The 70,566-nt window shown below is 34.0% G+C and overlaps 4 protein-coding genes across 6 annotated transcripts; 1 reads left to right on the forward strand and 3 right to left on the reverse strand.

Annotated features, from left to right (window-relative positions):
• Positions 1-4,330: 4,330 nt before the first annotated feature.
• On the reverse strand, positions 4,331-11,176 carry EMB1997 (para-aminobenzoate (PABA) synthase family protein). The gene is made up of 13 exons (XM_078319482.1): positions 10,841-11,176; positions 10,578-10,709; positions 10,422-10,489; positions 10,246-10,310; positions 9,603-9,669; positions 9,277-9,501; positions 8,833-8,940; positions 8,481-8,738; positions 7,239-7,318; positions 7,064-7,163; positions 6,676-6,758; positions 5,959-6,573; positions 4,331-5,085 (listed from the first exon to the last, which is right to left on the reverse strand). Exons 1-13 carry the CDS (start codon positions 11,082-11,084, stop codon positions 4,563-4,565), a joined length of 2,568 nt encoding a protein of 855 aa, XP_078175608.1. The 5' UTR covers positions 11,085-11,176; the 3' UTR covers positions 4,331-4,562.
• Positions 11,177-23,560: 12,384 nt separating this feature from the next.
• On the reverse strand, positions 23,561-27,695 carry CIA2 (chloroplast import apparatus 2). Of its 2 annotated transcripts, none has more exons than XM_078319378.1 (3): positions 25,708-27,695; positions 24,017-24,169; positions 23,561-23,860 (listed from the first exon to the last, which is right to left on the reverse strand). In XM_078319378.1, exons 1-3 carry the CDS (start codon positions 26,809-26,811, stop codon positions 23,795-23,797), a joined length of 1,323 nt encoding a protein of 440 aa, XP_078175504.1. In that variant the 5' UTR covers positions 26,812-27,695; the 3' UTR covers positions 23,561-23,794. The 2 variants fall into 2 exon arrangements, with proteins under 2 accessions (XP_078175504.1, XP_078175503.1); XM_078319377.1 differs by having other exon boundaries at positions 24,011-24,169.
• Positions 27,696-45,745: 18,050 nt separating this feature from the next.
• LOC144569831 (Tautomerase/MIF superfamily protein) lies at positions 45,746-48,072 on the forward strand. The gene is made up of 4 exons (XM_078320306.1): positions 45,746-45,993; positions 46,398-46,598; positions 47,733-47,773; positions 47,807-48,072. Exons 1-3 carry the CDS (start codon positions 45,883-45,885, stop codon positions 47,766-47,768), a joined length of 348 nt encoding a protein of 115 aa, XP_078176432.1. The 5' UTR covers positions 45,746-45,882; the 3' UTR covers positions 47,769-47,773; positions 47,807-48,072.
• Positions 48,073-49,094: 1,022 nt separating this feature from the next.
• Positions 49,095-52,352, reverse strand: PAP28 (purple acid phosphatase 28). 2 transcript variants are annotated; one of them, XM_078320036.1, is made up of 5 exons: positions 52,212-52,352; positions 51,197-51,426; positions 50,542-50,689; positions 50,054-50,445; positions 49,095-49,666 (listed from the first exon to the last, which is right to left on the reverse strand). In XM_078320036.1, the coding sequence occupies exons 2-5, from the start codon at positions 51,371-51,373 to the stop codon at positions 49,241-49,243; spliced, it is 1,143 nt and encodes a 380-aa protein (XP_078176162.1). In that variant the 5' UTR covers positions 51,374-51,426; positions 52,212-52,352; the 3' UTR covers positions 49,095-49,240. The 2 variants fall into 2 exon arrangements, with proteins under 2 accessions (XP_078176162.1, XP_078176163.1); XM_078320037.1 differs by lacking the exon at positions 52,212-52,352 and having other exon boundaries at positions 50,542-50,694; positions 51,197-51,378.
• Between the last annotated feature and the right edge of the window lie 18,214 nt (positions 52,353-70,566).

A 70,566-nucleotide genomic window follows, 5' to 3' on the forward strand; every position in this document is an offset into this window, starting at 1 on the left:
GGAACAATAGATCAAATATGGAGATATCATGGCCCACACAAAATTCCTTAAGGTTGCACAAAGGTCCGCACAACTCTCTGTTTTGAAAGGAGAAAACTTGATAAATTCTGAATTTTATTTTCAGCTTGAATTTATTTTGTGTGGCCCGCACAGAATTACTACAGGCCACACAAACACCCACATAATTGCTCCTTTTGCTCGATTTCTGCAATTTAAATAAGGCAAAGGCAGTAACTTGGTTCTTTGGTATATTTTATATTAAACTAAACTAAAATAAAAGGGATTTAGTGCAATTTTAGAGGTAAAACTCTAACCGAAAGTATATATAATTAAGGCTTATCAAAATCCCCCAAGCTTAAACCTTGCTTGTCCTCAAGCAAAAATCTAATCTTAGGTATAAGTTCGGTTGCTAAACTAGCCAAATTCCAAGTATATCCCTAAGTGCGAAAAATTCTCATGATCTTGCTTTCATTAAAAACTCGAGAATCCTTTTGAAAAATAATTTGAACTTTCCTTAATCAATTTTAATTTACCCCACAATTTGAAAATCAAATCTCATAATTAGAGATGCTTCAATATTTGTAAAAACTAATCTTTTGAACTTATCAATATTTCATTTCTTCGCCAAAATTATGCCCTCATTTTGTGGTGATTTTTCTTTTCGCACCCCAAGCTTGGAACAAGCTTAGGTTAGAAAGTCAAACTTCATGTATTGATATATGCAAACTCTAATACTCTTTTGTTTTTGTTTTTTATATTTGGGAGACGAGCTCAAAGGCGCCCAACTGGACTTATTGCCAGTACTCTTATGTTCTCCGTCTTTTCATTTTTCATATTTTTTTTCTTTTTTTTATTATTATTTTTTATTTGCATACAGCATGAATACACATATCCAATGATATTCATTCATACCAATAGATATCCTAATCTTTCTTTCATTTAAAATCCCAAATTTCTCAATTAAAAAGGCATAAGCCGGTTTCATAAATGCTTTTCCAATAAAATTCAAATTTTCATTTTTTCAAAAATGTCGAAACATCTTATCTTATGCAATTCATTAATCAAATATGGGGTTATTTCCAATTTTTCAAAGTTACCCAAATCATCATCAAAAAATTTCAAATAAGTCCTTAATTCTAGCAATCACGCGAATTTTTCACCTAAAAATGCAATTGTGCAAAAATTTAAACATGCTCTAAATGCAGGTACAATTTTCTTCTATTCCACCCTCCAATCTTGAATGAAGCATTGTCCTCAATGCTTAAATTCACACAAGAAAAAGTAAATAGAAGAAAACATGGAAACTTACAAGACATGGAGTGGAGGGAGAGGCGAAAATGCCTTATTGCTCGGGTGGAGGATCGGGAGGGCGGCCTCCCCGTTGCTCTTGTTTGTGTCGATTTTCTCTATGTTTGATTTTGTTGAACGTCCTTTTGCTCCTATTTTTGAACTTTTTCATCAATTTCATGGATTTTGTTTTTGAGAGCCAAGTTTGCTCTGTCTTGTCGACTTCTCAAGGTTTGTCGGTTTCAGATGTTGCCACCAATTTTTCTTGCACAAATGCTTGACTAACCTGTGAAATTTCTGTCAGGCAAACTGAATTTTTGTTAGGAGGTATTAATGGCTTATGAAAATAAAAAATTTCTTTCTTCTTCCTAACAGAGAAAAACAACTCCCCCTCTTTGAGATTCGGGTTGACCCTTCTTTCAGCTTCTATCGAAGGTTTATGATCATCTTCCATCAAGATGCGGTGCATGCAAAGGTTGGGATTGATTCCAGTTAGGTTATCTGTGATGTATCCTATCACCTTTTTGTGCAATCTAAGAGTGGGGGGCCAAGGTTTCAGTTTGAGTTGAGGCGGTTTGGGAGAAGAATCAGCTAAACTGGGGCAGCTAGAATTTTTCTCGGGCTGGTGCGGCCCACACAAATTTTCAGGCTGCTCTCGGACTTTTTTCTGCAACCCACACAAAATTTCGTGCGACCCACACAAATTTTCTGTGTCACCAGTATGTTCTGTTTCAACTCCGATTTCATCTACATTTTCGTCCGGCTATCCACCATTTGTTACCTTATATATTTGAGCAACAATTTTGATATATAAAACATCTATCCTGCAAATTGTGTCATTTTCATTAGAAGGAAATTGCATTGATTTGAAAACATTAAATTTCACTTTCTCATCACCAATTGAAAAAGAAATCTTTCCTCATGTAACATCAATGATTGTACTTGCTGTACTGAGAAAATCATGCCCAAACAAGAGAGGGATATGGGGATCTTTTTCCATTTCTACTACCACAAAATCTACAGGTATATAAAACTTGCCAATTTGAACAACTACATCTTCTGCAATTCCAGAAGGGTATCGTACAGATTTGTCAGCCAATTGAAGAGACATTATTGTTTGTTTTAATTCCCCTAGACCTAGTCTATCATGCACCAATTTAGGCATCAAACAAACACTGGCACCAAGGTCTAGCAAACAACGATTAAAATTGGTGTCCCTAATTTTGCATGGAATAGTAAAACTACCAGGATCTTTGAGTTTAGGGGGCAATTTAATTTGTTTGTTCATGACAAGTGCACTGCATTCCGCATTTAATGCCACAGTTTCAACCTCTTCAAGTTTCCTTTTATTGGACAACAATTCTTTCAAAAATTTTGCATAAGACGGCATTTGAGTAATGATTTCCGTAAAAGAAATGGTAATGTTCATTTTCTTTAAATGGTCCATGAATTTGGCAAATTGCAGCAATTTCTGGGAAGGCTGCAGGAGAGGTCGCAAAAACCTCTGTTTCTGCTGTTTGTGGTGCAACGAATGATTGTTTCGTCATTTCTTCGACCAGCATCTCTGGTCCATCATATTGCCTGCCACTTCGAAGAGTTACAGCATATGCGTGTTCCCTCGGATTTTGCTCAGGCTTTCCGGGAAGCATGCCTTGAGGGCGTGCGGCAGAAGCGGCTTGTTGAGCCTTTTGGGTTTCAAGTAGCCTATTTTGAGTCTGCACTAGATCCAACCTATTGTTCACGGCTCTCAAAGAATCTGAAAACTCGTCAATCTTTTTGTTTTGAGAGACCATAAAATTTTCCATCATTTTTTCTAATCTTGACAATTGAGATTGACCTTAACTTGGGCGATTTTGGTAATGGTTACCACCACTTTGATGTTGGTTACCATATCCCTGATTCTGGTTCGAGTTTTCATTGTCGTGAATACGTGATACATATTCAATTGAATCGAATATGTGGGAATAAACATAAAAAAATAATGATTTATTAATTCATTTGTTGGTTTCCAAGATAGCTAATAGTTTTACATTGAACCAAATTAATTTATGATACAATGAAAAATCAGAAATTATTCAAAGATACTGGTCACTGGAGAAGAATTACCAAATTAATTTATCTAATTATATCGGTATATTAAGTTTTTTTTTTCTAATAGAAAAATAATTTATTAAATAATAAGTTAATTTTGTTATAATATCCGAATTATATCTGTATCCGTATATGTATCTGTTTAATATCCGATCTGTATCCGTATCCGTTACTATTCAATTCATATCCATGAAAAATAAAACCTGATACAAATATAATTTTACCACTATCCGATCCGTTTAATATCCGATTCGTGTTTAGCTGCCAATCAGGTACCAGGAGGTATAAGATAAAGACTGGTCGGGCCATCGGAGTCTGTCTCGAGTCTCGACCAATGTTAATGATACCAGGAGGTATAAGATAAAGATTGGTCGGGCCATCGGAGTCTGTCTCGAGTCTCAACCAATATTAATGACTAATAAATGAAGAAATACGTCTTTTTCTTAAAAGTGAAGAAGGCATTTTTTTTATGTGTCCCTTTCTCTATTCAGATTCTACAATAGAGACAATCATCAACCAAAAAACAAAAATTGGGAGAGCATTAGGAATCTTGAACATTGGTCACAAATAGGTAACAGAGTTATTATTATTATTTTTTTTTTTTTTTAAGATCAGATGGCTACGAATTTGCATTAAAGAAAGTTTCAAAAGTATTTAACCCTTAGGCTAAATGTATTTTTATAGACAACGTTCGAAGTTCTCTTATTTGAATGCACATACCTGCAGATGTATTTGTATAAAGGATGAGAACCTTGCTGATAGCACCTCGTATCAGCACAGAAGGACGGTCTGTGTTCCACTTCCACCCACGCACCATGTTATTCAACACATGTAAATGAAATAATGAGAAAATTGTAAAAGCACCCAATAGTTCCTACAAGCGTTTATGTACCTATATTGCGCTAACAAATGAAAGAATGAGAAAATTATAGAAGCATCCAATAGTTCCTACTTCCTACAAGTGTTTATGTACTTGTATTGCAGTAATAATCTGTGTAATCCGTTGTACACTTTACGGGAAACAAAAGCAAATTACAAGCAAATAAATTATTGCATCATCAATCCAAAAATATAAATTATAACCCACATGGCCCCCTTTCCCAAAAAAAGAAAAAGAAAACAAAAACAACAAAAATACTGTGTAAAATTTTCTGAAATAATTTATATCAAATGCAAAACATAACCTACGATTGTGAAGGTACACATGAAGAAGCATCACCTTCTTTAGCACACATATCTTGTACCACTTTTACTGGGGCCTTCGCCTTGAGCATCATCTCCTCATACTCCTCTTCAGGTTTCGATAATGCCACTACAGCCCCACCCGAACCCACTGATACTTCTCCATCAGACCACACAAGAGTTCGTATCACTATATTCAAATCAAATGCGCCATTGTAAGAAAAAAATCCAATAGAGCCAGAGTAGATGCCTCTGGGGCAACTCTCAAGCAAGTCGAGGAGCTCCATGGACCTGAGTTTAGGAGCACCCGTCATGGACCCACCTGGAAAGGCAGCTCGAATGCAGTGGATAGGGGTGATGTCAGATCTTTTCTGGCCTTGGATGGTGCTGACCAAAGTATGTACAGTAGAATATGATTCAACCTCCATAAGGCGAGGCACCTGCACTGTGCCAGGCCGACAGACCCGGCCTAAGTCATTTCGTAGGAGGTCTACTATCATTAGGTTCTCAGCTTGATCCTTTTCACTGGAATAGAATGTTTAATATTATCAGAATAATGTAATGGACTTTTTTGCTCATTTACTTTATGTTCTTTGCAAAAACTATCTCAAGTTAATACAAGAAGCCTCTTTTGTAAATTGCACCCGGTGCTTATTACCTTCTTAGCAAATAAAATCCTACAGATTATACCTGCATCAAGAGGAAGTACTTCTTGGTCTCATAACCATTTAGATTATTGTGAATTTGTGATGCAAAGTGCATGCTTCATTATTTATAAACAAGTTTGTCCTTCCAGCAAGCCAACTCCTTTTGATTAAAGACTGCCCAAATCGAACAAAAATAAAACCAATGGACAGAATTTGGATGTTGGCTCCAAAGTATCCAGAACCAACATCATGCAAAAGATTTCCTCTTTAGGTCATGTTTGGTTGTGGAGTAAAGTTAATATAGATTAAATTTCTTACAGTAGATTAAAATAATCATGTTTGGTTGGAGTTTGGCTCATGAAGAGAGAGAAAATTATAACATGGTGTTACTCTAACTGCGGGACCCACAGGTAGAGTAACTTAATCCAGATTAACTCAAATGTTACTCCTTCAAATTTACTTCTCGTTTGGCTCCATCTTTAAAGGTGGAGTAAAGGGTTTACTCCACCACTTACTCCACAACCAAACATGACCTACACGAACAATTGACTCAATTATCATGGTACCTGACCCTTTATTATAGAACCCATCATTACCTTCAAAATAAAACCTCAAATTGTTGGAGACCAGTTGCAATGAAAATATGGCTTGCGATACATACAACAGTAACTATTTGCAAATAATAATGATAACAATTGAAACAATACAAGAAAAAATGAATTAACTTGAATTCACCTTGGAGGAATAATACCTGTACTGCAGTTGTAACCTATGCCGCTCATCCTCCTCTATTGTTTTCCCACGGGATATTGTCCCCTTGATAGGCTTCGCCTCTAATACACCATGCCTATCCAACCTCAAGAACCTCTCGGGAGAAGAGCAGCAAACAGCTAGCCTTTCATTTTCAAAATTCAACCAAGCAGCATAAGGAGCTGGATTCTTATCCCTTAATTTGAGATATAGCCCCAATGTATCTATATTTCCTACTCTTCTCCTTTGCTGAGTTGTCAGACAGAGCTCATAGCTCTCTCCATCTCTTATAAATTTCAAGCATTTTGCCACATCTCTCAAGTATTGGGTTTTGGGCTTGTCAGGGGTGAAAGACAAATCCTTCTCCATGGATAGTTTGGATGAGAATTTGGTGTTTGTAATTTTGGGTCTTGCATCCAATCGGATGAGTTTCTTCTCTGTTTCTACAAGCCATTGGTCTCCGGTTTTTGTATTGGAATCTCGTAAAGAGAGAAGGTACACATCACCATTGGTATGGTCGATTACTAAAAGATTGTCACAAAAGAAGAGACATGCATCAGGAGTAGTTGATTTGTGTTGATTCACCACTGCACCGCATTCCACTTTGAGGCCATACCTGTTTTAGCCGATATTTAAAAAAAAAAAAAATCAGAAAAATGCATAAATTTACAATTCACAAATACTAAAATTAAAGAACTCGATGATTTAGAAACTGTACCCAAGAAAGCCCACAAAGCCACCAAAGAATTCAAATGGTAATCCCTTGAAATCTTGTTCATCATACTTGAATGATTGAATTTCCTATAAAATATGTAAACCATTGAATTAAGTTGAGCACCCAATGGGCAATTGGAAGCATGACAACAACAACCCCCCCCCCCCCCCCACACACACACACACACAAAGAACAAAAATGAAGAAGAAGAAGCAAAACAGAACCCCCACTGCATCAGGCACTAGTGATGGAAAAACAGGGATAATAAGGGTCCCCAAGAACTTGGAGGAAATAATGGTATGTGCGGATATGTGATGGCCATTTTTTACAGAAGTACAAGAGATATTGCTTATTTTGTCAAGTTATTCATGGAAGAAAATAAGACGAAAACCTTATCAAGGAATTCAAGAAAGCCATCCTTCAGGAAGTATGTTTGAATGGAACCGCTGCTGTCTCGGATCAAGAGGTGGCCTCCACTTTTGGATCTATTACTGCATTATTATATATAAACCAAATAAAACAAAGAAGCGGCATGTATGTAACTTTAATTCTTCTTTTGTTCTTACCTTTGATCAATAAGACGAAAAGTCAGTTGCTTCCAGAGAGGTCCCCCTTTGCCTCCCATGAAAGAAAAACGTGCTCTATTCTGAAACAAGTAGCATTCAATATAAATTAATCATAAATAGTGAAAATTTAAAACAAGAAAAACACAGACAAAGTGTATAGTGCTTCTTTATTAAAGATCAACACAAATGCACGTAGCATGATCACTTGTGCTTGTGGTGATTCTGTTTTAACCGGACATTTAAATGTCTCGCACAAATTGATTGAACATCACTCATCTTTTCCTTTTCTTTTTTTCTCATTTTTTCTTGCCTTTCCTTCATTTATTTTTAAATTTGTTGTGGCATGTGCTTAACGAAGTACTAGGAAATTTCATGTGTCCCATGTCAGAAATTGGTCACTGAACTTTGACTTTTTCCTCAAAAGGTTATTGAACTTGTACTTGCCCCCGTATAGTCACTCATCTCTCATCCATTCAATAGACAAACAAAGGAAACCTCTCCCAACTTCTCTCTACACTGCTTCTCCAGTAATCTCTCTTTATTTTTTCCTCCTTTCCACTTGTCTATCCCATCCCCCCCCCCCCCCTCCCTACCCCCGTTTCCCCCAACGGCCAGGCATGCACAAATGCTTCAGTACTTGGCCTCCTCCTGCACTTTTGGTTTTAAAGGAAGAGAAAAAGGTCTAAAGGAAATGGTGATAAAATATGATGCAGATGATAAATCATGAGTCATATCAGCTTCTTTAACAGAGACACTGTGACCTGATTGGGGTATGGAAGTTCAGTGGCTCATGAAGGATAAATTAAGATGGTGATCGATTTGTGACATAGGTTATAGTATAGATTCCATACTCCAAAGAAATATACATGTGCACAAGTATATCTAAAAAGAACTACTATTGCAAAACTGGAAAGATCTCATACGCCCATTTCTTTAACATCACCTAAGTAACATATATTCACTTTCTCAATTTGGGGATATAAACAATCAGGAAAGGGTGGTACTTTGGTTCTCTTCTGAAGTAAATGAGGTTTGAAGAGGCACAAAAGTTGGTCTTTATGTTTAAAGAACATTCTGTCATATCTTTCAAGGCATAAGCAAGGCATACTCAACACTGGTGCTTTGCAGGGTAGTGATACACTTGAAAATGCCCCCTCAAGAAAGCACTTAAAAGCGGCTTCTTAACCAACACAAAATAAATTTTAACAAAAATTAATGAAGGCAAATCCAACACCTTACTACCTGATCTGTGGAGGAACTATCTAACCAAAATGTATCGCTTGCATTATTGTCACCATATAACTCAGAAAATATCTTTCCCGGGCCATCAATTCTATTAGCCAACCCATCCAGCTTCGTCCATTGTAATTTCAAATACTTCGTTTTATTTTCTCTTGTTCCAACAAAAAACTTGTCAAATAATAGGTGACTGTTAGCTTTCTTTATACCATTTAATGAACCATTTGTCAACAAATCAAGCTTGTCACCCATGTCTGAAACCTGAAATGAAATAATGATAATTAAGCGTAGAAACAGAGGGTATTTCCTAAAAGAAATGAAAGAAAAAATTTACAGTTTACCACTAACTGTGAACCTTTCTGTCATGTAGTGGTGGGGTACGAAGTCCATATTCCAGAGTCACCTTTTTGAAATTCTGAAAAATTTGTCTTCCAAAAGAAGTGGCAATGCTCTCTGGATGGAACTAAATACCAAACAAAATAAAAGAAAACGAGAGAAAGGTGTCATGATGAGAGCATGAAACAAATAAAACATTAACATGGGATGATGGATGCAAGATTATCATGTTATTTCCTTTCAAGCTGATAAATTATTCCAGGTTTTCCTTGGAAGAAAGAAGATGCAGATGAACCCACCTTTCTCACATTCCAAGAAACACTTGCAACCAACTCCAACTAACAACCAAACAAAGTTGACTTGAAAATATTTATCATAGTAGTAGGGACAGTATTCAAGTTTGCTTAGGCACCAGAGAACATAGCATCATGAAGCAAAAAGAGGGGCATGGTAAAGGGAATACCTGGACACCATAATGTGGCCTTGAAGAGTGCATAACTCCCATTAATACTCTCTTGGTAAGGTCAAAACTGGAACTTCCATTTGTATTTGATAAAGGATTGGAGATTGTGCAGGGATGCTCAGTCTCCAGAAATGAGAGGGTGCGGTCAGAGGTAGTCCATGCTATTGGTACCAGTTCCTTAGGTAGAGAATTAGCTTCAATAACAAGAGAGTGGTACCTAACAACCTAAAAATGAAGTTTGAATTACTTATTCTTACATTAAGTTCGGCATTACTTTTCTGAAAAGAAAAGGAAAACCTAGCAAGGGCACTGACAAAATTACAAACCTTAAAACCAGAGCTTCTACCTGATGGAATATGTTTGAAAAGCCCGTGTCCTATATGCTCTATCTCACTGCAAATGTAAAAGCAATTATGGTAATAACAATAACAACCAATAGTGATAGAAAATTGACAATGCAGATACTGACGCCGAGTAAAATGATGGTGGAACATAATACATACATGGTAAAAATGAAAAGAAAAAAGAAAAATCAATGGCAGACAATATGCAGGTACTTGTTTGGAATGGTCCAATTCCCAGTAAATAATGGTTGAAGCATAAGTTTGCATTGATATTAATTTAACAGAGACTAAATTGGGTCTTAAGTTCTTCATTGAGGCATAATTAATCAAGCACATGCCAACAATATTGCAATTACTTTGTCTCAAATGCAATCAAGTACATACCAACAAGTACCACCTGAAGTTATAGTCCTATACATCTAATGGGATTATTGAAAAACAATGACAAATTTGTCTTTAAGTTCTTAACTGCCGCATAATAAATCAAGTACATGCCCAAAAAACTGTGGTTACTTTGTCTTGAATGCAATTAAGCACCTACCAACAAGCACCATGAAGTTATGATCCTTCTGTACATCTAATATGAATATTGAAAACCTTAGAAAATTGAAGAGATGATAATTACCTCAGACGGCCATGTACTGGTTCGGGTGCATGGGCAATTTTGGCACCATGTACCAATCCCAAGGCCTGTCAGAATTTTAACAAGAGAGAGAAAAAGAAAAAAAGAAAAACTTTTATCTTATCTACTGCACTTTAAACTGAATTAAAAGAAAATAATAAAACAATAAAAACAATTGCCTGGTGGCCGAGACAGACACCTAATATTGGAATATCTCCACACTCGCGTAGTATATGCAAACAAACACCTACACCAGAAATGGGAACTTAATCATTGGTGCATAGAACCATTATTGCAAATCAAGCAAACAGTCGTGAAATGAAGTTCAAACTGACCTATATCATCTGCGCACATGGGTGAACCAGGCCCAGGAGAAATGACAATATTATCAAATGCCTTTTTCTCATACAAGCAATCATATATGTATTCCCATGTCCACTCATCATTGTATATCACCACTGGTGCCACTATGGATCAAAAATCAATATATAACTTATTCAATTGTCCTTACAGAAGGAAAATGAGGAAAAAAAAGATAGAGAGACGAGAGGGAGAGAGGGAAGAATTAAGTGATAGAGACTAAGGATGTTTTACAAACCTCGATTGACAACAGTTAGTTCTTGAAAGATGTTGTAGGTGTAGCTATCATAGTTATCAATCAAAAGCGTGCGTACGAGCTCGTTTCCACCTCCACCTTCGCCTTCCCGCCGGAGAGCGGAGAGGTGGCGGGAATGCTGAACGGAAAAGCAAACGGAACCAAGTCTGCAGCCGCCAGAGGAGGCGGCGCTGGAGCGGCGGAACCACCAGGGGTGGGAGCGAATCCCTAATGATGCTGTGGCCATACTCCTTTTGAGAGAGTGGCGGGCTTGAAATTCGGTCCTGTTTTTTGTTCGGTTCCTTCCCTCTACTTTTTTATATTTCCTGTCAAAAAATCGTCTTGTGCGGTCTATAAAATAGGACAAGTTTACATTTTTACTCCAGTACCCCTTCAAACTTTCAAATTTTCAGTTTCTCCGTCTAGATATCCGAATATTTTATTTTTTTTCATTTATTTACCTCCTCCGTTTAATATGAAGCTTTCAATAAAATTGAAATATTCTTCTTAATAAATGTGTATCTTTAGTTCGGAAATTTTATTTTTACTATCTTTAAAAAAAAAACCATTAATCCTTTTTTTTCCATAATTTAAAAAATATTTTGGTCACCATTTGAAATGGCAACCCAAAATAGATTGGTTGCCATTTGAAATGATGATCCATTTGAAACTGCCACCTTTGTTTTTTTTTTAATCATACCTTTATATTATTTTTTCGCGATCCAATATATTAAAATAGTAGTGGAGCCCAAAGTATTTAATAAAAAAAAAATTCAATGGCTCAAATTAGTGGGATCTATCTGATCAATTATATTGAGTCAATCATTAAATAATCACCTTTCCGTCAGTTAACTATAGAACATTTATAAGCAGTGGAACCTACTGATTATTTATTGAACATAATTGATCAATTGATTTAACAACAGATATAAAAAAGTGATGGGGCCCACAAGAAAATTTGAAATTGTGCTGAGGAAAAAAAATATGTCGTCATTTGAAATGGCGATCAGTCCATTATAGTCGCCATTTCAAATGACGATCAACTTGTCAAGGTATTTTTCGAATTATGATGAAAAAGAGATTAATGAATTAATTTTTTTAAGATGATAAAAATAAAAATTTAGGTCTTTAGTTTTCGAAATTAAATATAAGAAAAATAAGAGCTATCGGCATCCGAACTCTCTTTCAAATAAAATAAGGACATAAGATATTTGTTCAAAAAGTATGGACGAAGTCGGAATAAATATGTCTGCTAAAATATATATAAAAAGACAAAGAATCAACAAAAGTTAAAAAAAATAATAATAATAATAGAGAACCGAGGGATGTTCAAGTCCGTGCGAATCATAGCGCATCAAAGAACACTTTTGCATATCCCACATGATATGAATAACAATCCTACCTAATAATTGACCTTCTTAAAGTTTAAAGTTTTCTAATTAACCACCACAAACTCTCTTTATCTTCAATAAATCCACAACACCTCACGGAAAGCTTTTCTTCTTCTTTTTTTTTTGTAAAAAAAAAAGACTGAGACCCATTCAATTACTAAAAATAACTAGCAATTACATCATTAGTAGATGTGACAAATATCAAATCCACCGACCCTTTTGAAAAATTAACCCTTACACATACCAAGGTCTCAGCAAGACAGCAACTCAACCCATGCTTCATCGACAGAACCATCCGCTGAAGAACCCCACACACGTGATTGTAATTCGTATCCTCTGAGATATCTCATATTTTGCGTGACTTTCTGGAAATCCTAACCGTTTAAATACGTTCTGCACGAATCTCAAATCTCTAATAATACTGGCCCCCGCACTATCCGCGAATAGGCACCGGACATGTCGGTCACGCAAAATATATATGAGATATCTCAGAGGATACGCACTCCACGTGATTGACCTTGGGTAGTGTAAAAACTCTAGAAAATAGAAATACCCACAAAACATAAAACACTCTTTTTCTGCAACCACTGAGAGCACAACCAAAAACCATAAAGGAAGAACATGTATAAAGTATAAACACATCAATAGTGGCATTATACTTATACTAAGACTGATACAATGGGTGTGTGTCATCCAACTGCTGGATCGACCAGTGGTACCATTGGAACTGGTACCGGTACCGCTACTGACTCAAAGGAACTAGTGTTCTCCTCTATCGTCAAGCTTGTTGGTACTATGAATAAATAAAACATCAAAGTCATGTTGTTAGTCAAACCATAAAGGTAGCCACGCTGCCTGAAACTACTGTTAGTCTTCTGCTTCAAAAGCCCTGACCAATGCGTAACAAGAGATGGTATCAGTATAACTGTTTGCCTACAACTAAATTGCAAGAAAGATGGAATAAACTATCTTCTCTCCAAAATTTTATTTTTAGAAAAGTAATAGATTTTTTTAAGGAACTAGAAAGATGGAATTTTTTTAAATTCCATAGAAGAGAGTTATTCCGGTCCATGTCTTAGCCCGAAAAAATACACACAAAGTAGCACTTAATAGAGGACTTGGTGTTGAGAATTAAACTTGAAATTGGTAGAAGTTTATAGAAGCTGGTAGAAGATGATAGAATTTTATAGAAGATAATAGAATATAGAATAATTATTTTTGTACCCGCACTACAGTACCCGCATTGTACCCGTGCTACAGTACCCGGACTTAAAAAAATAATGTGTTATGGTCCCCACTAATTATATTATGTCTACTAATTATTATGGATCGACTAACAGTCCTCCTACTCTAGTCCCCTAAATGTCCCCCTAACTAACTGATATATAAAGTACGATAGGGACCACTAACTATATAGGAGACTAGACTACTAACTACTTAGGGGACCACCTATATTTGAAAAAATTTACAACTGGCATGTGCATGTATGTATACTTATATGTGCAAGTATTACCATATAATATATTAAGTATTCATACCTAAGACATTAAGTATTAAAAATAAAAACTGGACATCAACTTTCTTTTGTACACCCATCTTTTACACGTTTTTAGAAGCGAATTTGTTTTGTCCGTTTAATATCGTCAATATTTCTAACGATTTGTGAGAAATTTTGCGAATTTAAAACCACAAACATCTTCTACATAATTTTTTCTTTCAAATGAGATCCATGATGAAATACTTTCGGGTTCTTCGTCATTCAAGTATTCATACCTCAGTGTGAAAATATTCATACATTATCAAGTATTCTTCTCTAAAATGCCTCGTTCATACTTACTCAATAAAGTGTGAATATTTATGTTGTAAATTATTTCTGAGAAACCCACAGATGTGTCTTTGGCATTAACTACCTGGGAGATCACTACTGACTTTGGGGGGCCACAAACGTCGCTTGAAAGCGACTACGATAGGGACCACATGAAAAAAACCAAGGACAAGCGGATGCGTAATAACCATCTCAAGTGTCGGCGTTGTAATTATTGTAAACATTCATTTTTAAAATATCAAGTATTCATACTTACACATTAAAGTGTGAATTTTTATATTATAAAATATTTGTGAAAAATTCCTAAATGTGCTTCATGAATTAACTACCTGGTTGGACTACCACTACACAATCACCAGCACAGTAGTTTTTGTAATATGAATTGTTTACATATGACATTTATATTTCCAAAAAAGTATATAACACATTAAGTGTTCATACTTACACATTGAAGTTGAATTGTTATGTTGTAATGTAACTTAAATTAATTAATTTGTTTGGTACTTGAACATATTGATAGGTATCCAGAAAAATATTCATACTAATAATTGAAGTATGAATTGTTACATTGTAATGTATCTTAATTTAACATTTTTTTAAAATTGATGATATTCAAGCTATTAATATACGAAACGGTAAATAACAATAGTTAAGACAACAAGTATTCATATCTAGTTGGTTAAATTTTGTTGTTACTGTGATGCATATGTTTTACCAATAGTTAATACATGAAGTATTTGTATCTAGTCATTTATGTTATTATTTTTTTCATACATACTTTATTTGATTTATTGATATCTAAAACACTTAGTATTCCTACTTAAGCGTGAAGATGTGTATTGTTATTTATAGATAATAGCAATCATATTAACAATTGTATACATACCTATGAATTTATGTACAAATATTAATGTTAAAAAAAAACTTTAATAAACCTCAACCATCTCCAATATTTATCAACAAATTTGTACATGCTGGTAATAAACACTTAGACGCTCCCAGTACCTATCAATACATATATACTTTACTTATTAAATATGAATACTCGGCATTTTAAAGAAGAATACTTGACAAGATATGAATATTTGCATACTGAGGTATGAATACTTGAACGACGAAGAACCCGAAAGTACTTCATCATGGATCTCATTTGAAAGAGAAAATTACGCAGAAGATGTTTGTGATTTTAGATTTGCAAAATTCATCACAGATCGTTAGAAATATTGATGAGATTAAACGGACAAGAAAAACTCACTTCTAAAAATGTATAAAAGATGAGAGTGTAAAAGAAAGTTAATGTCCAGTTTTTATTTTTAATACTTAATGTATTAGGTATTCATAATTACTTGTGGGGACCGCAACTGTTCCAGATCTGTAACTTTATTTTAAAATATTAATAGTCAAATCTTGAAGTATATAGTTCAAAGAACACAAGTATTTATATCTATATAGTAAACAATGTAAATGATAAATTAATTACTTTTAAATAATCGTACCCGCACCTTTTTTTGAAATTTCTGACGTCGTATCCACACCTAAACTGCCGTAATTGTTTGTGGGGACCGCAACTGTTCTAGATCTATAACTTTTTTTTTAATATTAATAGTCAAATCTTGAAGTATATAGTTCAAAGAACACAAGTATTTATATCTATATAGTAAACAATGTTGTAATTTTTACATAACTGCTTGTGAAGACCTAAACTGTCATAATGTTGTAATTGGATCTCTCTTCTTTTTACATATGACACTGAAAGTATTAATATCTAAATATTTAAAGTATTTATATCTATGCACTGAAGTATTTATTTTTATGAGGTCAACTATATTTTTGTTAGAGAAATGTTGACGCGGAATTAGTGCCGAGGCTTTGAAAGGGTGCTGCTGGGATTTTAGAATAATAATTAGTTGAGACTATATAATATCTTTTTAGAACAATAATTAGTGGACACAATATAATTAGTGGGGATCATAATACATTATTCCTCTAAATGGAGTTACTGTAGCGCGGGTACTGTGCGGGTACATAAATGATTATTCTTATTATTATTATTATATGCACAATAAGTTTTTTAAAAAAAAATAAAACTTAAGACCTTGTAATTATAATTACGTGAAGGACAATCAAAACTTCATAATAAAATACCGTAAAACTTAAATGAATGAAATTTTTATACCTGGTAATAAATAGTATGTTATATGTACATAAATAACCAACATTAAGATACTGAGATATATAATAGAATGATGAAAAAAAATGGAAATTCATTTTAAAATACCATACAAAATTAACGTACTTATGAACTAAAAGTCCAACTTATTTTCTATAAAATAATGAATTTTGTACATATTTGCTCTCTTATAATATGTCCACGTTCCAAAATATTTTAATATCATTCATAAATATTATTGAATAATTAATATTTTTATTGATATATTTTTTATGAAAATATGTTATTTTTCTACGAAATTTTTTTATTCTTTTATAATATGTTCTCGTTGCAACGCACGATTCACGATACTAGTATGAAATTATGAAGTCAAGAACCCAAAAGCTCAAAATACACTATTTTTATTGTCATGTACGCAAAGATAACTGCTGGAAAAAAAAATAAGAATAAGCTGATTAAAGGGAATAAAAAACGCTTTAGCGCTCAAATCTCGGGGCTTTCTATCTATTTTATTTACTGAACAAATTGCGGCTTATTTGCAATCTAAGGGCGTGTTCGGATTTTACTGTTCACGTGGGGAAAAAAATTCACTAAGGGCTTGTTCGTTTGTCACGGGATTGTGCGAGATGGGATTGTACGGGGTCGGGAATCCACTTTTTTATTTGTAGGAACCCATACTCATAGGTACTCGTAGGAATTATTATAGGAATGTATTGAATGGGTGTTCGGTTGTACCGTGGGATTAGTTGTAGGAAATTTCATTTTTCTTTCTAAAAATACATGATATTATACAATTTTTATTTATAAAATTACCAATAATGCAACTAAATAAAAAATCAAATAATTACATTACTTATTAATTTTTATTTTATAAAATTATTTTTATAATTAAACAAGAAGTGTCTAATGAAATGAATATGCTATTTTCTTTGCATTCAATGCTCCCAAAATAGCAATTGTATTTATGAAAATTGGGTGGTTGGTTGCCACCTTACCCTCAAAAAGAAAATTGGGTGGTTGGAAAAAAAAAAAGGATAAAGATTAATTAATTGATCTAAACTTTGGAAAAATTCAAACACCTCTACATGTACGTATGAAGCATAAGAAAATAGCTCAATAATTCTCATGCCACTTCCATATACACATATAGCTCAAGAAATGAAAAATATGGATCATTTTTAGTTGCCGAAAAAACAATTATCACTTTGAATATACAAATAAGATTGCCTCTAATATAACAATAACTTCAAAATCCAAATTATTAAATGTGACATAAAAGTATATTCCAACTACAAAGTGTAAAATATCCAAATAAACTGAACTCTGTCACCTCTGAAATATGCTATAATCTTAAACATAAGTGCATGCAATAAAAATCAGTACTTGAAACGCAATTCATAGTAATACATATAAATTTAGCATATTACACCTTTAGCTATAGAAATAAATGTAAATAAAAAGAAATATGAAAAGAGTCTCAGGAAAAGAAAATTAAAATTGTAACACGTAACAAATGATTTTATTGCTTCACTTCTGCTCAATCTAGCTTGAATGCACTTAAGGTCAGCTCCAGGATACCTACCAGTGGTACCGTAGTCTGTACCAGTCATGATTTCTTACCAGAGTTCATGCCTGCTAGTTCTCCAAAGCCAATAGTACCGGACCTCATATCAGTGGTACCGGATAACATGAAACTTTCAATCAGACATTCAATTCATATGCTATATATCTTATGACTGTCAAACTACCTTGGATCACCCAACCATATGTTTAAAAGACCAACTTGACCTTACCTGAAAAACAAAGCAAATTATATTAAAATAAATTATATTGCATATGCATCAGCTGCATACGTGCTCCACACTACCAGCAAGTTTAAAGATTTGAACCCAGCTTATATGAGACCAACCACCATACATGAACCACATATGGACATAAAAGGACTAAATGTAACACCGGCTCGATCGGGCAAGTGCTACACAATACACAACCAAGGTGACACTGAATTTTTCTCTTTCTCATTACATCTTGCATCAGTGTTCTACCCCTTAGCAGTAAGTATGCAAATAGTTTTGTTGTTTTGGGACATTTAGTTTCCCAAAGCTTGAAAAAAAACCCCATTTTTACCTTACCACCTGTTAGCATGACATCGAGGTCTCAAAAGTCCGTCAGATGGTCTTCTCAAACTATTCTCATGCCACTTGTCGTACCAAAAAGATAGAATTTCCATCCCTTATTATCTAGGCCGTGCACCACTGGAACAGTGCCTGAAGTTTCAAAACGTGGGACCAAAATCAGCTCGAAGTGTACTGGTACCGCATCAGTACATTCTCTTTTTAAAAAAATGAACTAGTAATCAACAAATTGACCTTTTACTCCAATGCAATAAAACACAATGGTGAAATATAACATAATTGTATTCTTAAGTAAACCTTGCCAATTTGTGCCGATCAACTTTTTTATATAAGGAGGTCAGTTTATCAATTTTCAAGTACTGGTACATGTAGGGTAATTGTATACATGCATCTATGTATGATGTTATTTCTCATTTTGAGAGCTAATTGTGGTACTTTTCACAAATAAATGATAAAATGCCAACTAGGTAGGCATGCAAGATGTTCGATGAAATGCCACAAAGCAGAGAGCAAAATTAGCATCTAATTTTGAATGACATTGGGAGATTGAAATTTGTTCAATAAAATGCTACAACGCGTGCAAGGCGGCTCAACAGGGTAGTGAGATCAATTTGTTGTGTTTACCTTCGTTGGAGAAGTTCTTCATCTTTCTTTTCGTTGCTAATTTTTTTTTGTCTTTTCCTTGGTTGAGAAGTTGTTAATTTTTCCGCTGAAGGAGAAATAGAGGCAAAGAACTGAGAGAAGAGAAAGAGAGAACGACCGACGTGCCGTGGGAAAAAAAAATTCACTCCGACTTCATTATTTTTTTTCCATCTTTTAACACTGCCGTGGGAACGGTTTGGGAAGAAACCGCGAGAACGAATGGGAAAAAAATAGACCTCCGAACGCTGTTGGGAAATAATGTTGAAATATCATCCCGACCCCATCGATTCCCACTAAATTTTTGTCATCCGAACACGCCCTAAGACTGAATTTTTTTTTTCCCACGTGAACAGTAAAATTTAGTTAAATTTTTTTGCAATCCCATTCTTATTCCTATTCCCGTCCGTATGCCAAACACGCCCTAAATTTTGATTTGTTGGTACCTGTGTGGCAGTTATATCAATATGTATTAAGGTTCTAAATAACAATTATCCTCATCGCGGAAAGGCTAAATAAAAAACTATCGTGAATAGCATAGCCATAACAAAAGTTATTCTACATAGCGTTTTTATGTAACATTTTTTTAAATTATGTTTTATATTTTTATTAATTATCAACATTATCTAAAGTCTCATATAACGATAAGTAACACAAAATTGATTAAGAAATTAAAATATTCATATTAAACAGTACAAAGTCCAAATTGTTATATATCTCTAATAATATCATAAATTATATATCTTTTTCCATTAAAAATAACTTAAGCATTGATATCTCCATATTATATCTAAATTACGACCCTGATTTACACTGAAACTTGTGCTTTAAAAGCCTATAAATGTGGACTTTTTACTTTGAAATGTGGTACTGCTATGCTTTGTTTCATATTTTGCAGGAGAAAGGGCGAAAAACTAGATCTGACTACTTTTCATACGGTCCGTATGACATTCTGTACGGACCGTACAAGATCTGCCCAACCACACAGAAGGTTCCACAATAGAGGCACAAAGTCTCCAAGTCAAAGCACAGGCATACGGTCCGTACCGGATCCCGTACGGACCGTACGACGCTAATTCGAAAAATCCAGCTGAAATCTGAAATGAGCATAATTTAAGGAGGCCGAAAAGGAAGCCTCTGGGGGCGTGATCTGAGGCATTAAAGGAGATATTCCACAGCAGAAAAAGGGGGATTAGGTCATTGAATCTGGACAATCTTTCCTAGAGCAAGGACAAGAGGAGGAAAAGAGGAAGAGAGGTGAAGAACGCGAGTTTTGCAACGGATCTTCGAATTTTCCACTGTTTTGTCATGAACTCTTTCATTTCTTGTTATTTGTATTATCTTGTGAACATGAGTAGCTAATTTACTTTGTTTCTAGGGCTAAGATGTAGTTTCTAGTTTGGCTTTGTTTGCATGCTACTTGGATTTTGTGTTGAATGCTTTGTTTTTACCTTGTTGCGTAGTATTTTGATTGCTTTATTTGTGCTTGCTTGAATTGATTAGTCATCCCGTTAGATGAATGCGCACATCCAAGTGTTAGGAGCCAAGTCTATAACATTTAATCCAACCGAATAAAGTATATGAAGTAGGGTGAAACCAAGGAGTACCCGAAAGGTGAAACTTTCCTTGAGGCGAAAGTCCTTGGATACTTTTAGTAAACCGACAAGTAACTTAGATAAATTATGCCAAAATGCGAAAGTTGAGGTTTAACGCATCTAAGAGGGAAGTATTTGAGTCCGGTAATCGGGTACTAGGCCAAAATGCGAAAGTTGAGGTTAGGTATCTAGATCTGGTCGATAGAAACCCTAAACATTAGTATCAACGCAGAAAACAGTAGCTGCAACATCAACTTGGGGTCCCATACGGACCGTACGGGAATCTGTACGGGCCGTATGCCTCGGGACTGAACAGAAATGAAATCTGAACCCTGGAAATGTCTTTTTATCAATTGAAAACAACTTTAATTCTCTTTTATTGTCTTTTAAACTTGTCATAAATCAGTACAATTGTTAGAACTAAACCAAACCAATTTCTATCACTTCTAGAATCTTAAGTGATTTTAGGATAAGTCCGGTCGTTTTCTTCCGTCCCTGTGGATCGATACCTGAGCATACTCATCGATAGGATAGTACACTTACTATCTGATTTGACAGAGTATAACAAAGGTTTAAAAGGTATAGCTTGCTATACCGAAACTTTGTAGCATATATTCTGTGCGAACAAGCATCATGACATAAACTATATTTTTTTTCTATTAAAAAAATCTAAGCATCATGACATAAATTATCTATTTTTTTCTATTTAAAATCAAAGCAATCCGGACCTTGAAAAAAATTGATTCTTAAAAAAAAAAAATCAGTTTGGATCTTTAAATAAAAGCTTATGTAGCATAGCATGCGCTATAGCGCAAATAGCGGACCGCTATTACCACTATAGTGATTATAGCTAAAATAATGCACTTTTATTCCATAGACCATAATTTAGCATTTAAGATTTGAAAATGCTATAGCACCACTGTTGCGTCGTAACACTAATATGTACAGTAATAATATCGGATACTTAGTTTTTGACGCATGCTTAAATTGCGTTGATGTAGTACAACATCCAAGTGAGAATTTTTTCTTCAAATTTGATCCTTCGTCATCATCGACATAATTAAATAATTTCAGCAAAACAAGAGCAATGGAATTAAATATCCATCTGATAAATGTAAATCATATCTGTTGATATACAGCACGACCCTCCTCTAAAAGGTTGTATTTCTTGTTTAAGTTCATCCAATTCAATTGGTACAAGCAAGTTTAGTCTGATACAGACCATGAAACCACTCGTCTACTAGAGGCCCAAATAAACCCCTTGTTATAACTTATACATGGTTTTCTGAGACTAAAGCTCATATATTGTGAAGATCCATTAGCTTATTCTGGACTTATAAGGGCTTGTCTCTGATAAGTTAATCACAACTATTGTACTATCTATGATAAGTTGCTAGATTAATTTTTCTCCTCGCTTGAGCATGTTATTACCCTTGTTCCTTATATATCTCTATACATAGAGATGGGCTATGGTGCATTGCAATGCATATGCACTCTTGTGCATTAAACCATAAATCATCGATTCAAAGTCTAAATGACCGATCCAAACCGTTCATCTTGTTCTCCATAGTAATATGTGCTTCGATACCAAATTTTACATTTTTTGAAATTTTTTTACTATTTATCAAGCCACTTTGAAAATCGCTGATCTGATGGTCCAGAAATTTTTACTGTTCACCCAGATTTTCAATAAATCTAAAAAAATATTAAAAAAATTCCAAAAAATGTAAAATTTGGTCTCCAAGCACATATTAATATGGAGAATAAGATGAACGGCTTGGATAGGTCATTTGGACTTTGAATCGATGATTTATGGTCCAATGCACAAGGGGCCTATGCATTGCAATGCACCATAGCCCATCTCTATATTATATATATATATAGAGTAAGGCTTGGGTGCTATGGATAGCATAGAGGCCTATGGTGCTACGGCTCAATATTCGAGTTTTTAAAATCCTAATGATCAATCCGAACCGTTCATTTTGTTCTCCATATTAATATGTGTTTGGAGACCAAATTTTACATTTTTTGGAAATTTTTTACTATTTTTTTAGCTAGGTAGAAAATCACTTGATCTAAAAAATTATGCACCATTCAGATATTTGATTTTCTACCTATCTAAAAAATAGTAAAAATTTTCCAAAAAATATAAAATTTGGTCTCCAAACACTTATTAATATGGAGAACAAGATGAACGGTTTGGATCGACCGTTAGGATTTTAAAAACTCGAATATAAAGCCATAGCACCGTAGGCCTCTATGCTACGGCTCAATATTCGAGTTTTCAAAATTCAAACGGTCGATCCGAACCGTTCATCTTATTCTCCATATTAATATCTGCTTGGAGACCAAATTTTACATTTTTCTGAATTTTTTTACTATTTATTAAGTATTTTACAAAATTGTTGTTGATCCAACGGTGGCTGCACAAAACAGTAAAACCGTTGAATTAGCGATTTTCAAAGTGGCTTAATAAATAGTAAAAAAATTCAGAAAATTATAAAATTTGGTCTCCAAGAAGATATTAATATGGAGAATAAGATGAACGGTTCGGATCAACCGTTCGGATTTTGAAAACTCGAATATTGAGCCGTAGCATAGAGGCCACTATGCTATCCATAGCACCCAGCCTAACTCTCTCTCTCTCTATATATATATATATATATATATATATATACAAAATTTCACTTATATAAATAACCAACCCACCAGATGTCAAGATAAGTTACCTGAGCGCCACCTTAGATATTTAAAAAAAAATCCCCTATAACCATAGTTAGACCAACTTGGGGATTAGACAAATTTCAAACTTCAATTGCACCAAGTGTTATAGTGGGACAGATCAATAATTTAGTACTCTTTTATTTGATTAAATTATTGCAAGCTTATTAATTCCTGCAAGATATTTCTTGCTGACCATTCTGAAAACAAAAACAGTAAATAGCTGTAATAGAGTAACACAAGGGTATGCTTAATTGCTGTGATCTAATTTTATTCTATTTCCTCATTCAAACTAAGCTCTCTTGATGCCTTCCTGGCCTCCAAAAACCCTAAAACCACACTACTTTTTATCTCTTACAACAACTTTGGAAAAGAGCAAAACAGAAAGAAAAAAAAAAATTAAACTCTCCCATATTTCATAGAGATACAACAGAAAAGAAATCCAAAAGCTATCCAAAAAAAAAACAGAAAAAGCTCTAGATTATCCTCCGAAGTTCTCCTCTTCTAATGCTTGTTGAAGTAGAGACGGGCTCCTCACAAACCTACCCTGCACAAATAAAAAAAGAAGTTGCAAATAATTACAGGATCTTTGTAAAGCAAAAAGGAAAAAGGCTTTTAAAGCAGGTCTTACAACTAGACTACATTTGTTTTTTAAATAGCACAAAATTAATAATGAAAGTAATAATTAAAATCTTACACTTGCCTTCATCCTAGGGCGCTGATCTGCATTCACCTTTCTAACTTGGTATCTAATCTTTTTGGAGAAAAGACGCGTCCGCCTCTTCTCCCTATATCTCATCACACTGGCCTCTCTGATGCCGTTGGGTCCGCCATCCAACGAAAGATCAATGTTTGCCTGAAATATCAGTTGACTGGTTAAATTAAGTTCCACTACAGAAAAATTCTAAACATAAGAAACTGAAAGGGTAATTAGCTAAGAGTTTAAGAGGTTGGGACATGAGCATCCCATTCTGGTCCAAATAGACTAGCCAACCAAATGCATTATTATCAGAGCCTGACAAATTTAGCCCAAAGTATTTGAAGAGTCTTTTTCATGCAGTACAAATCATGTGTATGTTTGTGCATGTGAATGCCTAAAACAAAGGAGCATGGGGGTACTACAAAGTCCAGAGCAAGATGCCGAACATTTCAGCCCAGCCGCCTGGATCAGATTCGGAGCCTCGTACTTTATTTTCCATTTCACAGTAAAAAACACGCAGCCAGCACCAGCGGAAAAACAATATAAGAGTAATTAAAAAAAAAATCACTAACACGTACAGAAGTTCATTACCAGACTGTAAACCTATCAAGGGGTAGGAAACTGAAGTCAAAAGGGGCCCATACTTAACCATTTTATACTAAAAAGTGATAACCCTTCATACTGACTATTTTATACTGAAAACAAGAACATTCTTGCATTTGTTCAAAATTCTCACTATTACAACCTAAAAACAAACCTAATACATGTCCAATAAGATATTTTATATAATATTTGATTCAACCTATGTAAGCTAATCAACTTATTACGACGGTTATGATGGAGTAAATTAAATTTGGAGACACATGAAATGAAGCCCATAATTGATCTGAGCCCAAAAAGAGACAAATAGAAAATCCCAAAGGATCTGACCTTATTATCATTGCTAATTGGTCCCAGATGCAAAAATCCTGACACAGATATAAGATCCATCATTTCTAATAGATATTTTCTAAATAGAACCTCATCAGAATAGATATTTTTTGTGTAAGTTACTGATGTAAATCCAGAGCATTACATATTACTATCTCAATGGCATACAAAATGTTATGTACAGAAAGATGATGTACTACGGTATAAATGGTTGAGTTTCTGAATTTCATTCTGTCCAGAAAACAGAATCAAATTAATAAAATAAACTCCTATAATATAATTAATAAACTAAAGAAAAACAAAATATATATTGGGGTATAATAAGAATTCTTTAGCTAAAATAAGGCACAAGGAGTTGGACCCCGTGTAACCAATGTCAACTCATGCATTTATTTTTCTATAATTTTAGCTACTTATCACAAACTTCACTCAATTTGGGGAAGTCTCAAAATGGTACTTGGGAATGCATTCACTACCTCTGACACTCTATTTTCATCCTCTTCATTAAATACAATATAAATTTGACTTATGTTCATGTGGCGAAAACTATGCAAAGGAATCTTGCCAAGAAAAACAACAATTTCAAACTTATAAAGGGGACAATAATTTACAATAAATTATATTATCATTTGTAAATTCGACGAAGTTCATGCCAAATTCCAACCAAACACTAACGCTAAGTGTCTGCTCTAAATTTTCATTTTCATTATAAAAAAGAGAACAAAACGGTATCTCAGAAAAATAATTGCAATTTTGAGACTTACAAGAGTTTCAGCGGAAGGTCGTGGCGAATCAGGCCCCTCTGAAAACATGGACCCTCGGTCTGACCAGGCATTGATGATACCATCATGGTTTAATTTCAGGCCCAACTTAACCCTTGGAGCTGCAGCATCCTTCTCTGGTTGACTTACAGCACTGCCGCATACAGCAAGTTGTTTTCCATGCATCACTTCCCCAGCATCTTTCTCTTTTTTTTCCTTCTCCACTTTTTCTATCTTCTTTTTCTTACAACTCTTCTTCTTATCTGGTGTGACAACTGGAGGCCTGAATTTTGTAAATATTTCCTTCATTGGCACAGCGGGGGACTGGTACCAGTCAGTAGCATTTCCCCGGTTTTTAAATGCTCGGTTGAAGTGCTCCAATTTTGAACACAACCCAAGCCCAATTAGGCTCTTTAGACATGGATTTATATTTGAATTTAAATTCGGAACCAAGGGTGACCCCGAATCATTAGAGCTGTTATTAGTACCGCTGCTGGCACATGTACCAGTATTGTCAACTGAGAGTTTACCCATTATGCTATCAATCCCTTCTCCACTGCACTCAATCGATTCTTCATCTAGTATTGATTCAGTGTCAAAATCATCATCTATAACCTCACTGCTTAGACTTGGGCTGGAAACAGGCGAATCAACCTGGTCGCGAAAAGAGTATCTTCTAACCCAGCTTGATGGACTTGGAAGGGTTGGCACAAATTCTGAGGTCATCATTGGGTCATGGAGCAAGAATGCAGCAGGACCCGGTACTGGAAATGGAGGAAGGAGCACCGAATTCGGGTTATCAGGCACATCAAAAGTTAATGGGTTGAGTTGCAGCTGCTTGTTGGGCTTTTTATGGATTGGCTTAAGGGTCTTTTTGGGGTTAAAAATGGATGGGTAGAGAGAAGAGAGGATAGCAGCCGCCTCGTTGTATGTTTGGTTGGGACGCTTCCGGGGTGCACGAGGTTTTTTAAGAGAAACGGAGGAATTGGAATCTGAGATTGTAGAGGAAGGAGAGGAATGAGATGAGAGGGTCGAAGAGGATGATACTGTTTTTACTATGTCAAGGTGGTATGGCCGGCCACTTCCACTGGAGAGACAAGATGCCATTTTTATCTAGGATGAGTAAATGAAGAAGCTAAAACCCCAAACTTAGAACAAGAGAGGAAGAGAGAGATTGGGTTTAAATTTTAATAAGACCCAATTAGAGAACTTCAGGGTAGATGACCCTTCTACGAGAAAAGCTTAAAAGGAAAAAACTAAACCGCAACCTAGGACCATAGGAGAACAGAACCCAAAAATTGAGTCGATTACCAAGCACGGTCCTGATAGGAAAGCTAAAATCCTAAAACCCTAGTGAAGAAACAGAACCAAAAAATTGGTAAAAGTCTAAGAGGCACAAATAAAAATTCGGAAGCAAAGGTCAATCAAAATTTCGAAATTCAAAACTTTTCCTAAACCCCAGTAAAAACCCCAAGTATTGGGATTGAAACTGGACTCTGTTTTTCAGCCGAAGATGGAAAAAACGCATGAGGTGGTTTTTGACGGAAACCACGATGTGTACTAATTTTATATTGATATCGAATATAGAGAAATAGAATTGGAGTTCGTTCTCCTTTTATTTTTCCTGTTGTTGCGGAGATAGTATCAGTCGATGGAAGAGAATTGCAAGGAAAGGGAAGACGAGAGGGGTTTAAGAGAGAAAATACCAGAGGAAGAGACAAGCATCGCTTTCAAAAGCCAGGCCAGGCCAACTTAGAGAGAGAGAGACAGAGAGACATCTTCTCTGTTAATTTTTTTTTCTATATCTAACCTTATTACAAGTCACTGAAATGATGGAACAGAGGACTGTTGGACCCACGTGACAGAGAATTGTGACAGGGACTTTATAGCTGTCATGGAACAGAGGATTTTGATTCTGAAAGTGGGTATGCGTTTCTAAAGTTTCCAAGGTTGCTCTCTCGCTTCGTGGAGAGAGAGAGAGTGAGCGAAGCGGTTTCTCTGTCCTGCTTTCTGAGGACCACAGGAGGCCTTTCTCTTAATTCTTGTGCGCTTTTGCACACTCTCATTCTCTATAAACGCACAGGTGAATCTTCGTGCAATTAATTATCTACGGTTCAATAAAGACTAAGATGCCCCTCATCAGGTGATTCATATTTAAAAATAAGGGCGAATTTCATATATACCACTCAAAAAATGTTAAATTACATATTTACCATTCAAATTTCTATAATTACATATTTACCATCTAAAAATCTAATAACTCACATATTTATCCAATATAACTTTTGTATATATCAAATATATCCAAAATTCAGATTAATTATGTGTAATATTCTTAATACTATAATTAATTAAGAATTAACTTAACACCCTATCTTCTTTTTTTCCTTAGATCTGTTCTCCTTTATACATAATATAAGAGATTAAAAACAGATATTTCAAACTAAGCCAATAACAAAATGCAGATTCTCAAACTCAATACTACTTTGATAACGAATATCAACATTGAATTCAGATAGAGTTGTTATGTTGAAAAATGTAGAGTGGTTACATTGTTTTTAAACAATCGAGTTAGAGCTGAAATCCTAATCTTCGAGTATGTTGCTCCCTTCTCTCCAAGTTTTAGCAGGAGAGATGAGATGAGGAGAGAGTTTCAACATGAAGGGAATAGTTACACCCAAAAAAGCGAGAGGAAAATATGTGCGCAGAAGAAGAAGGGGTAGAAAAGAGAAAGATAGTAAATAAACTTTTTTTATATAACATTAAACTTAATTAATCTCATTTTTTGACTAATTGAGTAAATATGTGAGTTATTAGATTTATAGATGGTAAATATGTAATTACAGAAATTTGATTAATAAATACGTAATTTCACAATTTTTGAGAGGTATATATGAAATTCTCCATGATGTGAACTTTTATATTTTGCTTTTACAGAGTTCTCGACTTCTGTTTAGTAAAATGGGCAAATTCATATTCTATTTCAGAGAATAAGGAGTACAGGTCATTGAGGATGACGTGTTATTAGCTAATAATATATTACAGATTGTACTGTAAAATATTTGAAGTCGTTATAAGGCCAAAAAGTGCCTTTGAAAAATTATGTCGAATATTAATAGTAATGTTTGACTAAAAGCAGTGTAAATCATTGTTAGCATTTTTTTTTGTTCTTTTTTACAATTTCAAAATAACAAAAACTTAGTATGGAGTTTTTATGGAGAATTTGAACTCTTTTAAAATAGTAACACAAAAAGCAAGCCACTGAAATAAAACTTAAAATGAACTATGTATTGTCCACTATCTTTGCATTTGTACTTGATCGAGTCACAATAATAAAAAGAAAGACAAAATAAGATATTTTTTGAGGACGGAATTTTTTTTATTAGAAAGTTTGAGGTGTTTCTAGACAAAATAAGACATTTCTTGAGGACGGAATTTTTTTTACTAGAAAGTTTGAGAAATTAAGAAATACGCAAAGTAATAATAATGTCAGGACTCACTTTGATTATTATCTAAAAAAAATTATTTTTGCTCGACAGAAGTCTGAGTGATCGGATTTAACAATGAATAAAAAAAATTAGAGAGAATAAAAAAAAATCAAAGTATTAGTTTTTATTTGTCTTAGTATTCAACACTAAGAAATATAAAAATTGTCTCTTGAATTATTACGTATAGACTCTTACTTTGTTTAAATATATAATTGTAAACAGATTTTTGTAGTAATGAGATATATAGCTCTTAAAGTAGCAACTGTGTGTTACCAATTATCAATCAAGCTTGTATAGAGTGTGTATCATATATTAATTTTAGGTTATACAAAATTTGTACACATATTTATTATGTATAATGTTGAAAATTAAAAATTATATCCACTAATATCAATTCAATCCTTGCTTTCAGTGTAGTTGCATTTTAATTCTCAAAACTTCCAAAACCAATAGAAAAAGGTAAACTTTTTAACAAATGAATAGGGGTCATGCCCCTCCCTATTCAAGAAAATGGTGAACTTATTAAGTTTGATTCCATCCAAACCAAAATAAACGCACCAAATCTATGCAAATCCAATGTCAACATTATGCAATGTCGTTTATATTTACGGTACTCATATATTTTCTCCCTTTTAATTGGCTGAAAATGGATAACAAGGACCACTCTCCCAGACATGGTTGGCCTAGGCTGGGGCATTTTGGGAAAGTTCATCGCCGAAAAGAGACGAAAAGGAAAGAAAAAAATCCTTTTTCTCACATCTGGGCTTTTGATTTTTTTTTTACAAAGTATTTAGTCAGCATATAAGATTGGGGATTATTTAGCTTGATTGCCCCAACATGACCTTGCTTTTCATGTGAGGCCCCTTCTTATCTGCTCACATGGCGAACTCTCATTGGATGAGGTAGATTTTAGGGCCTACATGGCAAAACCTTTATACGGTTGACAGCTTTCACGTGAATCGAGGTAGCTGTGGGTTTATATTGCTCCTCGATTTGAGAGCCTTATGCTATCCCAATTTGCACTTGTTCATATGTTATGGCATTGACACGTACTCATGATACAATTGGTGGTTATCTTTTAAAATGAAATTGTTGACTGGGACGGTTGAGCGAGCGCACACTAGTTATATAATAATCTATTCATTAATTTAATATAAGTCAGTACATCAAGTATGTTGATTCTCCTAATAATTTTACATATAGTAAATACTTGCTTATTGCGAGGCAATATTCTATAGCATATTATATAAACTTTCAACCCAAACACTTGACTTGATATTATATATTTGCATGTGCAATATTATATTATTAAGCTTAATTTCCATTAATAAAAAAAATCTAATTATTGGGAGCTTCGAGCTAGCTTCGACCCTCGTTTTATGGTAAATAAAGAACTTTTCTAACTTGTGCTTGTATTTATACGAATATTATAAATTAAGAGATTTTTATGACGAATATTATAAATTAAGATATTATATTGATCTAAGTCGTTCAATATAATCTACATCAGTGTTGTAAAAAATGCTCGTTTAAATCGATTAATTGGCCGATTAGTCGTTGGCGATGATCAAACCGTCACAAATTTTCCCAACTAATAAGTCAATTATTTCCTATTATGATCGATTATTCTCGATTATTCTCGATTAATCGCTTGATAGTATCATGTCCGTCCGACGACCGCATACTGTTATTTGCAACACTGATCTACATATTACAATCTTACTAGCAATGATATTTTTTATTTTTTAGACTTGTATTAATGTTTAAGATATGAAGAAAATCATTGCTATTGGGGTCCACATTTTGTAAATTAATAGATATTCTCCGAAACTAAATAAAATAAAATAAATAGAAAAAAAATATTTAACAAGATTTCAATATCTAGCTAGGTTTCATTGAGCGGCTTGAAATGACTATTTATATTTACATTTTAAAAATGAGTTTGGCTAGTATAACATCAGTGTCATTTTAACCTATATAACACCAACTCTAAAACCTATCAAATCGACTTTAAACGGTAAATCCAAACCGTTCAAACCGATCTACTTCATTAGTTGTGTGTTTACATGCAAAATTTATAACTTTTCGAATTTATTTAGTATTAAGTCAAGCGGTCAAATATGTGAGTTTTTAAGTTAATTTTAATACATTAATTTTTCAATATTCTTTCCGCTTGATTTGGTACTAAAATAACTTAAAAATATAAAAAAATTGTATGTAAACGCATCACACATAATGTAAATTGGTTTGAACCGTTTGGATTAGTCGTTCGAAGTCGATTTGATAGATTTTAGAGTTGGTGTTATATAAACTAAAATGACACTGATGTTATACTAGCCAAACTCTTTAAAAATAGTGCTTTGAAAGTAAAATACCAACTCTTTTAATTTGTACAACACCTTTCACAACTCATGTAAATTCATGCACTACAAAATAATCAATGCCTCTAAATTAATTTTATACAAGTTCATTAAGCACATGATCTCAAAACTTTGCAATCTCATGTACACTGATCTGTGCCTTAATTAATTTGTACTATATGCAACATAAAATCATGGGGTGAGCAGACTGATGCAGCTAACTTGGGTCACAATTGGAGTAGAATATCATTGCTTACATGATGCATCTCTCTCACCCTCGGATCTGATCATCTAAATGATTTTGGATTTTTGTACAAATTGCCTCAGCTTTTGGCTTTTGCGGCTATTTATATCCTCCGTAGACCCGGTCTCATACACCGAATTCACTGACAAAATGGTTGTACAATCAGATAATTACCTAATCACCATTCGACAAGGGGACATTTTTGTGGTTGCTTTTGCTCATACGTTGTGTCGCTTTTATTCAACCACTAATGATCTATAGGCCTCTTTATCCCCAAAACTAGCTAGTTTGTCTCTTTTTCATAAATTAAGGTGGAACTAACGGCTCTCACTTAGGGAATAAGAGATACTTATTTAGATATTTTACATTATATTTTTCCTTCGATTTTTAAGAACTATGGAGTCAATTCTCTCGACAGATATGTTTACACGTACCTAGAGAAAAGCTCGGCAACGAAATAATTAAATATATGTGGGTAACTTGTTATTTCTTGTGGTTTAAAAAATTGTATAAAGAAGGTTCTCAATTTCTCATAGAAATACAAATAAAATACTAGAATTAACCAAGAAAAATCAAAATTATCTTTTATTGTCTTCCTTTTTTTTTTATTTACATTTTTAGAGTATCTACAATCTTGAAACTCAACTGAGTTTTGAAATAACTGTTAACTATTTTTTAGAAACTAAAGTATCTAAAGTTTCTAACTCTCACATTTCTGAAATTAATTTTAGAGTTTCTATTAAGTCACGTCAGCAATAAATTAGAAAAGAGAAATAATTTGAGCCAATCATTTGGCCACCATAGAGTTTATAAACAGTTTCTTAATAATTGTTAACTAAATAACTGAAACACTTGGAGTTTCTAAATAACTGTTAACTAATTTTTAGAAATTTTGTCTCTGAAAGTTTCTAAACCCCCACATCCCTGAAACTAAAATTAGAGTTTCTTAATTACCATATCAGCAAATAAATTATAGGAGAAGAATTTCAGCAAATTATTTGGTCATGTCAGAGTTTATAAACTTCTTATTAAGAAACTTTGGAGCAAAATTGCTAAATAAGAAACTCATCTACATCTCTGAAACTAGTTTAGCAACTGCAACATCAGATTAGAAACTCCAAGAGTTTCAGGAATGTAGATGCTCTAAGAAACTTTACTATATAGTTTCTAAATAAGAAACTCTCTCACATCCCTGAAACTGAATTCGAAACTGCCACATCAAATTAGAAACTCTAATAATTTTAGAGATGTAGATACATAATCCGGAATTTTGCATTATTAAATATTTAATTTTGGACTTGTGCTATCAATTCCTCCTTTTTAAAAAAAAAAATTTAAACCTATCTCACTTTGAGACAATTAAGCCATACTGATATATTGAATTTAATTAGTTGATAATTTTATTTTGCTCATTAAATTTTAAAGGTCAAGGGACCAGCGAAAGACCAAATCTACCCGGAATGGTTTGAGGAACAGACCCATCTCGTAGAGAACAGGTATTGGTGGAAGCCAACTTCCTGTTTTTCGAACTTTACTTCTTATTGGTTGATATTCAACCTTGACAAAGCTTTCCTCCATTCCACAAACAATAAATCTGGAATCACCGAACTACCCCTATGAAATACCTGGAAATGGAAATGAAAGGAAAAGTTTTTCAATGTTTGGATTAACCGCTCTATTTGAGATTAACTTGACGATCTTAGACGAATCTCATAATTTCTTTGAATGTTTTTTTGGGGTTGCAATAAAAGTATCATAAAATTGAAAGTTTAATGCATGAAATTGCTATGGATTCAAGAGATAAATTAAAAGCATCTTATGATCAGGTTTTCACTTTTTTTATACGCAAGTCTAGAACAACTTTTTATGGTATGTTTGAGACTTAATTAAATTATATTTCATAACTTGCGTTTTAGAAATATTAATAGGAAGTTCAATCAGACAATCAGAGTCTATATTTTCTAGAAAAGTAATTATTAATGGCGGTTATACATGTCACAGTTTTATGTATCTGATATTTTTAGAAACAAAAGTGCGTGTGGCAGCATTTTACCGTCGTAACGCCCAGTGACAAGTACAGCTATCATCTCATGTGTTTTATTCGAGAAAATTAGTGCGCCACTGTTAAAATGGTCGACCATTACAGACATTATGTGAATTTTTGTAGGCAAAATGTTGCCTAAGCCTAGTAACTATTTATTTTTGTATAACAATTATATAATCGTGATAATGATCAAGCTATTATTTATATAACGAGGAGCTTGGTTAGGATTTTAATCAGAATAGGTTAAAAATATTAGTATAGTGGAATTGAGAGAGTCAGTAAGAATCAGTCGAATTAAATCTCAGACATCTAATTCGGCTCAAACTTTTTTGCAAAATTAAATTAAGATACCAAATTAATGCAAAGTATTAAAGTATTAAATTTTACTTTGAAGCATAGCATAGTCATCCTTCTTTTAAAATTCAGGTAATTTTTTTGAACAATTCAACTCAACAAATAATTTAGTATCTTATATTAAAGTCTGACTCATTCATTTGTAAAAGAATTTGGTCCATGACTCCATTTCCTTGAAAGAATAACAGTTTCATTGTAGTTCTGTTATCTGACCCTTCACCCCGTCCTCCTTTCCTTCTATTTTTGAAAATTAAAAAAGAAAAAACACGACCGAATTTGCACTAAAACCGAGGGTCAGCTCAGGTTAGTGGTTTGCTAAAACCCGGGTGGGCTCAACCCGGACCGGACCGGTCCGCCCATGCTCGTTGCCCGGATATAGACGGGTAAACGGGTACACGGATATGGATATTAAACGGGCCAGTCACGGTTTTTTTGGAAAAAACCCGGGCTAACCCGGACCGGATTGAACCCGTGTCCGCCTGTTGTACCCGTTACCCGTTGTATCCGTGTCCGCCCGTTGTACTCGTGCCCGCAGTAGCCGTGTACCCTAACCCTATACCCGTTGTACCCGTTTTTTTTTTTAAATTCAAAATTTTTCAAACCCCCCCCCCCCCCCCAACAGTTCAAATCAAAGAAAAAAAACAAAAAATAATCAGAAAAAAAAACAGAAAAAAAAAGAAAAAGAAATTTTCAAAAATTCCCCCTCACCCTCTTAAAAAATTCAAATTTTAAATACTTGAGTTCTTTAAATTTAAAAAAATGAGTCAATTAACATTTCTTTTTCACTTATTAACATATAACATTTTTTTTCACTTATAGACATATAATATTTTAATAGAAAAATAATCAATTTTTTTCGACAACACTAAAACATTAACGAGATTTCATATTAAATTTGATTACAAATTTACGGGCGGCATCTCAAAAATAGTCACAAATATTGTTATTGACGTTGTTAACTTTAATTATTTTCTATATCTCAAAAATAGCCACAAATGTGAATAAAATAGTAACTCGGTGTACTATTAAGTTTTAATATGGTGATAATATTTTAATAATCATTAGCATTCATCTTATATGTATATGTATATACATATATTATATATACATATACATGAGATATGCTAATGTGCTTTCGGTAGCACATGGGCCGAAATACACACGATCCAAATTTGAAATTTCAAAATTCAAAAAGTCGATCTAAACCGTTCATCTTGTTCTCCATATTAATATGTGCTTGGAGACCAAATTTTACATTTTTCTGAATTTTTTTACTATTTATTAAGCCAATTTGAAAATTACTGATCCAACGGTGGCTTAACAAAACAGTAAAACCATTGGATTAGCGATTGTTTGGAACAGTAAAATCAGAAGCCACCGTTGGATCAGCGATTTTCAAAGTGGCTTAATAAATAGTAAAAAAAATTCCAAAAAATATAAAATTTGGTCTCCAAGCACATATTAATATGGAGAACAAGATGAACGGTTTGGATCGGTCATTTGGACTTTGAATCGGTGATTTATGGTCCAATGCACACCATGGCCTATGCATTGCAATGCACCATAGCCCATCTCTATTATATATATGTTTTATTTCTATATGTATATATGTATAATATATGTAGAGGAGGGTTCAAATGCCTCCATCATGCCTCCATTTTTAAAAACTTTAATAACTCAAAATTTAAAACTTAGAAGATAAAATAAAACCGTTGGATATGATCTACATCATTTTATCTATGTGCTCATAAAAAATTATGACATTTCAATTTTATTTTAGTTGTCATCAAGAGCTTGTAAAAAACGTACTAATGTGGATAATTTCTAGACGTTGATTTTTCAACTTATTGATTCACATAAAAATAAAATTGAAATATGATAATTTTTTATGAGCATATAGAGAAAATAACATAGATCACATCTACCGGTTTTATTTTGACTTTTAAGATTTAAATTTTGAGTTATTAAAGTTCTAAAAAATGGAGGCATGATGGAGGCATTTGAACCCTCGTACATATATACATAGCAAATGTGGCGCATGCGGCCGCATTTTAAAACACTGAATATATGTATATGTATATGTATATGTATATCAAATTTGACCTCTTCTGGTAAATTAGCAAGTCTGGACTGATACAGGGATTAAATTGTAAAAGTTATTATACTAGCATGTAGAGCATTAAAAAATACACAATTGACACAAATTTCAATTTATTTGAATTTTTTTACAATTAGTTATGAATTTTCAAAGTTTAGCTTTTGAAAAAACTTTAAACATCCATAACTTTGGCTAGGAAAGTCAAATTTGCGCGTATGACCACTTTTCGGAAAGGGGGAGACAAAATGAATCTGAATATCACCTGAGAGTCACCCCCGGGTATCCAAAGCATCAGAATTTTAAAAAAAATGTCGTTTAGTGCCTCAAAAACTCAGTTTAAGTTTTCGTTCGACGGTAGACGTACAACGATTAGTATTTTGTTTAGTATAATTTAGATTTTTGTAGTATAATTATTAATTGTAGAATTTTTTAGTTTGCATACAGAGTAATTTAACTTTTTGTATAATTATATTATATTATATAATTGTACAAAAATCTAAATTATATATAATTATATGTAATTATATTATATATACATATATTATATTATACATATATTAATTAAATTTATGCAATTTAAAGTAATTGATTTAAGCAACATTGTTTTAAAATAATTAGTAATTTTGATTTATATTTTATTATAACAAAAATTATTGAGTTCAAATATACAATCATGTCAAATGAATTTTAGTTTAAATGAATTTGGATTTATAATTTATTGGTTTACAAAGAAAAAAAACGAACCGGACCGCCCCTCTCCGAACCGCCCGGCCCCCCTACCCGGACTTCCCGGCTCTAGAACTTGAGACGGGCAGGATAGAGTTTTTGAAAAAAAATCCGTGTACCCGTGCCCGTTCTACCCGAGTACCCGTTATACCCGTGCCCGGTTTACCCGTGCCCAGCCCGAGGTACCCGGGAGCAAACCTCTAGCTCAGGTAGGCAAAACCTAGATGCAGGAGCAAGCCACAGTGCGCCACCCATCTCCAAACCTACTAAATATAGGCCTTGTCATTGTTTTTCAAGATTCATAAACATTTAATTTCTAAATTAATTTCTAAAATATTTTGGCGATGTCTAGCTGCACGACGCATGAAGTTAATCAATTCTAGTTATTTCCAAAGCATTAGAACTGTTATAATGGAGTCCAATTAGTATAACATCGGTGTTATGAAATAAACTTCAAATTTTATTAGATAGACTTAAAACAACTACTTTAAATCGTTCAAACTAATTTACTTTATAAGTGATGTGTTTCCATGCAAACAAATATTTTTTTCAAGTTATTTTAGTATCAAGTCAAGCAGTAAAAAATATTGAAATTAATATAAAAACTACAACTTTGATACCAAAAAAGGTATAAATTTTGCATGTAAACGTATGAATAATGAAGTATATTAGTTTGAACAGTTTGAATTCTCTATTTAAAGTCGATTCGATAAACTTTAAAGTTTGTGTTATCTATACTAAAATAACACTCATGTCATACTTGCCAAACGTACAGACTCATTATAATGGTTTTGTGAACAATTTTACATACACTATAAAATAGCGTTATTGGCTCTGAAAACCGTTATAAAACTGGCAAACCGCCCAAACTCTCGAATGCATATTTTGGGTATTTCGTTGTCTAAAATATATATATATATTTTTAATGTGTAAAATATCACCGGTCAAAATACACTATTTTAAGTATCTTTTATTGGGAAAATAATTAAAGCTTTACATCGCAAGATAAATTGATTTGGGCGTCAACTTCATGATACTCATGACATACCAATTTATTGTATATTGAATGTAGGTTGAGAGATTAGAGTCTTGTAAAAATTACTTTTGCCGTTAAATTCAATAAGAACGACATTGCTTTTGCATAAGAAGGACACTACTTTTGCCGTTAAATTCATCATACAATAATTAATTTATTCGTTAAATTGGTTTAAGAGGTAATCGGTTTGAAGCTATATAATATTATTTTATATTTTTAGATAGCAAAATATGCATTCAAAATCTACGTATATATAAACAATCCTGTATTCTTATTAGGACCCGGTTCGGATGTTTCAATTCTCATGAGAATTGATGAGATTTGAGATCAATTGAGATTTAATTCTCATTACCTGTTAGGATCGTAGTTTTTATGAATGGGATTGAAATTATTTTTCCAATCTTTTGTTCCATTATAGTACTGTAAATAGATGAAAAACAAAAATCAAGTTGAATCTCATTTTTGTTTTGTTTTCCATGGTGGAAGTATTGATGTTTTCTCTTCTATTTTTTTCTGTTCAAGCTTATGCTTGTGTTGACTCCTCTCGATTTTAATTTTTTTAATTTTGTTACCACTAAATTAATATATTTTTAGTTGCAGTTTAATTTTGTAATATTTGTTGTATAATAATGAATTCAAAATATTTGATAAACAACAATAATTTTTAGTACAACAAAATTAGAAAAATACATATTTGTATTTTCAAGCAGATTAAGCGTCAGTATTAATCAACTTGCTAATTTAATTCTTAATTGATTTTCAGTAATTGGATTACAAGTTTAAGAGCAAAATTCTCGTTATGACTAATAATTAATAAGTATCATTAAATTATTCTTTAATCATTTTATTTAATTATATTAATAATTATTAATAATAACAATTGTATCGTTATCAAGCATTTTAAAAAGAAAAATATAATTTTTACAACTATTTACACGTCACAACCGAACATACATTTAAGCATATTTTCATAACTTTCCAGAGCTTATTCATGAGTATGAATTTCCGCAAATCAATTTGTGTTCCCGCACCCAAAAGATAAAATCCCGCATAATTCTGTGGTAACCAAACATGTTCTAAAAGTTTAAGTTCAACCAAATTAATCATCTGGATAATTGTTTCAAATTTTTGTTATCAACATTTATACGTCTCTCGCTCTTTTACTTTATTTTTGTTATTATTGTACATACACAAAATATAAAAGTTGGAAGTCAAACTATCAAATTATTTAATATTCTAAGAAATCTGCCGTTTAGAATTCAAATCTTCGACCTTATTATGAAAGGACATTGCTTTTGCCATTAAATTAATTATTGTGCATGTATATTTGATATTACAGATTCAGACCACAGTTGACTTTAGGTGTAGGTTAATTTTATAATTCAGTTATAAACAAAAAAAAAATCTCAAATTTGGGTCAAGATGCCATGCAGTAGGACAAGTATACCAATGAAATTAATTCAATCAAATATTAGCAAATAGTCAAATACAAAAGAATGATTTGGTTTATTTAAAAGCTAGGTCGTTTACCATTTGTAAATAGGCCAGCATCCTCATAGTTATTTTTTGTTTCGAATATACCCTTCAATTATTAAAATAAAATAATCTATTATTAATGATTGGGATCATATACAGTGCGATAACAGCTCGAATCATATAAGTGCAAAAATTGCCAGGAAATCATTAGCAGCTCTGTATAAATAACAGTCGTGTTAATTACTATAGTTGTAAATACAAATTCAATGATTGCAACCACTTTGTTGATAAACTAAATTCATACTCTTATCTTTATAAAAAAAAAAAAAAAAATCATACTGTTATTTCCTGGTTCTGGAGAACAAGAGCAGAGAGAACCAGAAAAGTTTTACAAGACTTGGAGGGGTAGGCATATCGACACTACAGATGTTTATATTAACACAACAATTTTACAAAAAATTAATGTATGGACAATTTTAACCCTCATTAAATGTTTCTCTAACTACCATTTTGTTCATAATGTAATTAATATAGTGATCATTAAATTATTTAGTTTCCATAATTACTAGATTTTCTTTCCTTTTTTTTATATTTTGCATTCATATAAAATCAAAAGCTACATAAATTTGTTGATCTTTCCTTTTTCTCATGACTCATGGTACGTATTTAACTTTTTTTTGTAAATTTATTTATTTTTATATTAAGATACACTTGCTTTAATAAATGATATATTCCAACTCAAACATTTTTTTAAATTTTTTAAATTTTTTTCTTCTTTATTTTGATACTTATAATCTATTAGTCTATTTTAATTAAAATTGTTAGCAATTTTTTTTATTGATGTTTTGTAATTAATTTATATTTGTTAATTGAATAGATCTATCAATCTCCTAACTTATCAGAAGAAAACCTTGAAAATCAAGTTTTGAATTATGCAAATGAAAGCAATCAACTTCTTAATTTGAAGTTTGAAAATCGTGATGATATACTTCTTGTTGTTCGTAATTTATATGGTGCTAAAAGCTATCTATGCTAACAATTTGCGGATTGCGACCAAATAAATTTGTTAGTTTGTAGTCTTTTGTTGTACTTTTAATTTATTATTTTAATTATAAGTTGAATGTCAAATTATTCATGTTAATTTGCATTCAATATGTTTTTTTATATAAATAATAATGTTGTTTTCTTAGTGTTATTGCGTAAAAAAAGAAGATAAAATGTTAATAGACAAACTTTTTATAGTAAATTGTTAAATATTTTTTTGTGAAGTTGTATAAAATAAATCGATATATACAATGTTGATAAATTTTAATAATATAATAAAATCAATTTACTGTTGTAATTTTCTCAAAAAATTTTAAACATTTGATTAAAATAAATAATGAATACTTATTATACGATAACATAACGTTTATAAACATATTTTATTATAACTTTTAAGGAACATATTTTAAAATAATATATGATAAAAAAAACATATTTTTTATGAAGTAACATACTTTATAAAACATAACTTTTAAGGAAAAACAATTATGTGCTAATATATGAGAGAGAATTGGTTTTTAAAGGAAACACTTAATGTAGGATAAAATTGTCTATATAGTAAAATATTTTGATGATGTTGTGTCAATATAAAATTAAGTTGTTTTAATATCATCATCCGACTTGGAGTCGTCATCTTACTATATTTTGAAAAACCAAAACTTGCCTTAGTTACTTTTTGTCTCCAAAACTTTCCTAAAATTGAAACTAGAAGAGAACAAGTGAACAACCCAATTCTTCTGCAATTTTGAATTATTAAAGTTGGCAGCTTTCTCTGCGCCGTGTTTTACTTTTACCAGTAGCATACAAGATCTCTCTGACTAGGTGAGCCTTATCATCGCTGTACTATTGCGGTCATTTGGAGGTTTATTTTTTTTTTTTGATGATGATTTGGAGGTTTATTGACCTCTTGATCTGGATAAACCCTTGTGAAAATCAAACATGGGTCCAATATGCTCCCTACCATGATGCACGTGACCTCTTTTTTACTTTCTAGAGAGAGAGAGATCCATCAAGAGAGAGAGAGAGAGAGGCCAATGATAAACTTTGAATTGGTATGTTTGTGCCATTAAAGGCCCCACCTGTTGATATTATTAACCGTTAAGAGCCTGCAGCGAGTCTGGTACAGATTGTGAAGATTTTCTTGAAAGAGATAACATAGGTCCACTCTTCTTGATTTGGGCATGCAATTGTATCCGTATTGCAGATTTGCAGTTCTGTTCATTCTCAAGCTGCATTGCATGCAGCTGCAATCCACAAATTACATAAATTTTTTTTTTTTGAAAACTTGGTAGTAGCTACCAAGGCAAATTACATAATTTTACTGGATGCAACTCATTTTAATGGTCAAAATTGAAGCATGATAATGCATTATTTTGGTTGCACGGAAGTTTCACTAGCAAGAACAACAGTGCAGTTGTTTGGATGAGAATTTTGATTCCAAATTTCTCATAAACTGACATTTTCTTATTAAGAAAATTACTTAAAACTAGAAAAACATACAGCAGTGGATTTAAGAAGGGGGAGTGCGTATCCGTCCAAGTACCTAAGGTCTAATTTAAAAGAACGAACGGTCCAATTAATTCTATTCAAATCAAACTTAATTCGGTAGCTGCTGTGACTGTAGGGGACTGCTTTAAGATTTGTGCCATACTAAAAGAACGGTTCTGATTTTCAGCTTGCACCTCATGTACCTGGGGGATACAGATTCAAGAAGGGTGGGGGCAAAAATTCATATCACCTAAAGTAACTCAAATTTTGAGTTTAGATTAGGTCTTTCTTATCTGTGTTGGCACGGGCAATAAAAAAGTCTGTGCAAATCACTTTGGACTGAATTGATCTAAATTTTGATCGGACGGTCTGAATCAAAACTCAATACCTCATAGGATCCAAACAGGGGTGCATAGGGATTAAAAAAAACTAATAGAATTTATATATAATTTCTGCTATTCTAATAAAAAAAATTATAGTTTGATTTTTTTATTAATGAAGCATTAGTTTAATTAAAATAATAAGTATGTTAAATATTATTATATATGATTAAATTCAATCCAATTATAGTAATTTTTTTATATAGCCCTGGAAAATACACACACACCATGTCGGTGTCGGTAAACAGATGCTTATGAGCTTATCAACTACTATCTAAATTCTCCATGCTCCTAGTTCTTGCACAGAAAAAAGGCAACGGGTGTCCCTATCACAAACTACCAGGAAATCTACCTTATTGTACCTTATCTTCTTCTCCTTGTTAAGTTTCTACCCCCTTGTAACTAGAGAAATCAATTGAACTATTGGTTTTAGGCAGGGACACATAGCCACTTATATCCACCATTCTCTTTGGATAATGTATAGACTAGCACATGATAACTCTAATCTTATTGGTTGTGGCGTTTGCTTGAGCTTCCTCAGGCGATTAAGATAAGATTACCTAGAACGGTAATAGGCTAAAATGGGCCTAGTTATATTTACTTTCTTCATCTTCAAGGGCCCATTTAGAAATAGAGACTAAAGCTCTCAAGATTAAGCAAATGGCTTTTATTGACTGGGCTTAATCTTGAGAGATAATTATTAGCCTAGTAACTTCATTCAAGGCAGCAATTATAATTTTTTTTTTATAAAGAACAATTGAAAATGCAAATGAGCCGATATTGTCTTATTAGCTTGGCATCAGAAACCTTTGCAATTAAGAAAATCATAGTCTGACTCAGTTTTGCAGTATAGAATGATAATTAACATTTCTAACAGAACTAAATTAGTTTTGGCACCATCCCAAATTATTTTTTTAAAGAACACAATGAAGAATTCGGATCTGGAGGTTTGTCAGTTGCAGACCCAAAAACAGACCCTATATTTCATCTACAGTATAAAACCTAATAAAAAAAAAATCCATTTTTTTCGATCTACTAGGACTACTTTTCGGTCTTTACTCTGAAAATAAAATTTGTATTGAAATATAAATACAATTTTTTATACCGAGACAAATGCTATAAAATAAAATACAATATTAAAGAATATATAAAAGTTTTAATAGATGGTCACATAAGAAACAGTAAATTTCATACATTAAATTTGGTATATCTCACACATTGATGAATATTTAAAAGTAAAAAAACTAAATAATCTCTAATCATATTATTAATTTTGATCCAATTATTAAAAATTATTGCTGGCTTCACATAAATAGCCTCAAAACTCAATTATCTCTATAGAGTATCTATTATTATATCAGGGGCACTTTGTCCTTTTCTAGAGTGAAAACTATTATTCAATTCGACCAAACAATGACAGATAAGAATAATATCATATGTTCACTCATTTTTCTTTTCGTTTCATTGTTTCTGTTTTTTTTTTTTTTTTTGAAAAAAACATGTTAATGCCCGTTTCATTAGAAATCAGTAACTATTACAGGTTCTAGCAAACATCAGATCATTATAATATTAAACCTAAACACCTGGCGTCGGCAGATTTTTGCATCATTGACAAAATTGGCGCCGGTGTCTCACGGTATCATACCGGATCCATCTGGTATCAGTTTTATCTCAAGTTCATCATCAGCCTATCAAAAACCACATCAGTATCTATCACCTACTAGATCAGACTACTAAAGTATATCAAAGCACAAAGCCAACCCAAGTATACTACAAGTTTTGAGCTACTCAGTAGCAAGAACAGTTTCAACATAATAGCGCAGAAGTTCTGACTTCTGAGTCCACAGTCTTCTCCACCGAATCACATCCTCTCCATTACCTAAAAAGGGAATCTGGATAGTTCTTTCTAACTTGGCACAAATCTTTTACAATTAGTAAATCCGGATCGTTCTTTTTAACTTGGCACGGATCGTTCTTTTACAATTAGTGCATATTAAAATAGATGGTGCAGATTCCTCATTCTACACTGTAGAGTATTTCTACTGAATCTGAATCCAATCTTTCAGCATTTAAAACTTACGCTCCCAACAATTACATATATGCAACTTAGGGCTGGCAAAAGTTCTCGTATCTCGTGGCCTGCTTGGGATTAGCCCATAGCTTGATCGGTTACAACTTAATCGTTATTGGACCAAGATATTACCGAGCAAGCCTGTCCCTAGCTCAGTCCAAAATTAGCAAGTTTGAGCTGAATCTAACTTAGTACGGACCAACTTGCTCATGTGAATTTGAGTAAATTTTATGCTATTTTCAAGCTTCATTATCTAATTTTTTGGACTACTGTCCTAGCTAAGTCGAACGAGGTACAACGAGCCAACTCAGTTCAGCTTGTCAAGTGCATATCCTCTGAGAAATCTCATATTTTGTGTAACCGACGTGTTTGGTGCCTATTCGGGGATAGTACAGGGGCAATATTATTTGAGGTTTGAGATTTGTGAAAAACATATTCGAACGGTTGAGATTTCCCGAAAAGTCACGCAAAATATGAGATATCTCGTAGGTAGGTGTGTTCATTGGGTCCGGTTTATTCGGTTTTGAACCGGACCGAATTAGTTCGGTTCAAACGGTTCGGTTTTTTCGGTTTAATGGTTCAGTTCGGTTTTCTTTGTAAAATCGTATTATAACTTCGGTTCGGTTCAGTTTGGAAAATTTCAAAACGAAATAACTGAACCGACCGAACTTTTATATATTATGAATTTGATCCGGACCGCTTCAGTTTATTTCTTAATACTCTGATTTATTTCTTAATCAATTGCTTTAAATACTTCGGTTTATTTCTTAATATCTTAATTTATTTCTTAATACCGCGGTTTGTTTCTTAATATATTTCGGTTTATTATAAATTAATTGTTTTAAATAAACAAATTAATATATTTCAGTTTGAACCGAACAAACTGAATAAACTGAAATAAAACTTTAATTCAGTTCAGTTCGGTTGCAATGCTAATTCGATTCAATTCGGTTCTATTTTTAAAACTGAATTATAACTTTAATTTGCCTATTTCGATTCGGTTTCAACCGAACTGTGCTTATTTCGATTCGGTTTCAACCGAACTGAACCGATGAACACCGAGTAGGATGCGAATTCAACCGAAATCTGGGCCTAGCTCGGCCCGAGCCACCAGCTCGTTACTCCCGGATTAGTCTAATTTTATTACCATTATTATTTAATTACGAAAATCACTCCGGGTAGACCAAATCAACGGCTACAATCGTAGAAGATTTGGATTTTGGAGGACACAATTGGAGAGTACGGAGGGGAAAGTGTAGGAGAAATCCAGAACCAAACCCCGCTCATTCCTTTCCGGCTTCCCTTATCCTATTCAGTTCCATCCCTCTCTTATCTTTTTCTACCTCTACCAGAACTCAGAGAGATAGAGATGCCGACACTGAACCTGAGCACAAATGTGCCAGTTGATGCCGTGACTTCCTCGGATATACTGAAAGATTGCACCCGAGTCCTCGCCAAAATCATTGGCAAGCCCGAATCTGTGAGCTTTAAATTTATTAGACATTCTACTCTATCGCTGTACACTAATGAACTGTTGTTGTTTACATTGTGGTTTTATATCCGCGCAGCACAAATATAGAAACATTTAGAAATTATGAGACATCTATTTATCCTGGGTAGTATTTTCCTTGATAATGAGGCAGCTGCATGTTCCTTTTGTCTTTGTGGACAATGTGTTTGATGAAATGCCTCTTACGTATATTTTTTTTTTCTTAGCTAGTGCTATTTCTGTGCTAAGTGCTTCTTACCATTTTTCTGTCACAAGATATCAAGATCACAAGGACAGTTTGCAAGGGCAGTTAAAAGCCCCTAATTTCAAAATCCAAATCGGGGATTAAGCTTTCAATGTACTTAGCACAATTGTATGCTTTTCAAATGTGGCAGTATGTGATGATATCAATTAATGGAGGGGTACCAATGTCATTTGCGGGAAGTGAGGAACCTGCTGCTTACGGCGAAGTCATTTCCATAGGTGGTCTCGGGGCAGGTGTAAATGGGAAGCTGAGCTCAGCCCTAGCCGAAATTCTTGAATCTAAGCTTTCAATTGACAGTTCACGCTTTTACATCAAGTTCTACGATGTGCAGGTAATTCTGATTTCTTCTTTGGGTTCTTCTGTATATGTGCTATTGAATAGTTTTGGAGTAGCACCTACAGGTTGTGGTTTATTACATGTATGTGAACAAGCTTTGGGCAAATCACTTAATTGTTTGAAGTGCTGATGCACTGGTATACTATAATTTGAAAAAGCTGGCACCTAAGGACCTGGAACTGAATTGATCCTGCTAGGTATGGGCTGACATGATGGGTCAATAGGTTAGTTCTAGGCACGGATTTGTAAATCTGTAATGCCTGTTGGTTGGTTGGGGCAGTCCTAGCTCCGCCTCTGAACCTGTTTACTCTTATATGCCCAATGTTTATTAATTAATATATCAGTATGGATATCAGTTTGCAATCATTACTTGGATTAAACCATTCCGGTTAATTAAAGGGTCAGGTCTGCACAACTTTTCTTGAACTCTTGGCTAGTCAGGTCATGTCTGATCTGGTTGTCATACTTAAATAAAGATTGCTGATCTGACCCAATCCGTTGTGAGCTGTTGGTTGATGGAAGGGTATATTAGTTTGTAAATTTAATGAACTTTGCATTCCAGTTCTCCTTATAAAAAGGTGGTCTTGAGAAATATTCTCCCAACAACAGTTAGCTGTTTTCATATGCTAATATAACTAGTTTGATTTCATATAGTCACCCACAACTTAAATGAATCAAGTAGCGCACAGACCAGTAAGTCCAAGCTGGTAAAAATCTAACCATTGCAGTACCAAAGCCAGTGGCATACAATTGAATTGTTTGCATGTAACCTCAATCTGCAATTAGGCACTAAACAATCCAAGAAAAAGAAATACTGCAAGGAACCAGAACTTGTCGTACAAAGGAGGCCCATCTTGACATGATTTTCACCCGACCAACTGGTATTGGGCCTGGTATGGTTGTATTTAGTATGGTTCCAAATGGGCTGTTGGATCGGTACTTGTTAGGTGATCAAATATGAGTTTTGTCCTTTTGGTAGCAGCCTGCCAATCGAAACTTTAGCCATCTAGGTTTGACCAAATGATATTGAAATGCCCAAAACTTAGCTGTAACATTAATGCTTTCATTAATGGCCAAATTGCAAGTGTTGGATAAAATGATTTTAAAATACCTGTTCACTATATTACAGAGGTCGTATTTTGGCTTCAATGGTTCCACATTCTGAAATGCCAAGAGAACAACGTGGTGGAATCAAGATCATTGCAAATCATGTAACTATTTGTCAAATATGGATGCTAACTAAGGTCATAATTATGATGCTCTTTGATTTGTCTAGTGAAAGTTTTTCATGCAGTTGTTATTTTCTTGAGGTCCTTTTTAATGTGAGTGTGGCAAAAATCAAACACTTCTGTATCACATAAGAATTGTGCACTTAAAGTATTAAAAAAAACAAGTCATCTTTCAACATGAGTGCAGATGACTAAATAAACAATAAATGGAAACCTTTATGGCATCTCATATGTTAAGTTTAATTTTCTTTTTTATCATTAATAGTTGCAGCTTTGTAATCACTGGGGTTGTCCGACCTCTCCCTCCCTTCCCCTCCACCCTCTCTACAGTGGGAAAAATGGCACGGCGGAGCCGGCTCCGTCACAGAACGGCACGGCACGTGTTACTGTTCCGTGCCATGACTCGCGTGTCGCGTGCCGTGACCATCTCTTGACAGTTTGGTCACGGCACGGCACGTAATCACGCAAGTCACGTGTAATTAGGACCGTTAGGTCTTAATCAAATGGTGAATATTGAAGAAACTAACTTAAATTATGAAAAAATAGTTAAATGTGATAAATGTGACCAGTTATGTTTGAACTCGGCACGCAAATGATCACGGCACACGAGTCGCGCTTCTGGAAGTGAAGAGAGTAAAGTATGAAAGTGACTTCAAAAGTCAGCTTCTGTGAAGGTTTTTTCTAAAAATAAAAAATAAAAGAAAAGAGTGACTTCATAAGGACATGAATTTGAATTCTATGAGGCACACAACATGGATGTTAGAATTGTGATCCTGTGTCCTGACCTGTTTATTCTAAAATTTAGCAAAATAATAAAACTGCCAGGTTTTATGATTTAGACTTTACCAAAATCCTATAGACAATTTCTTTTCACTTTACGAAGCAGGAACTAGCAAATAACTTGTGCCCCGTCTCAACTCAAGGCATACTGTCTGACATTGTCAGATAAGTTTTTGCTGATTGTCAGAAATATGTATCTCTGTCTCTATCTCATGATCTAAGAGCTTTTGAATTGAGTAAAGAATTGTAACAGAGAAAGATAGAAGACAGGAAATGATTATTATTTCATTAGTCTGTCTTAGTATAAATGCATAGTTATATATCTAATTAGTGAGAAGGGCACAATGTATTAGATGAAAGACAGATTCAATGTATCAGTGTAAGAGGCTTAACCTTAATTAGTTAACGAGGCTTGACTGAACCTACCTATATTTCAATGTATCCTGCAATACCAAAGACATACTACTGAGATACGTTTGCCATGCTCACTGGAACCTTCATTTGCATGTTGGATTGTGCAAAGGGTTGCAATTACACTATGTCACGTACAAAATGTGAAAATTCAATTACAACTGCCTAGAATAATGAAACAAAAATCACAAATCTAATTTAAGAACAAGTGCATTTGCTACACATCACTACTGCTTCTCCAAAGCACTTGATCATCAATCTTGGACAAATTTTGATCATCCAATCTCTTCCACGTACTGATCAACTGCACCTGTCCCCATTCCTTTCCAGTTTTTCCCAATTGGACTGAAATGACCCTGCCTCTCCTAGGCCAGAAGGCTTTGCCATATGCATGGTAACCAAAACCACCTCCATAACAAAACCATATACCTCTGATATTACCGCAAAAATCATTAAGGTGGTCATGACCTAAAAAAACTGATTTTACATCGCCCATTTGGAGAAGGGAGGTTAATACGCCAGAATTTACGGTGGAACAGGTAACAGCCTCTTGATATGAACCAATATATCCCTTGTACCATAGGTCGCGTACCTCGGGTATTGGAATATGAAAAAATGCAAGTGCAGGAGCAGGAGAGATTTCCTGTTAAAATTTGATAGTTGGATAGTTGAAACAATTACACTAAATTTGAAATGTTCAATAGTATAATAGTTGGAGCACAAAAATTCAATAGTAGGATCATTAAAACAATTACAATAAACCCAGAAGACTTGATTAACCCAACCAAACCCAATTCATCCTCAATTCAATCTCAATTGTGCATTCAGTTTTAACAAGTTTATATTTTCAACCCTGAACCTCACTTTTGCAATTAAAGAAGCCAGTAATAAAGAGTACTATACAGGTGTCATATTGGCCAACAGAAACAGCACCAACCTCAGCTATTATTGTGCATTGCTTATAAGTTATAACTAAAAATGAGAAAAAATATTAATTGTAACTTGGGGGGCTATGAAAAATGAAAATGACCTGAAGCATTTGAGAAGTATTGTGAAGCCAACAGAGTTGCGAATCCTTAATCCAACTGTATGTCTTTTTCCCATTTACAACCTCTCTATCCCCACTATCCATGAGATACAGATTCAAAACACTCCTATTTACAAACCCAGACCCAAATGGCCCGTTAATATTAATATGGTAATTCCCGTATCCATTAATTACATAACCCTGCGGGTTGACTTGAGAAAGTGAATAATCCATTGAGGACATGAAATCCATTAATTCTAACCGAGTCATGGTTGATTCTTGATCATGATTGCCTAATATTGCAGCCCAAGGGATTTTATGCTCCTTAACGGGTTTGAATGCCTTTAGTAATGATTCAGGTGCATCAGTGGCACTTGCCCCAAATATATTGTCCCCTGATTATCACCCATGTAAATGTTAAAATCTTGACTTTGACCAAGTTAAAAAGTATAGTAGTAATGAAACTTGAGGTTAAAATCAACAGTTCCCACCTGTAAATACAATTAGGTCGGGATTCTCAGCAGCAATAAGCCGTTCCAAAAATTGGGTTGTGTTAAGATCTGAACAATACGATGCTTCAGCTGGTGGCACATCCCGGCATCTTGTCACAGCCCCGTTTCCATAATGCATATCTGCCACCTATTCTTTTCTCACACAATTAAGAAGAAACAAAATAAAAATAAACAAGAAATCTCGATTTGGATCAACCCGGTGGAGGAGCAGAGCCACTTTCATTCTATGGGGTCGAACACACACTGGGGCTCAATCATATAACTTTTTTATGTGAGTATGGGGTTCAATTTCACGGCACACACAGCATTTTACTTTAAACTATATAAATCATGTATAAGCATAGAAATTTTGAAAATGTGACCCCCATTTTCTCTTAATGGATCCCTACACTGGTGTGATGAACCATATGGTATATTCCGGTAAATGCTCATGCCAGCCTCAATTATATTTACTTAATTCAATACTCCAGTTTCCAACATTCAATGCCGGTCAATTCACTATACTGATCTTTCGATCTAACATACTAGGATTTACTTTCGATTTCTAAGCATAGAAATCTCCATCAAATTAGTCAATAAAGTTTATCGTATCAAGTACGAAGCATTCAATGTGTCAGAGAGGGAAGAAGCTGACCTGGAGGATCTTAAAGGAGCCGTCATGGCGGAAGCGGAGTGGCAGTTCTGGTAATTTCTTCACTCGGACAGGGGCGTTTAGCTCTACGAATGGCCTTAGCAGTATATTAGCGAGCATGAGAGAGGAGAGAAGAGAGAATAAGAACAGCCATGACCGTGCCAGGAAGGAGTTCACCATTCTCTCTCCCTAGTGGCGAGGCTAGGAATTCAATCAAGGGTAGGCAAGCATAACTATATAAATAGTTGTAAAAAAAAAAATTAACATAAATGAACATCAAAGGTTTCAACTAAGTCAAAAGTTTATAACAAATATTCTTTTACATATCAAAAAACAAGAAATATATCAATGCTACAAAATCAAGTCAATGGAGGGAACGTTCCTTTACGGTTACTTATTCAAAGAAAAAATTAGAGTTACCTAACAAATTGAATAAAGGGACTTTAAATCTTACAATATCTTACAATCTACCTCATCAAATAATTCGCTCATCATCTACCTCATCAAATAACTAAAGGGACTTTAAATCTTACAATCTTACAATATCTAATAACAAATTTAGGTATCGTCATAGATCTCATAGACTCATACCCAATAACCCAATAAGTAGACTCATACACAATTCTAATCATTCTAATCAGAGATTCTAAAATAAGAAATTGAATTCACTCATTCAAATCAGAACAATCAGAGATTCTAATCAATGCGTGCCAGTGAAACCAGAGATTTACTATTCCAAATTTGATAAAAAGTAATATTCAACAAGATATATTTATCATGTTAATTAAACAAATACTTGATAATAGAATGGCAAACTACAAAATTTTATTACAACTAACAGAAATTATACATGAACTTTTAGATTTTTTTGAAGCGAGAATGCGAATGTACATATTAAGAAGGCAAAAATTGCCAGATTATGTGTGCGAGACCAAATCTCCTCCTCACGATCACATGCCACCACATTTAATCGGAGTAAATCAATCATATAAAGATCACAAAGACATAAAGTACTAACGGAGGCAGGGCTGGTGGAGCGGTCGTGCGGAGGCGGCGCCGTGGCTGTTCTTCTATTCCTGAAGCCCGACGGTTCTTCCCTTCGCGGGCGCAGGTGGAGGGCTAGCGGAGGGCTTTTTTTTCCTCTTCTTTTCCTTCGTGCGGAGGGCTAGCGCAGACTAAGTTTTTCTTTGTTTTTTTTTTTCCTCTGCATTATTGGGTTTGGCCGTTTGGGCCTGGGGTAGGCAAGCCCAGTGAAAAAGTCCGATCTAAAGAAAAAATATATATATTTAGGATTAAGCAAGTGCCTACTCCTGTTACACATTGCCCTCGTCGCAGTCTCTCCCCCCTCTCGCTCCGAGAGACATTAAACAAACTAAAGCCGTCTTAGACCGGCCCGGACTCCGAATCGTCTAAGGTAAGTCAAATTTTAAGTATGGATCAAAACCATCCGATAGAATTCAGTTGGCCTGGGTCAGGTTAGAATTCACGGATATCTTTACTATTCGTGCAGATTCTGATCAAACGGTCCTTATTAAAACTTAAAGTTTGAGGTAACTTAGATAATCTGAATTCAACTTCGCCTAGCAAACAAGTGAGAGGAGCGATCGACCCAAAATTTGCTTATTACAATTTACAAATGAATTGATTTGAGCCAAGCCGTAATCACGGAGTTAAAAAACTAGTTAGAGTATCATGGAACACATCCATCTCCTCTTGTGTCAGTGTTCCCATAAGGATAAGGTCATTGGCGAACATAGAGCATACCATCCGAGCATGCCACAGGATTGTTCCAGCGAGCATGTGATTGTTTAGCCATCGTGCGAGAGGGTCCATTGCAATTATAAATAGGTATGGGGCCATTGAACACCTTTGTCGCAATCCCTGTGTGGGCTTAAAAAATCCATCTCCACTACCATTGAATTGGATTGTGAATTTCGTCGATTTCACGCAAACCTGAACCCATTGACAAAATCTGCTTGGAAAACCATAAATTGGCATGAGATCGAAAAGATATTCCCAGCGGACAGTATCAAAGGCCTTGGCCAATCCGCCTTCAGAGCAAAGGAACCACTTGAACCCTTCTGAGTTTTGAAAGAGTGCATTACTTCCCGGAGGAGAACAATATTTTCTGAGATTTTCCTATCCGGTATAAACGCTGTTTGTGACCGAGAAATGATGAAATTTAATCAACGGCTGCATTTTGTTGGCTAAGAGCTTTGAGATGATTATATACAGGAAATTACAGACACTTATTGGTCTATACTCAGTCACTTTCGTCGGCGTCAGTACTTTGAATATAAGAACCAGTTTGGAAGAAGAGGTTGACCTCGTTTAGGATAACTGGGCTAAAAAGATCCCAGTTTTCTTGTATCAAGGCCACAGATTCTCCTTGGCACAAGCTTTCAACTCCCCAAGAGACAATACCAGGGAGCCTTCGCTGAAAAACGAGCCGTTCTGGGAGCTCTCCGACGATCTAGGTCACCAGCTCACCAGCAGCTCCCATGGTATCTTCACTGAAAAGCCAGGTCCATCTTAATATCCCTAAAAATTGTCTCTTGCTCTCACCACACTGAAAAGCTCCAATATCTTCACAGATACAGAGAATATCTCCCCATACACCTCAAGATCTCATGTGGTGAAAACCCTGCATACTTCATTTTGCCTACCAAAACATAAATTGTGCAGCCATAATAGCTACAGAAAATCAAACCTAAACTCAGAACCCCAAGGCAGCTCCGACTCCCATGCAGATGTTACATCCCCATAAACAGCCAAATGACACCTGTCACGCTCTCCTAAGTCCTTACAAACTTTCGGACCTTGCAAAATCCAAAAAAATAATAAACCGCCTTAAAAATCCCAAACAACCATTCCCCATCTTAAATTTAAATCACACGGCCCCCAGCTCTCCATCCTTGGCCCATTCCCCAACACAACACTACACAATCCCTCTCATTTTCATATCAACCATCTCATACATACTTTACCACCATCAATTTCCCCGCCAATCCAAAACAACCAGTCCTTCTCTTCACTATTCCCTTACATAAAACATAAACCGTTCACTTCACTCACAAAAACCTTAGATCAAATGGATCCTGTGGACGAGCAACCAATTAGAAAGTTTGTGAGCCTTCAAACAGGCAAAACTCATAGAGCCCAAGTTGTAATCCTCCCTGGAAATGCAGTAGTGCATAGAGATTGGTCGCGTTGTGTATTGGCAAAAATCCTCTCGGACCACATGATTTTTGACCAACTAGTTTGAAAAGCTAATGTGCAGAGCATGGGACCTTAAACTGACATCTACTTTCAAGCAACAAGCAAGAGATACCTACCTGATCGAATGTACTACCAAGGATGAGGTGGTAAGGATAGTTAATGAGGGTCTTGGGATTTATCGCCAAGATCTGGTGGCGGTAACCGCCTGCGAATCTGCCGCTTCGCTAAATGCTCCGATCACTACAGCGGAACTCTGGGTTTAATTTCATAACATCCAGCTGGACACACTAACGGATGAGGGCCTCAAAATCTTAACGGATCAAGTGGGTAGACCAATCTCAGATCTGATAAGGGGTTGGATCAATGGTCGGCAGTTTGTCAAGATCCGGTTGTAAGTTCCCATTACAGTAGCGTTCAAAGACTGGGTCTTCTACACACACCGAGTCAACGGTGACTCGCTAGCTTACTTGGTGTATGAGAAGTTGGGGGCGCGTCTGCCACTTCTGTGGTTCCTTAGGCCACGAGTTGAATTCTTGCTTGGATAGAGTCCGCTTGGCAAGGCTTGAAAACCATTTTGTGGATCAAAACAGGCCAGAGATGGAATATATTCTCAATCCAACATTTGGGCCGTGGATGACCTCCTCTGAACTAGTGCCGCTAAGCCCTATTATCAATATAGGACCAACTGATAATGCCTTTGGTAGCACCCAAACTAACCAAGGCCAGCATGAAGGAAACCAGGCCCATAAACGTTCCTTAAATTATCTCATGTCCTCTCAGAAGCCCAACAACCCAAACATTTTGCTTTTATCCTCTCTTCTTCCTCAACAGGAATAGCCACGATTCTGTTTATCATCAGAAAATGACTCTCCAAGTACCTCTACCAAATGTGCTAAGGCGGCGAGGTCTTAATCGCCGCCGGATTTTTTATGAATCTACTCTCATGGAACTGTCGCGGTGGCGGAGGTCCTTCTACAGTTCCAATTATCTGGCGGTATCTTCGAAGCACGGGGATGGATATGGCTTTCATCTCGGAGACTAAGTGCTTTAAGGCAAAATCTGAACAACGCATTTCCAGATTGCCCCTTACCAATGCTGAGATTATACCCTCCGTTGGCCGGAGAAGGAGATTGTGGCTTCTATGGAGCGACAATGTCTCAGTAACGGTTCTAGAAACTTGTAGCTACTTTATTATCGCTCAAATAAAGCTGATTCACAGCTCAGATTCCTGGATTCTTTGTGGAGTATATGGAGATTCGGAAGACAAAGTAAATGAGTTAATTTGGAATAGGATCAACAATATGTCCATAACTCGGGCTTACCGTGTTGTGCAATGGGTGACTTCAATTGCATCACAAACCAAAAAGAAAAACAAGGTGGCAATCCCCAATTCAAGACAAGAAACAGGAGATTCGATACCTTCATCCAGCAAGCGGTCTAATTGACCTTGGTCATAACGGACCCGCTTATACATGGGCTAACAACCAAGAGGGTAGAGATCTCATCCTTGAAAGATTGGATATGAGATTGGCTACATCAGATTGGATAAACATTTACCCAACTCAAAGATTTTCCATCTCCCAAATTGCATTATTTTATTTGAATACAAATATTAGCCCCAGTACTTGACGCATGGTACTATTGTATGAAAAGTTTGCTATATAATAGTGCCTGGGTTCTTTTCAAGATTCCTACCTTTAATAATTTCTTAAAACTTACTTTTCATCAATTAATAAATCTATTAGCATTTAAAACACGTTTGAGATGAAAATAGCAAGCGCGGTAAAGAGCATAAACAAAAAGGGTATAAAGCAACAACTACACGTGACTGTAGAACGAAAAAGGGAAAAGCAACCACTCCACAAATAATTTTTAAATGGTAATATTTTCTCCAATGAAAAAGGATCGACAGGTCCTAAATTTCAGAGGTTGCAACGTAACCTTACCTCTAAAATTGTGTACCTGTGGAGAAAATCGATTGAAAACGGAATTCGCATCATCTGAGATATCTCAAACTTTGAGTGTTTTTTTTTTGAAAAATCTCAACCATTCAAATACATTCTGCATGAATCTCAACGCACGAATAATACTGGCCCCTGTGCTATCTCCGAATAGGCACCGTAGTACATATACACACTTTTGAAAATGGTGACACAATTGGGGATTCAAAATTGCCTTTTTTACAGTGATTCGGCTACATTAGCGAAACTGGTGACCCAATCGATGCCTCCGACTGAGACTGACTGGAGGGCTTTTTGTGAAGTGTATGACTGTTGGGAACTATTACAGTTGAATACAGGATATAAATTAGTGCATGTACCTAGAGGTCACAATTAGTTGGCCGATTACCTTGCAAAGAAAGGGAGGGTATTAAAAACAGAATATGTAGGCTTTTCTTTTTCAATGTTTGGGATATAGAGGATAGTTTCTAGTCTTGGATACAATTAAATCATATAATGGGGACTAAATGTAATGTTTCTGGAAGTTGAATACAATGCATACGGGCAAATTTCTCTCTCAAAAAAAAAAAAAAACGAAGGATCACATCCTCTGATCCTACACATACATACACAAGCAACAGCTGGAAAGACTTGATAGGGACATACAACATAAGAGCAATACATGAAAATATAGAAACTCATTTCTTTTAGTTACCATTTAAAAAAATAATAATAATATCCGGAGTTGACATATATGGAATTTGATAAAAAAATATAAATATATATATCTTCTACGCAGATATTATCTCTGAGTACCATCCACCACTATAAGAATAACAGTTTATGTGTTATCAAATTTTTGAGTGGTGTACGTATATTATATGCGTGTCATCCTTGAGTAATACTTAGATAATATTTGTGTATACCGAATATAATTGATTTTTTTTATTTAATATCAACTCTCCATATTTTTTTTTGGGGTCAAATGGTAACTAAACATATTCGGTTCGGCAGATGAAGTGCCATGCAACATTTCACTCACTTTATTTTCTCTTCTATGATTTAATTTGTTGTGTCATCTCAAACTGCACACTCATTTCACTTAGTATTGACACTCGGCTATATAATTAGAAGCTTAGAATATATGAACAATCATCGATCTGACCTAAAAATTCTCTCGTCTATTTCAATTTAGAAAATTGTTGTTAGCTTTCATGCATGTATTTTGACTAAAAAAAATTGACAATTAATTTGAGGACTCATTACTGTAACTCCGTAATATACAATTATTTTCGTCAGAATAAACATTTATTTTAGTTGAATGTATACTGCTGAAAAGCACACCTGTTCATTTCCCTTTTTAATAAGTAAAAGTTAAATAAGAGTAATGAGGAAGCTTGATGAATATATGTCCTGTAACTTGTGTTATCTTAGAGATTTTTGTCGAAGGGATGAAAGAATTCATGAATATCAGTTGTGATTGGAGGGAGCAGGGAATTTCTGTCGGCCATTGGACCGAAATTTATCTGATGGTCGATCTAAGTTGTCTGATTTGTATTGAGATTTTTGCGGGCATATATATTTAAATCTGCACTGATATTAACGCCCTGTAAATCTAAACCATCCACAAGAATCTCGAGCAACTTAAGTCGGATAATTAATGGATGGATTTCGATTCGGTGCCTATGGAAACCCTGTTGAGAAGATGAGTACCAGAGAGCAATCACACAACACAGAAAGAAAGAAATTGAGAAAGAATCAAAATCAGAACACACAGATTTTACGTGAGAAACCCTCTAGGTGAAGAAAATCCACGGTCGCTCGCTAAAACAAAATCCACTAATTTCTCAAAGTCAGTTACAAACCAATTACAGAGAGATTTTAATATATATATATATATATATATATATATAAAACAAACCCACTGATAAAGCCCTAAATTGAGACTAATCTGGGCCGTACATCTTGATGGGTAACTAGACTAATCTGGGCCGTTGGTTAAAAAGATTTACATGCAATTGGCTTTGTAACCTCAGATATCGCTCGCAGGGGGCTACCGCCCCCCTGCCACCCCCCGCATACTCCTAGAATCAGACCCACAGACATAACAAACCCCTCCTCTCATGATTGGAATCTGATCAATTCTGTACATCATGTACTGTATGTACTGCTATTCTCACACTTGAGTATGTCTTAAAAAGTAATTGTATCTTAGTTGCTAACCGACCTGTCACATGCATTATGACATCACTAATGGCATGAAGTCGAAAAACCAAACTTCAGTCAAGACAATATACCACAATAGTTCACGAAAGTAGCATGTTTGCTAGGTGAACTATCGAAGCATATTGTCTCCACTGAAGGTGTGTTTTGATCTATCAAACCAATGGTGTTTGCACTTTGCACATGAGCACAAAGCAAGTGGCAGATCAGCTTAGCAACTCTGATACAATTCTCCCCAAGACGAACCAAAGTTAGAAGAATTGCTTAATAGTACTCCATCTCTGCTGTGGAATCTCCAACTCTGAAGAATTGCTTGGAAAGTTGCAAAAATAAAATAAAAAGAAAAGAAAAAGAATTGCTTGGTTTTATTTGACTATACACTCTTCTCGAAATAATTTCTCTTTTGATCATGTATATTTTCTTTCTCATTTGTGGTCATATAACTTTCCACGATTGCTCTCTTGTTCACTTCCTACATATACTAATCTTCCTCACGCTCCCTTCTTTAAATTTCTAAAAACTACTGATACAGTGAGCTTGTAATTAATTATGGGACTAGGCATATATATATGATACCCTTACATAAAAGCATGCAATTTTTTGTAAACAAAAACAACATATTTTTAATTAGTGCCCACTCAGCATCAGTAAATCAAAACTAGGAGATCGAGCTCGATTTTTTTTTATTTCATTCAAAGTTTAATCTAAATTTAACTTTTGAGAAAATTACACGATAAATTTCGAACAATTGGAAGTACAGGCTCGACATCAACCCCATAGTTAAGAGTGTTTCGTGGCACCAGTCACTGAAAGAAAAGAAAATAGAATCTGACTAGGGGGTGTCGAGTTTGGGCCTAGAGTTGGACACAGGATTTCCAACTTCATGCCCGATCTTTACACTTTCGCACACAAACTCTCCAAACCCATGCTAGGAACGGATTTGATACATCCCTGTGCCTAGCTCGAGGAACAAGCTAGCTTGGCATGCATCTCCATGTCCATCCTTTTTTTTTTCTGGTTCGCAACTAGTGCTAGAAATTTTCATTAGGCACAGGAATGACAATATTATGTACTTCTTATTATTCAAATTTCTTTTTTGAAAACTTTTGCAGAGGCTGCAAAGTCATGAGGGGGAATCGAACTTTCGCCCTTTTGAATAACCAACCGTCCTAGAAACTTTTTCCTATCAACTGTGCTACCTCTCCTTTCTCCTTATTATTCAAATTTCATTGTGATATGGTCGTAGATAAGGAATTAATAGGTATTTAATTTTGATTATAAAATTATAAAGCTTTGATCTTTAATTATTTATAAGTTTATTGTGTTCTAAAAGTAAATCCAAAAGGAAGTTCAATGTAATTCTATTAAGGATTTAGTTATGTTTGTATTAGCAAAATACATTTATAAGTTATATATATACGGTGAATGAATGAATTTGTGTATAGCTAGCTAGCCCAAAGGTCGATGTAATTTTAATAACGCCATTTGCAGGAGTTTATATACCGTGAATTACAAAATGTGGTTAACAGTCGTACTATGAGAAGTAAAATAAGTGACAAATATATTTGCGAACGTGCAAGATCAATATGCTAATTTCAAAGAAATACGAACCTGAGAATAATTTTTTGTTGGTGAGGAACGTGAACCAAAATACAATTCCGATCTATCGATCGCTTGCTTGATCAACACCACTAGGTCAAGAAAATAATAGTAAGCTTTGTTTTAGATCTAGCTTGTATGAAAGGAATTAGCAAGGAAGTTGAGTTGGAAGTTAGGGAGTACTAAATCGGGTTTTCTTTATATATATAGTGTGGTTCCATATATAAATGAAATGCACATCTTAAAGGTGCTCTCTCAACCTATCAATGTCTTCCGAAAAATAAATAAATACAAGAATAATTGATAGAGAAACATGGTTGGCATTACCTAACTTTTCTTAATCCTTTTTGCATATATGTCCACAACAATAATTTAAAATTAAAGCTAGATGCAAAGTACTAATTTTCTGAGTTATTTATTATATCCTACGAGAATATACCTTTTTTTTTTGAAGGTTGGAGGCTGAGAGCCCACCAACAATTTGTATTAATAAGAAAATTATTTACAAGCCAGAAAGTCTGGATCTACTAAAGTTTACATCTTCAATCATAAATTAAATAAAACACTAAGTAGTGCACAGTAAACCCTATCATGATTCCCTCTTTGCTCCCTCGACACTTTGACTATATGAACCTCAACACGCTTGATGCCATAGTAGAATTTCCAAAGTCGTGTCATTTATTAAATTTTCCACCGTCCTGTTTTGTCGTGAGAAGAACCTTCTGTTCCTTTCACGCCAAAGCGCCCACATGCCGGATGCCCAAACCGTATCCCAACGAGATCGAACCTGCTTATCCATTTTGGATCTTAGAATCCACCAAGTATCCAGCAGGTCTGTTAGGATGACATTTGGAATTGGCATGTTCATGTGCATCAGAAGCCCTCTCCAAAACCTCTTGGCAAACTGACAAGCCCATAGGATGTGCATACTTGTCTCTAGGTTCGAGTTCCCACACAATACGCAACCCGCCGTTACCGTACACCCTCTTATTACCAACACCTGTTGTGTTAATATGCTGTCTTGAAGGAGTAGCCATACAAAGGTTCTCACCTTGGTGGGGACCTTTATCTTCCATAGCTTGGACTGGTAAGCACAGCATAATCCCGGGTTGTGCAGCACTTGATAGGTTGATGCTGTTGAAAAAGATCCTGTTGTTGTCCACTTCCATACACTTGTGCCATTATGTTCCATGCTAGATATTTCATAGAATTGGAGAAGAGAGGATAATGACTTTAGAAAATAGGATTGTGTGATATCTATGCCTACCTGCGTGACATTGTCGATGCCATGGAGCAAGTGGATTGCAGATGCCCACATCCCATGTCTCTCACTTTGAATTTTCCACAGCCACTTGGTCATCAGAGCATTGTTTTGAGTTTCTAAGTCAATTATCCCCATTCCTCCATTTCTTTTCATCATACAAACCCTTTCCCAGTTAACAAGACAGTTAATACCTCTGCAGGTCTCATTTCCTTTCCAAAGAAAACTCCTTCGCAATCTGTCTATATGTTTTATAACACATTTTGGGATTTTGAGGGCCTGCATAAAGTGTAGCGGCATTGCCGTGAGAACCGACTTTACCAGAGTCATTCTACCCGCAAAGGATAAGAGGTTAGATTTCCACCCTGCCAGTTTCTTTTGCATCTCAGTGATAAGAACATGGTAGTCCTCCTTTTTTGGTTTCCGCACCGTTAGCGGCAAACCCAAGTATCGCATTGGTAACTCTGATTGGGGGCATCCTAGGATGTTTTGGATTATCGGGACTGTGTTAGAGGGGATGGATATTGGAATGAAGGAGCTTTTTGATTTATTTACCTTGAGGCCCGTAAGCTTTTCATAGGTAGATAGTATTTCTGCAATCACCTTAAGTGTCATCGGATGTGCCTCTGCCACGATAATGGTATCGTCCGCGAATTGAATATACCTTTATTCTGTGGATTAAAAAAAAGAACTTATTTCACATGACTGAAAACACTATTATCACGAGTTTACCGTCAGAAAACACACCTTCCGGAGATAACGAGGTTGCGTATTTGCGTGCGCAAAGTGCCATTAATTCCGAGGGGTTAACAACCCTAATCGTCTTTTTTCGTGGGTGTCAGATGTACTGAATTGCTTTCATAAGTGTACTTTTTTTTCCAACGATCACATAGTTTGCTTCTCTTTTTTCTTTTAGATTTCTTTTTCAAGTTATGTCGATTACTATGTATTTTTCATTTTCATTTTATAATGTACCTGTAATACGGGTGTAAATGGTCAAATACGGATCGGATAGCAGTCTTATTGTATCCGTATCCATTATAATTTTTCGGATACGGATCAGATATCGGACGGATACGTATATTTTTCATAATTAATTTGTTGGTTACAAAACATCTATTATATTATTAAAATATTAGTCACTAATTTTGTCATGGATAATATTGTTCATCAAAATATATATATCTATATGCAATTTAATAAATCAATTTAAGAACATATAACACATTTGTTGTGGTTTAAAAGTGTAAACGGTCGGTGCGGATAGTTAAAAGTTTTACCATATCCTTATCCGTTATAATTTTTCATATACGAATACAGATACAAATAGCCTCGGATACGGATAGGTTTCTGAAATATGACCCTTATTATAAAAGGTCATGATTCGGAATTATTGCTGTTGAGTCGAGAACTTTTTCTGAAAAAGATAAGTTATTTCAGATTATTTGATTGACATGTACAAATAATCTAGTAGTTCGAGTTGTAAATTTCTGAATAAACTTTACAAAACCATAAATTCAAACTTCCACGACCACACATTATGAGTGTGGAACAAATAAATTCTTTATTTATTTGACAAAAAAAATTAATTATTAGACATCTCCAACAAAAACTACACATTACAAATTAACTTTATTCTAATATTGCAAAAAGAGTGAGGCTATACGGTACTATGCATAGTGCATACTGGTATGTAATATGAATCATTATCTCTATTTTCAAAGCCCATACAGTTGAACTAAACGTACAACATGATCTCTATATAAAAATGTACTTGTAAGTCAAATTTTACATTTTACATTTTTAGAAATTTTTAATTATTTTTCAAATAGATAAAAAAATCATTTGATGTAAGATTTTAGACCATTCAAAGTTAGTGATTTTCTACCTATCTAAAATAATATTAAATTTTTTTAAAAATTTAGTTTACAAGTACATGTTCATATGATGATCATATTGAATAATGGAAACAATTTTGATGCCAACCATGTTAGAGACTTTAGCGGAATGATTTCCAATAATAGAGTTATATATTGATATATAGACTACGCTAGATATTTGATATATGTATACATAATTAATTAAATACATTATATTATCTTGGACCGGTGACACCTTCATCACGCTTTAGCCTTTAGCACATGCGCGCATATATCTTTCCAACTATCACATTTCACATATCCATCACATTTTTCATACAGATTGCTTGATTAAAAAAAAAGTACCCATGTGCTAATTAAATAAACTTTGTATATACATGTAATTAAACAAATATATGTGCAAGTTGATTATAGAATAGCATTTGTTAATGCCATATGGACCATTAAGCAAAACCTTTTGTCGACTACATTAACTAATCCTGTGAACCAATCATACAAAAAGATAATTGCAATCTCTAGGGGCATTATAAACGTGGAAGTCTCTAGATTGGACAGCATATAAAATTAGCTAGGCCTACATAAAACTTTTGGAAAAGTTGCAAAAGTTTCTACTGATTATATAAACTTTTAGTTAATGGACTCACCAAAACCAAAGAAAAATCTGGATCCCACTTGAAATTATAAGATCCAAAATATTAATTGGTATATATATTGGAGTAGAACTAGGGGTCTTCTTAAGTTCAGCAAAAAAATTTTGTGAACTCAAATTTAAAATTTATCAGATTAATTTTAAATGACAAATTCGAACCGTTGAAACCATTTACTTTATGAGTGATGTGTTTACATGTTAAAGTTTTAAATTTTTGAACTAATTTTGTATAAAGTAAAGTCGTCAAAAAATGTTAAAAAAAATGAATGCATTAATATTAATTTATCAACATTCTAATTTTGACTGCTTGACATTATATACTAAATTAATTTGAAAATTTAAAATTATAGCATATATACACATCACTCGTAAGGTATATGAATTTCAACGGTTCTGCAGATTCGTTATTTGAAACCAATCCGTTAGATTTTTAATGTTGAGTTCATAAAAAAACACGGTGAACTTAAGAACACCTGAGTTCTACTCTATATATTGCGGACGTTCCCATTTTTATCTAATATATGAAGTCTGATAGAGTTGTGATTGTTTAACGGACGATCATAATTTTATCTTTTGCATGAAACCTGCCTTCTAATCTTTTGAAATTATTTTTTGAGAAAAAAAAAATGGGTCACACTCATATTCCATTGATAAATCAAAACTATTCAGTGAGTAGCTTTTACATGAAAATAAAAATAATGTCTTGGCTCAAAATAGTTGAAACTGATTAAAGTAAAAATAAGATCTGAAATTAAGACAAAACAGAAACGAAATAAAAAATTGTAAGTTAAATTAATTAACTACAACAAAGTAGATACTTTTTGCGAGGAAAAATGCGCTTTTATCACGGTCATCCGTCGCAAAAAGAAAAAGCTAAACAATGAGAGTAGTCTGTCGCAAAAAGTCACTTTTTTATTCTTGCGAAAAGTGTCTCATTCTTGTTGTTAAAGCTGTCTCGCAAAAAGTTGCTCAGAATTCGTGTTTTTTTAAGTGTGGGTGAATAGTGGTACCTGAACCTTCAAAAAAAAAGAAAGAATAGTGGTACCTGTGGTATGAAGTCTACCACTTGTAAAGTACCATTTATGATTGTCATTTCTTAGACATGAACATAAATGCGATTCATGATAACTTCACAGTATCTAACAATTAATAAGAATTGATTTAAAAGAATTTTTATCAAATGTAAGAAAATTGCATGGGAGCAAATTTCTAAAAGAAAAATCTATTCTGCTTCTTTTTTTGTGAAAAATTGGGAGTTAACAAAAAAAAAATATTCTTCTTCCCGGATTCAAACAAGGGAGAGAGAGACTGATTTAAAAAAAATAGAATCAAATAAGGAATCTTTTTTAATGGCCAACTGGCGAATCAGAGTAAGAAATAAATTAAATGGAAAGGTCAGTTTATTTTAATCTTTTCATATTTATTCCATACTCTAATTTTCTTCGGTCTCTCTTTCTCTCTTTCTCTCTTTATTGGGTCCAGGAAAGAGAGGATATTTTTCTTTTCTTAATTTGCTCCCATGTAGGGTTGCTAACGAGCTGAGTTAGCTCGAGTTATGGACAACTCGAATTCAACTCGGAAGATAGTGAGTTGAGTTGACTCGAGTTGAGATTATTGAGTCGAGCTGGCTCGCTGACTCGAATTCAACTCGCGAGTAACTCGAGTTGGCTCGTGACTCGTGAGTCAACTCGTTTAAGGTGTTGAAATGTTGAACATTTGAACTGATGATTGTTGTTATGTAATAATATGAGAAGTAAATATTGAATTAACAAATAATCCACAACAAAATGATTAAATGAAATGAATTGGGTCAACTTAGGTCAGTTACATCTAGTTGGGAAAATAAAATGGGCCAAAAATTACGAAGGAAATCATCAATCAAACGAGTCACGAGTTGTAACGAGCGAGTTGAGTTCAACTCGAACTCAACTCGTTTAACTCACGAGTTACTCAACTCGAGTCAGAATAACTCGAATTTTAAACGAACGAGTTGTTAGCGAGTTCGTTACCGAGCTGAGTTTGAGTGGCTCACAAGTCGCGAGCTTTTTATACAGCCCTACTCCCATGCAATTTTATTTTATTTTATAATATTTCTTTTAAATCAATTTTAATTAATTGTTAGATATTGTGAAGTTATCATGAGTCATTTTTATGTATATGTCTAAGAAATGACAACCTCAGATTATCTTAGTTACGGTTTTAAAATTCACACAATAGAGAAAAAATATGCTTAAGAACAATGTTTCACAACAGAATATGGATGATATTATTTTAACTTAATTTATTTTGTATAAATTATTAACTATTTAAATTTTCTAAAAATTTATCTATACATTTATTACATGGTCATTTGGAGGGATCCAGAAAAGAATTGAATGCACAAGCCAATTTTAGGAGTTGAGCGGTGTGTATATGTGTGTGTATAAATTTTGCATTGATCACGCCCGTAAGCAAAGCGTTGTATATATCACATATGAGTTCATTGTCAACCTAATATTTGATCATATCAGCTCAGTTGTTGTTGTTGTTGTTGTTGTGTGTGTGTGATGGATGCAGATTTTGACGGCTAAATTTTTAGGTCCCGCTAGTCTGGGAAATAAATCTGCTGCGATTCGCAAGAATCACAGGATCTTGCGATTCCAAATTCCACCCTGAGATTGGTGCATACAGAATAATTATTATTGAGATCCGTGCATTGCAAAAAATGAATGGACTGATATAGAATCGTAGCAGATTTATTTCCGCTAATATGAGGCGAGAGAAAAAATAATTTGGACCAAACTAGCCTTTTTTTTCCGGAGAGGAAATAATAGAGCTGAATTCTAAATCTTGTAAATTAGAAAAAAAAAAGGTTGAGTATTTGCCTAATTATTAGTATTTTATTCGTAATTTTATTATTTTTATATTATATCTTGATTTCATATCTATAATGATTTGATTAATTTTTTTTAGTAAGGAATAAAGCCGATTTTTTATTAATAGAAAAATAAATAAATAAATATCAACAAAGAATTAGATTTCTATAGAAATTTAATCCGCTGGATGGGATTGACATCCCCGTCCGGATTAATCCATAACAATTATCTAACCAATTCGCAAATTAGCGAAAAACAGAAGAAAAAAACTTGTCCTGTCCACCCCTTCAGCGAAAAAAATGAAAAAAATCGGGCGATCGATGCCGTCTATTCTGTCATATATCAACAAAAACTTGTTTAATAAAAGTGATATAGATAAGGTAGAAAGAATTGAAGTTGATCAAGGTTTTGGTGCAAAAATTGCAAATTTATCGGATATATACCTGGTATGATACTGTCTTCTCTAGGGCCAAAGTCAACATAAGCTTTCATTGGGCAATTAAACAAAAATTGGAAAATATCTTTCATTTGAAAAATTATGTGGACGAGATAGACAGCCGCGTCCGAATTTTAAAAGAAAAATTCATCCAAGGAGCGGACGGATCCGATTTTTTTTGTGTCGTTACTCTTCACGGTAGAAAATGCAGACACAAAGGAGAAACTACAAAATTTAAATTAGAATTTAAAACGTAAAATACATGATAGGTGATGGATGAAATTTGAATTCAAATTTTAACCACTACAAAGTAAAATTCCAAATACTAAATTATAACGCATTAAATATTTTATGAGAGAATTAATCATATAAAAAGTTTAAATAATTTTTTTTTTAACCCAATTCTAATATACATAACTAAATTTGAAATTATATAAATAACTTTGATTGTACATCCGCCCCTGACAAGTGACAACAGATGCAGACAATCAGGCACCGCATCCAAGTAACAGAAGTAGCGAGAATTAAGGACGGCTAGGGATGATTCCACGTGAGCGCATATACGGATAAAAGTCTATAATCTCTGGTGCAGCACATGGCTTCCAACAGGGGCCTAGTTGTTTTTTTATGCAAGATGATTATTGTGGATAGATCGGTGTGGCCTACTATGCATTGTTACAGACGATTGTGTTTGATGGTTTTTCTCTAACGTTACGTTTGGATGAAAATAAAGAATTAAGCAAGAATAGAGTTAATTTCAAGTTTGAGAATAGTAATTAATTTAATTTTTAGTTGAATTAGTAGAATAGTGAGCTAACTCATATAAGATAAATAAAGAATAGTGGGGTTAGTGCTATTTTTATTCCTTCTAAATATCGAATAGCTCAAAAAAACAGTGTTATTCTCGAATTAGTGTTATTATTGCTCCATCCAAAAAAAATATCGAATTGGATTTAAATAGTTAATCAGATTTAAATTCATTAACTAATTGGGTACTTGATTAAAAAAAATAATACATTGACTTATACTTTCCAATGTGCGGCCCGGGTAAATATGAAAATCCTCAAATCTAAGGTGTTTTGATTTATTTATTTTTCTAATTATGGTACAAATAAAAATTTTGGTGGACGGATAGTCTATTCCGTCCGGATATTGTGTGTGTTTTTAGTAAATCAACAAATAGTTAGATAACGATTATAGATTAACTCGGGAGTGTCTATCATGTTCGGCGGACGGAAATTTCTATCTCGTATTTACTATAAATCGAGAATTTATGAAAACCTAACTCATTTTCATTTTTTATTTATTTTTTTATTAATAAAAGAACGGAGGAATAAGGATCTAGATTCTATTAAGAATATTGTTTAGATAGATCGGTGTAGTATGTGAGTCCTAAATTATACTCAATAGCTTAATTATAAAATCTGTGATAATTCAAGAGCTAGGCGCGCACAGAGATGCTAAGTCCGTCCCTAACATATATAAATTTGGAGAGTTTATGGGCGAAAGTGTAAGGTTGGGCACAAAGTTATTGGAAATCTCGTACGTGTCCAATTACTCGAGGCCCAAACTCGACTATGTCGGAAAAAACACTCTAAGCATGTTGAATGCTGAGTGAACAAGGCGAAACTATTAGTTGCATTTAGAAATCTAAAGAATTTAAAGGAGGGGGCGTGAGGAAGATTAGTATGAATAGAGTACATATAATGAAAGATCAATTAACTCTTATTTATTTTCAAAAAAATTATATTTGTATATGATTATATATATGGGTACGTTTGGATGCACTCTATAATAGTTAGAATAGTTACTATTTGATAATAGTACATGACAATAATGATTTTTGGAAGAGTGTGAGAATAGTATTGATGTGGTGCTATTCGGAATAGCGAAAATGTTGTTTGGATTGAAAATTTAAAATAGCGATGGAGGGATTGAACATTTGAGAGAGCATCAATTGTTATTCTGACTTTTTGTAGGAATAGCGGAACAACGCTATTCTCGTTGTTCCAAATAGCAATATTGAGTATGTTTGGATTGATCGAAACAGCGCTATTCTCGCTATTCTCACTATTCTCAGTATACAGTTTAAAGTAAAATGCTACGGATATTATAAAATTAATCTCTATTCACAATATTAAAATTTGATATGATTAACCTCATTTATGTTTAACTTCTATAGTTTGAAAGTCTGACTTTGCTCCTAATAGAAAGTAAACAAGAGAACAAATAGAGAAACTTATGATAAACACAAATGATCGAGGAAAAAAAGTACATGATCAAAAGATAAATTTTTGAGAAAAAGTGTATTCAAATAATACGAACAAAATATATATTTAGGGATGAGTTGGAGATTCGACTGCAGAGATAGAGAATGCAACGAAGCAATTCTTATATAATTGGTTCGTCTTGAGGAGAATTGTATCAAAGTTGCTAAGATGATTTGTCACTTGCAATGTGCTAATGTGCAACTTACACCGTTTGATAAAGCTGATCTGCCACTTGAAATTGAAACTGTGTTGTAAAAGTATTTTAAAGAATAATCAAACATTAAATGAAAATATAAAAATTGAAAAAGCTGAACAAAAATCCAGAATGATTTTCTCAACTTGCACAGCGTAGAAGGCAATTCACTGCCTTCTTAGTCTAATTTTCTTTCATAAACTGTGAGAGCAAGTAGAGAGCAGGAATTTTGAAAGAAAAAACGGGTCATCGATTTGTGGTGCTAACACATCAATTCACAGTCTTCATTGTTTGTGTGAATACTGATAAAAACGCGGCTGTGATTATATTGTAGTTGTGAAGATCTTTCTGATCTGCAAGCAGAAATGAAGACCACATACAAATTTCTATTACTATTAGACGTCTGACACTCTTTTGGATAGAAATGCTGCACTCCTAAACTTTTTAGTGGTAATTTTAATCTTAGATCTAATTTATACATGATAATTTTATTATTAAACAATCAAACTAAGAAGAGAAACGAAATATGCAAAATATATTAGGAGTCATACTAATGTAGCAATATTCATATTTTGGTCCAAATATTAACAGTTTAAATCACGTCCTTTTATATTTTTATATTATTTAAGTATCATTAATAAAGCTCCAGTACATAGATTTAGTTTAAATCAACTTTTTTTTTATATTTTTTTTACCGTTTGACTTTATACTAAATTAACTTAAAAATTAATAAATTTTATATGTAAATATATCACTCATGAAGTAGATCAATTTTAACAGTTTGAATTCATCATTTAGAGTCATTAGAATCGTTACGAAAAGTTTTGAAGTTAAACTAATAAAAAATT

This window comes from Carex rostrata, chromosome 18, assembly GCF_964058835.1.
Source record: "Carex rostrata chromosome 18, lpCarRost1.2, whole genome shotgun sequence".
Classification (NCBI taxonomy): domain Eukaryota; kingdom Viridiplantae; phylum Streptophyta; class Magnoliopsida; order Poales; family Cyperaceae; genus Carex; species Carex rostrata.

What these genes read in the sequence shown, in the direction of transcription:
- LOC144569831 (XM_078320306.1), top strand. Translation starts at nt 45,883, where the DNA reads ATGCCGACACTGAACCTGAGCACAAATGTGCCAGTTGATGCCGTGACT. An exon ending in TCATTGGCAAGCCCGAATCT is followed by an intron (nt 45,994 to 46,397) that starts GTGAGCTTTAAA and finishes CAAATGTGGCAG; the next exon opens with TATGTGATGATATCAATTAA. An exon ending in TCAAGTTCTACGATGTGCAG is followed by an intron (nt 46,599 to 47,732) that starts GTAATTCTGATT and finishes ACTATATTACAG; the next exon opens with AGGTCGTATTTTGGCTTCAA.
- EMB1997 (XM_078319482.1), bottom strand. Translation starts at nt 11,084, where the DNA reads ATGGCCACAGCATCATTAGGGATTCGCTCCCACCCCTGGTGGTTCCGC. An exon ending in CACCACTACATGACAGAAAG is followed by an intron (nt 8,739 to 8,832) that starts GTTCACAGTTAG and finishes ATTTCATTTCAG; the next exon opens with GTTTCAGACATGGGTGACAA. An exon ending in AGGTTACAACTGCAGTACAG is followed by an intron (nt 5,086 to 5,958) that starts GTATTATTCCTC and finishes ATTCTATTCCAG; the next exon opens with TGAAAAGGATCAAGCTGAGA.
- PAP28 (XM_078320036.1), bottom strand. Translation starts at nt 51,373, where the DNA reads ATGGTGAACTCCTTCCTGGCACGGTCATGGCTGTTCTTATTCTCTCTT. An exon ending in GCTCCTTTAAGATCCTCCAG is followed by an intron (nt 50,690 to 51,196) that starts GTCAGCTTCTTC and finishes AGAAAAGAATAG; the next exon opens with GTGGCAGATATGCATTATGG. An exon ending in CGACCTAATTGTATTTACAG is followed by an intron (nt 50,446 to 50,541) that starts GTGGGAACTGTT and finishes GGTGATAATCAG; the next exon opens with GGGACAATATATTTGGGGCA.
- CIA2 (XM_078319377.1), bottom strand. Translation starts at nt 26,811, where the DNA reads ATGGCATCTTGTCTCTCCAGTGGAAGTGGCCGGCCATACCACCTTGAC. An exon ending in GACCTTCCGCTGAAACTCTT is followed by an intron (nt 24,170 to 25,707) that starts GTAAGTCTCAAA and finishes CTGATATTTCAG; the next exon opens with GCAAACATTGATCTTTCGTT. An exon ending in GCCCTAGGATGAAGGCAAGT is followed by an intron (nt 23,861 to 24,010) that starts GTAAGATTTTAA and finishes TTATTTGTGCAG; the next exon opens with GGTAGGTTTGTGAGGAGCCC.